The 72,089-nt window shown below is 42.3% G+C and overlaps 1 pseudogene; it reads left to right on the plus strand.

The window, feature by feature from the left end:
• Window positions 1–18,506: 18,506 nt before the first annotated feature.
• On the plus strand, window positions 18,507–27,080 carry LOC100423585 (RUN domain-containing protein 1 pseudogene; annotated as a pseudogene).
• Window positions 27,081–72,089: the final 45,009 nt, after the last annotated feature.

Consider the following 72,089-nt stretch of genomic DNA (forward strand, 5'->3'; position numbering starts at 1 on the left):
CATCATGTAATCTTCATCTTCATTGTCTTCATATTGAGTAGGCTGAGGAGGATGAGGAAAAGGAGGGTTAATGGTGCTGTCTCGGGGTGACAAGGGCAGAAAAAGGTGGAAGGGGAGGCAGGACTGGCAGACACATTCAGTGTAACTTTACAGAAATACACTGTAACTTCTGTCTGACTTTTTCTGCTTTTTCATTTCTCTAAAATGTTTCTATATAGTATTGCTCCTTCTTCTGTCTTTTGCTTTAGTTTCAGTGCATGTATCATAGAAAGGTTCATTTCATTACAGAAGTCAAAAGCAGTCTTCAATCATCAAAACCCTTCTGTCAGATTGTTTAATGCCAATTAGTTTTCCAGCACTGCTTCTTCTTCTTCTTCTTCCTCCTCAGCTGACACTGGTTCAGAAGCACTCATCTCCATCCAGTCATCTTTTGTTAATTCCTCTGGCGTGGTGTCTATTTGCTCTTGAATTTCTCCAAGATCCATATCTTGAAACCCTTCACTCCCCATCTTTTTTGTCACATCCGCAATCTCTTTTTTATTTCCTTGATTGGCTCTGTTGTATTAGGTTGGTGCAAACTAATCATGGTTTTGGCCATTAAAGTAATGTCATGTACAACATCTAGGCACAATTTTCTTCTGCAGAAATTTATTGTTTCAGGCTCTTACGGGTTTTTCTATAACCACAATGGCATCTTTAATGGTGTAATCTTTTCACACTTTGATGATATTCTCTCAGGACTCTCTTCCATAGTGCTGACAATACTTTCCATAGAGTACTATGTGTAGTGAGCCTTAAAGTTCCTTGAGACCCCTGGCCTAGAGGCTGAATTCATTTTCACAATGATACAATTAGACAATATGATGAAAGTTACTAACTGTAATTAGTATTTAACTTATTAGCAACATTCTATTCTTTATTGAGCTGAACAAACAACTTGAAACATTTTATATTGTTTTAAAAATAATATATTTCTTATATTATGCCAATATTTACTAAAGAAGAACATTTTAGTGCACAGATATAAGATATTTTAGAGTCAAAAATAGTGAGAGAAATTGAAGTAATCATGTTCTGCAACTGCCCAAATAGTTAACATAAGTACTCGATAAACACAAAACCTTCTGCTTTCAGATGGTGTCTTTAAAATTTCATACTAGAGTTACGAGTGGATTGCATACCACAATTACAGTATTTAAATATTTTGGGTTTGTCTGGGTACTTACTTTTATCAGTAGGTTTTATAGCTTCAAACGTTTTCTTTTTGCATATTAGTGTTTTTTTCTTTCATGCTGAAGAACTCTCTTTAGTATTTCTTATAAGATGGGTCTGGTGGTAGTAAATTCTATCATCTTCTGCTTATCTGGGAAAGACTTCTCTCCTTCATACTTGAAAAATAGCATTGCTGGAAGTAGTATTCTTGGATGACAGTTTTTTTTCTTTCAGCACTTTGAAAATGTCATCCCATTCCCTCCTGGCCTGTATGGTTTCCACTGAGAAGTCTGTTGCCAGATGAACGGAAGCTCCTTTATACATTGTTTGCTTTTCTCTTGCTGCTTTTAGAATCCTCTCTGTCCTTGACTTTTGAGAGTTTGATTATTACAAGCCTGGGTAGCCTTATTTGGGTTGAATCTGTTTGTGTTCTCTGACCTTCTTATACGTGAATATTTGTCTTTTTCAACTTTGGGAAAGTTTTCTGTTATTTTTTAAAAATAAACTTTCTACCCCTTGCTCTTGCTCAACTACCTCTTGAACACCATTACTTCTTAGATTTGGTCTTTTGAGATAATTTTTTAATATCTTGTAGACATTCTGTTTTCTTTTTTTCCCCTCTGTGTGTTTTCAAATAGCCTGTCTTCAAGCTCACTGTTTCTGTATAGTATTGATACTTCTTCTATCATTTGCTTTAGTTTGTCTTCAAGCTTACTGATTCTTCCTTTGCTTGACTGACCTTTTTTTTTTTTTTTTTTAAGATGGAGTCTCACTCTGTCTCCCAGGCTGGAAATCTCAGCTCACTGCAACCTCCACCTCCCAAGTTCAAGCAATTCTCCCGCCTCAGCCTCCCGAGTAGCTGGGACTATAGGTGCCTGTCACCAGGCCCAGCTAATTTTTGTATTTTTAGTAGAGATGAGGTTTCACCATGTTGGCCATGCTGGTCTCAAATTCCTGACCTCAGGTGATCTCCCTGCCTCAGCCTCCCAAAGTGCTGGGATTACAGGCGTGAGCCACAGAGCCCAGCCCCTGCTTGATTGATTCTGCTGTTGAGACTCTGATGAGTTTTTCAGTTCTGCAAATGTATTTCTCAGTTAAAAGATTTGTTGTTTTCTTTTTTTCTAAATATCTCAATCTCTTTGCTAAATTTCTCTGATAAATTCCTGAATTGCTTTTCTGCATTATTTTGGAGATCACTGAGTTTCCTTAAAAGTCCTCTTTTGAATGTTTTATCAGAGAGTTCACATGTCACTCTCTTGCTAGGATCAGTCACTGGTTCCTTGCTTTGTCTGTTTGGGGTAATCATGGTTCCCTGTGTACTGTTTATTTCTTGTGGATGTACACCTATGTCTTTGTATGGAAGGATTATTTATTTCAGTATTCTCTGTCTTTGTTTTGGTTTTTATGGGTTATGTTTGCTTAGAGATTCTTTGTTATTTACCTTTGGATTTTTTTCCTACTAGGTCACTACCTGTGTTTTGGCAGTGGATGGCACATGAAGCCCAGGTTTGCCTTGGCTGCCTGTCCCAGATGGTAGAGGTCCCAAAGGGAGTAGCCAAGCAGTGTGGGAAGGTTGACTAGGAGTTCATGCCCAGGGGAATTGTGGAATGTATGTCCTACAGCGTGGTGCTGCTGAACAACCACTCTGATTTGATATCTTTGTCTGAGTTTTCAAATACTTGGTTCTGGGCAGATTGGAAGGAGGGTTGCCATGAATATGGAAGTCTGATTCTCTTACTCTCTTCTTGATGGTTTTTCACTTCTCTGTGGCCCTGGGAGTTGTTAAATCCTCATATTTGAGTTCTGGGATATTGCTGGTGATATTCTTGGTGCTCTACATTTGTTTTTGGTTTTCTGTAGGGGAAACTGAAGCCAGCTTGCTTCAACACCACCATTTTGGAATCAGATCATCCCCAGGGCTTATCATTTTCTTTTTTTACAATAGTCCTTACACTGGATTTATTTATCTTGAAATAACAGGCAAGCAGAGCTGAAGACCTTAATCTATAGTATATATTGAACAATACAACTTTTTCTTGGAATGGATTTTAGAGTTTCAACACTCTCATTTCAGATTAGGCAACTAATCCTAAAGGAGTAAAGGAACTTGCTCAAGGTCACCGAGAGATTTAGTCAGAGTTCTTTCAGTTGCAAATGTTGGAAACCCAGCTGAATATGGCTTCAGCAAAAAGAAACTGACCCATGTAACTGGAAAGCACAAGGTGAAACCTGCATCAGGCACCAGTGGAAGCAGGAGCTCCAAGGACACCAACAGGCTTTTCTTCCATCTCTTGGTATAATTTTCTCCTGCTTGATATATGCTTCTGCTGTGCAGTCTGGGAACATGTTTACTTCAGTTCCAGGTTAGTTCATCTGGGTTTAACAAACTAGCATTAAGATTACCCTCTTCCTGTATGGGGCGCGCCCAAGATGGCCAAATAGGAAGAGCTCCAATCTCCAGCTCCCAGCATGAGCGACACAGAAGACAGGTGATTTCTGCATTTTCAACTGAGGTACCAGATTCATCTCACTGGGGCGTGTTGGACAGTTGGTGCTTGTCTGTGGGTGCAGCCTGACCAGTGAGAGCTGAAGCAGGGTGAGGCATCACCTCACCTGGGAAGTGCAAGGGGGAAGGGAATTCGTTTTCCTAGCCAAAGGAAATTGAGACACACAGCACCTGGAAAATCGGGTAATTCCCACTCTAATACTGTGCTTTACTAAGGGTCTTAGCAAATGGCACACTAGGAGATTATATCCCACACCTGGCCCAGAGGGTCCCATGCCCTCATTGCTAGCACAGCAGTCTGAGATCTAACTGCAAGGTGGCAGCGAGGCTGGGGGAAGGGTGCCTGCCATTGCTGAGGCTTAAGTAGGTAAACAAAGCCACCAGGAAGCTCGAATTGGGTGGAGCCCACCACAGCTCCAGGAGGCCTGCCTGCCTCTGTAGACTGCACCTCTGGGGACAGGGCATAGCTAAACAAAAAGCAACAGAAACCTCGGCAGAGGTAAATGTCCCTATGTGACAGCTTTGAAGAGAGCAGTGGATCTCCCAGCATGGAGGTTGAGATCTGAGAACAGACAGACTGCCTGCTCAAGTGGGTCCCTGACCCCTGAGTAGCCTAACTGGGAGACATCCACCACTAGGTGCAGACCAACACATCACACCTCACATGGCTGCATACACCCCTGACACGAAGCTTCCAGAGCAAGAATCAGACAGCAACACTCACTGTTCAGCAATATTCTATCTTCTGCAGCATTCACTGCTGATACCCAGGCAAACAGGGTCTGGAGTGGACCTCAAGCAAACTCCAACAGACCTGCAGCTGAGGGTCCTGACTGTTAGAAGGAAAACTAACAAACAGAAAGGATACCCACACCAAAACCCCATCAGTATGTCACCATCATCAAAGACCAAAGGCAGATAAAACCACAAAGATGGGGAAAAGCAGTGCAGAAAAGCTGGAAATTCAAAAAATCAGAGTGCATCTTCCCCTCCAAGGGAATGCAGCTCATCACCAGCAATGGAACAAAGCTGGACAGAGAATGACTTTGATGAGTTGAGAGAAGAAGGCTTCAGTCGATCAAACTTCTCAGAGCTAAAGGAGGAACTACGTAACCAGCGCAAAGAAATTAAAAACCTTGAAAAAGGATTTGACGAATGGCTAACTAGAATAACCAATGTAGAGAAGTCCTTAAAAGAACTGATAGAGATGAAAACCATAACACAAGAACTACATGACAAATGCACAAGCTTCAGTAACCAACTCAATCAACTGAAAGAAAGAGTATCAGCGATTGAAGATCAAATGAATGAAATGAAGCAAGAAGAGAAGTGCAGAGAAAAAAGAGTAAAAAGAAACGAATAAAGCCTCCAAGAAACATGGGATTATGTGAAAAGACCAAATCTATGTCTGATTGGTGTGCCTGAAAGTGACGGGGAAAATGGAAACAAGTTGGAAAACACTCTGCAGGATATAATCCAGGAGAACTTCCCCAACCTAGTAAGGCAGGCCAACATTCAAATTCAGGGAATACAGAGAACACCACAAAGATACTCCTTGAGAAGAGCAACTCCAAGACACATAATTGTCAGATTCACCAAAGTTGAAATGAAGGAAAAAATGTTAAGGGCAGCCATAGAGAAAGGTCGGGTTACACACAAAGGGAAGCCCATCAGACTAACAGCAGATCTCTCGGCACAAACTCTACAAGCCAGAAGAGAGTAGGGGCCAATATTCAACATTCTTAAAGAAAAGAATTTGCAACCCAGAATTTCATATCCAGCCAAACTAAGTTTCATAAGTGAAGGAGAAATAAAATCCTTTACAGACAAGCAAATGCTTAGAGATTTTGTCACCACCAGGCCTGCCCTACAAGAGCTCCTGAAGGAAGCACTAAACATGGAAAGGAACAACAGGTACCAGCCATTGCAAAAACATGTCAAAATGTAAAGTCCATCGATGCTAGGAAGAAACTGCATCAACTAACGAGCAAAATAACCAGTTAATATCATAATGACAGGATCAAGTTCACACATAATAATATTAATCTTAAATGTAAATGGATTAAATGGTCCAGTTAAAAGACACAGACTGGCAAATTGGATAAAGAGTCAAGACCCATCAGTTTGCTGTATTCAGGAGACCCATCTCACATGCAGAGACACACATAGGCTCAAAATAAAGGGATGGAGGAAGATCTACCAAGCAAATGGAAAACAAAACAAAACAAAAAAGCAGGAGTTGCAATCCTAGTCTCTGATAAAACAGGCTTTAAACCATCAAAGATCAAAAGAGACAAAGATGGCCATTACATAATGGTAAAGGGATCAATTCATCAAGAAGAGCTAACTATCCTAAATATATATGCACCCTATACAGGAGCACCCAGATTCATAAAGCAAGTCCTTAGAGACTTACAAAGAGACTTAGACTCCCATACAATAATAATGGGAGACTTTAACACCCCACTGTCAACATTAGACAGATCAACAAGACAGAAAGTTAACAAGAATATCCAGGAATTGAACTCAACTCTGCACCAAGCAGACCTAATAGACATCTACAGAACTCTCCACCCCAAATCAACAGAATATACATTCTTCTCAGCACCACACATCACACTTATTCCAAATTGACCACATAATTGGAAGTAAAGCACTCCTCAGGAAATGTAAAAGAACAGAAATTACAACAAACTGTCTCTCAGACCACAGTGCAATCAAACTAGAACTCAGGACTAAGAAACTCACTCAAAACCACTCAACTACATGGAAACTGAACAACCTGCTCCTGAATGACTACTGGGTACATAACGAAATGAAGGCAGAAATAAAGATGTTCTTTGAAATCAATGAGAACAAAGATACAACATACCAGAATCTCTGGGACACATTTAAAGCAGTGTGTAGAGGGAAATTTATAGCACTAAATGCCCACAAGAGAAAGCAGGAAAGATCTAAAAATTGACACCCTAACATCACAATTAAAAGAACTAGAGAAGCAAGAGCAAACACATTCAAAAGCTAGCAGAAGGCAAGAAATAACTATGATCAGAGCAGAACTGAAGGAGATAGAGACACAAAAAACCCTCCAAAAAAATTAATGAATCCAGGAGCTGGTTTTTTGAAAAGATCAACAAAATTGTTAGACCACTAGCAAGACTAATAAAGAAGAAAAGAGACAAGAATCAAATAGATGCAATAAAAAATGATAAAGGGGATATCACCACTGACCCCACAGAAATACAAACTACCATCAGAGAATACTATAAACACCTCTACGCAAATAAACTAGAAAACATAGAAGAATGGATAATTTCCTGGACACTTACACTCTCCCAAGACTAAACCAGGAAGAAGTTGAATCCTTGAATAGATCAATAGGAGGCTCTGAAATTGAGGCAATAATTAACAGCCTACCAACCAAAAAAGGTCTAGGACCAGACGGATTCACAGCCGAATTCTACCAGAGGTACAAGGAGGAGTTGGTACCATTCTTTCTGAAACTACTCCAATCAATAGAAAAAGAGGGAATCCTCCCTAACTCATTTTACGAGGCCAACATCATCCTGATACCAAAGCCTGACAGAGATACAACAAAAAAAGAGAATTTTAGACCAATATCCCTCATGAACATCGATGTAAAAATACTCAATAAAATACTGGCAAACTGAATCCAGCAGCACGTCAAAAAGCTTATCCACCATGATCAAGTGGGCTTCATCCCTGGGATGCAAGGCTGGTTCAACATATGCAAATCAATAAATACAATCCACCATACAAACAGAACCAAAGACAAAAACCACATGATTATCTCAATAGATGCAGAAAAGGCCTGTGACAAAATTCAACAGCCCTTCATGCTAAAAACTCTCAATAAATTTGGTATTGATGGAACATATCTCAAAATAATAAGAGCTATTCATGACAAACCCACAGCCAATATCATACTGAATGGGCAGAAACTGGAAGCATTCCCTTTGAAAACTGGCACAAGACAGGGATTCCCTCTCTCACCACTCCTATTCAACATAGTGTTGGAAGTTCTGGCCAGGGCAATCAGGCAAGAGAAAGAAATCAAGGGTATTCAGTTAGGAAAAGAAGAAGTCAAATTGTCCTTGTTTGCAGATGACATGATTTTATATTTAGAAAACCCTGTTGTCTCAGCCCAAAATCTCCTTAAGCTGATAAGCAACTTCAGCAAAGTCTTAGGATACAAAATCAATGTGGAAAAATCACAAGCATTCTTATACACCAATAACAGATAAACAGAGCCAAATCATGAATGAACTCCCATTCACAATAGCTTCAAAGAGAATAAAATACCTAGGAATCCAACTGACAAGGGATGTAAAGGACCTCTTCAAGGAGAACTACAAACCACTGCTCAGTGAAATAAAAGAGGACACAAACAAATGGAAGAACATACCATGCTCATGGATAGGAAGAATCAATATTGTGAAAATGGCCATATTGCCCAAGGTAATTTATAGATTCAGTGCCATCCCCATTAAGCTACCAATGACTGTCTTCACAGAATTGGAAAAAACAGCTTTAAAGTTCATATGGAACCAAAAAAGATTCCGCATTGCCAAGACAATCCTAAGCCAAAAGAACAAAGCTGGAGGCATCACACTACCTGACTTCAAACTATACTACAAGGCTACAGTAACCAAAAGAGCATAGTACTGGTACCAAAATAGAGATATAGACCAGTGGAACAGAACAGAGCCCTGAGAAATAATACCACACATCTACAGTCATCTGATCTTTGACAAAACTGACAAAAACAAGAAATGGGGAAAGGATTCCCTATTTAATAAATGGTGCTGGGAAAATTGGCTAGCCATAAGTAGAAAGCTGAAACTGGATCCTTTCCTTACTCCTTATACGAAAATTAATTCAAGATGGATTAGAGACTTAAATGTTAGACCTAAAACCATAAAAACCCTAGAAGAAAACCTAGGTAATACCATTCAGGATATAGGCATGGGCAAGGACTTCATGTCTAAAACACCAAAAGCAACGGCAACAAAAGCCAAAATTGACAAATGGGATCTAATTAAACTAAAGAGCTTCCGCACAGCAAAAGAAACTACCATCAGAGTGAACGGGCAACCTAAAAATGGGAGAAAAGTTTTGCAATCTACTCATCTGACAGAGGGCTAATATCCAGAACCTCTAAAGAACTCAACCAAATTTACAAGAAAAAAACAACCCCATCAAAAAGTGGGCAAAGGATATGAACAGACACTTCTCAAAAGAAGACATTCATACAGCCAACAGACACATGAAAAAATGCTCATCATCACTCGCCATCAGAGAAATGCAAATCAAAACCACAATTAGATATCTCACACCAGTTAGAATGGCAATCATTAAAAAATCAGGAAACAACAGGTGCTGGAGAGCATGTGGAGAAATAGGAACACTTTTACACTGTTGGTGGGACTGTAAACTAGTTCAACCATTGTGGAAAACAGTGTGGTGATTCCTCAAGGATCTAGAACTAGAAATACCATTTGACCCAGCCATCCCATTACTGGGTATATACCCAAAGGATTATAAATCATGCTGCTATAAAGACACATGCACTCATATGTTTATTGCGGCACTATTCACAATAGCAAAGACTTGGAATCAACCCAAATGTCCATCAGTGACAGACTGGATTAGGAAAATGTGGCACATATACACCATGGAATACTATGCAGCCATAAAAAAGGATAAGTTCATGTCCTTTGTAGGGACATGGATGCAGATGGAAACCATCATTCTCAGGAAACTATCACAAGAACAGAAAACCAAATACCACATGTTCTCACTCATAGGTGGGAATTGAACAATGAGATCACTTGGACACAGGAAGGGGAACATCACACACCGGGTCCTATTGTGGGGTGGGGAGGGATAGCATTAGGAAATATACCTAATGTAAATGATGAGTTAATGCATGCAGCACACCAACATGGCACAGGTATACATATGTAACAAACCTGCACGTTGTGCACATGTACCCTAGAACTTAAAGTATAAAAAAAAAAGATTACCCTCTTCCTGATATCATTGATAAAAGTCCAAGGGCTCATGAACACTTGATTATATGGCCATCTCAGAACAAAGTACCATGGACAGGAGGATTGAATGTTCTTATTTGCCAAACCCAGGTCGTGTGCTTGCTTCCTGGAGTTGGGGTAGAGTCTGCTCCTCTAAAATCACTTAGGGAGTGGGTGGCTCCCCAAGGCAAAAACAGGGCACTATTTCCAGAAGAAAGGGAAAGATGATGAGAAGGCAATGATGGGACATCACTGGAGGTCCACTCTCTCCAGCTTGCTAGGAGTAGTCCTGGAACTAAAATCTAGTTTTGTATAAACCTCTGCTCAGTGCTGTTCCTACTGAATCAAGATGTTGCCTGTGTCATATAGATGCAATGTTAATACTCACACAGCATCTTCACCTGGTTAAGGTGCCCAGTAATTGCAAACACATCAACATTCCTGTTCTATTTGACAGGATCAGGGAAAGTGGCCAGTTCAGGAGGCAACAGAAGGCTAGAGACAAAGTCACAACTGGCCCCACCAATCAGCAGGGAGACCAAACTCTTTCTAAGAAGCTTCTGAAGTGGGGAGAGCAAAGATGGTTTAGAAAGTGTCCTCAGAGGTCACTAGTCGACCCTTTCATTTTACAGCTAGGGAAATGGAGGCTCAGAGAGGAAAAGTCACTTGTCTATAATTGGGCAGCTGAGATAGGGACAGGGTTTAGTGGTTATGAACAAGAGTTTCAGTACTAAATAGGCCAGTGTTTAAATCTGGCTCCACCACTTACTAACTGTATGAGTTAGCACTAGTTCCCTAACTTCTTGGAACCTAGGTGTCCTTTTCTGTGAAATGGAGAAAACACCATCTACCTTATAGGGTTCTGCAGATGATTTAGTGGCATAACGTATGGGATGCATTTTGTACATTGCCTGGCCCATGATGTGCTTCCATTGGTGGTACCTGTTCTTATTATTGTAACCAGGTCTCCTGGATCACACATCAATATTCTCTCAGCTCCCAAGACGTTGGGACAAGAGGTAGTTCAGCCTGGCTTGGAGAAAAGGGGGTCCTGTTCATGCCTCTTCTGGCCAGCATAGGATAAAATAGTAAAATAATGAAAATCACCGACATTTGAAGAGCACCTTATCTTTTAAACATGTGTTTGCTCACATACTCTTAACACATTCCTGACAACATTCTGAGATTTGTGAGGCAGAACCTAACTGGATTTGTGAAGTTGAGGCTCTCAAGGGGAAGTGGCCCACTCAGATCTGATGGGGATAAATGATAGAGCTCAGGAATAGAACTCAGATCCTCTGACCCCATTCCTGTGGTCTCCATCCAACACCATGGTGGCCTCATATAAATATACACATTAGCAATTAAAGAAGGATCTTTGTTCAAACAAGGCTAGAATGCCAGTTTAGGAAGTGAAGGGGGAAGTGTTGAGTTGAAAGCTGGTCACTGTTTCCAGGTGCCAGTGGAGTTGGGAAAGAGGAGAGGTCTTGAGGCTGAATCAGCTCATCGAGGGCCTGGTAGGTCCTCACCAAAAATCCCACAAAGCCCAGGATGCTGATCAGAGAATCCTTGGTGATGATGAGGGAGCTCATGCTCTCTGAGTAGTATGTGGTCATCTCCAGGAGGTGCAGGATGATGAGGGGCAGGGTGCTGCTGCTCACCAAGCTCATCTGGGTAAGGACCAGGTCCAGGTGGGGGATGAGGATGGCCAAGGAACGTGCAGGGGAAGAAGATAACCTGGTTTCCACTTGCCTCAGAGGGTAACACACTTAATTAAAATCCTAGCATGGCAGAACATTTGCAAATATTTCATAGAAGCACTGAAGTGATCTCCTTGTCTTGCTAATATATGGGGACAGAACATTTTGGCAGGATGTTAAAAGAAAAATCCAATATGAAGATGATTATATCAGGAAGGTGTCCTTTCTAAAAAGGAGCCAGTAGGGTAGGAGGAGTTGGACCCCAGTTATGTATACATCCAGATGGAATTCAACCTGTTCAACTAGGCCAAATTGTACAACCAGCTGCATTTGATTTGAACTATTTATATTGAGCCTGATCACCAACCTCCTGGAGAGTTCAGCTACACTGAACTGGATTGATCATTGACTAGAGACATCCTAAGCTGCTAACCTGCCATCATCAATCATAAACTATGCTAAAACCTTCCACTTACTGTGGCCCTTATAAGCCCCTGCTTGACCTTGCCTAGATGGAACATAATTTAGCTGCTTTGCTAGATCTGTGTCTCTTAAATTGCAATTCCTAAGACCCTAATTATAATGTGTTTTCTTTTGTTTACCATTCTGTGGTGTTGGTTTTATTTCTTACTAGTTGACATCACATGGTGTCAGAAGTGGGATGCAAAGTGACTCTCTCCTGATCTCCTGTGCCACCACAGACCCTAGCAAAAGTATCTGCAGGAATTCCTTGCATTTAATTGACTCCCAATGACCCCAAACTTCACGTGATGAGTTTTCTTGTGTCCCTCTTACCCTAGCTGAGGTTCAGGCTTTTTTTTGGTTGTCCTCTGTTGCCAGTTTTTGCAATGGATTTCTCCTTTGTTCCGGTGACCTTGGTTGCAAAGAATCTTTGTTTTGGTGAGCGAGCAATCATGGGGAGTTCCCATCCAAAGAGTGTGAATAACGAGTTGTCCCTGTCTGGCATTTCTACTGGTTACATACATAAAAATTATGATCCTTTGTCTTGTAAATTTTTGAATTGATGGACCAACTTTACTAAAAATGATCTTGAATTGCAATGCCCTCTTTAAGATTCCTTTGTTCTTCCTGAAATGGCTTTTCTCTGGGGACAATGGGAAGGATTGTACTCAAAAACTTCTCAGCCTAAGTGGGACTCATTTTTTTAACCAGTACCTTGAGGCATCTAAAAAAATTCAGGAATCTAAAATTGCCTCTAAAAGAAGCTAGATCATAAACTTTCTAAATTAGAAAAATCTTCTGACACCTGTAAAATTGAAACCACCACTGAACTAACTGCTCCCTAGTATATCTGCCCTCTGCCTTGCCCTCCCCCAAGTTCAAGTCCCCTCATTCCTCTACCTCCTCCTTGCTCTTCACTTATTTACCCAAACTTATCTGAACTCCCCTTCTTTAATGAACCCCTTGGCCCTATTTCTGATTTCTCTGCCCCCCTCATCCATGCCCCATTTAAGGTTAAATGTAATGAAGGAGACTGAAGGACGTCTTCAGTAACTTAGTCCCCTTGAACAAAGGCAGAACTCAGGGCTAGAACAAAGGACTTTCCTGACTCCTTAGAAAATCTAACTGCCTTTGCTAAAGAATTCAACTTGGTTACTAAAATGTACCAGCCTGGCTATTCCAACCTTTACCAGCTGATACACATGCTTACTAGTGAAGGACGTGCTAACACGTGTACGGAAAAGGCTGACTAGTAAAACCCATTAGATGATTTCTGTAAGAGAAGAGTGACTGATCTTACCGATGTTCAAAAATTGGCAAAAGATCTCATAAACAAATCCCTGAAGTTTTCTAAAAAACTGTTGACTGGAAAAACAAAATCCAACAATGCACCTAAGAACCAGATGACCTAGTCTACAAATTCATTATAGACTACAGAAAGTTTTAAGGCAATACTCTGGCTTTGGCAAAATAAATTACACAACCTTCTTTTGTAATTCAACTGTTATCAGTGGAGTGGAAGAAGAACATGATAGTAAAGTGAAATCAACTCAATTGGGCTACTATGAAAACCTCTGACTTGCTTAATGTGTCCAAAAATCTCTCTAACACACCCCTGAAAGGGCAGCTGGGAAGAAAGCAACTCGTGCATTAGATCTTCAAATTCAAGCTGCTCAAGTAATGAATTGTCAAATGCAACAATTAAAAATTAAACCTGTTCCCACCCCAGACTGAACTCCCTCAGGCTGGAGCACAGTGGTACATTCACAGCTCACTGCAACTTCAAACTCTTGGGCTCAAGTGATCCTCCTGTTTCAGCCTCTTGAATAGCTGGACCTACAGGCAGGGACACACCACTATGCCTGGCTAATTTGTAAATATTTTTGTAGATATAGGGTCTCTCTATATTGCCCAGGTTGGTCTGGAACTCCTGGCCTCAAGCCATCCTCTCACCTCAGTCTACCAAAGTGTTGGGATTATGGACGTAAGGCACTGTGCCTGGCATATTTCTCATTTTATTTTTATTTTATTTTATTTTATTTTTTGAGACACAGTCTCCCTCTGTCACCCAGGCTGGAGTGCAGTGGTGCGATCTTAGCTCACTGCAACCTCCACCTCCCAGATTCAAGCCATTCTCATGCCTCAGCCTCTGGAGTAGTCGGGACTGCAGGCATGTACCACTGCGCCCAGCTACTTTTTGTATTTTTAGTAGAGATGGGGTTGGGGTTTTGCCATGTTGGCCAGGCTGGTCTCGAACTCCTGACCTCAAGTGATCTGACCACCTAGGCCTCCCAGTGTTGGGATTACAGGCATGAGCCACTGTGCCTGGCCTTATTTCTCATTTTAAAAAGGCCTTTGTTCCTAAATGTTCTCTGAACTCACTGGAAATTTAAAACTGAAGTTAACTAAAAATAAAAACCATTCTGTATTGGAAGCAGACTATATCTGAGGCAGACAGCTTTTCCCCAAGAGTCTGGGCCAAGCCAGTATGTGATCATCCCACCACAGATAACAATTCTGATGTATTTAGTGTATATTGTCTTGTATGTACTTGTGTAACACTGTATAGTATTGTGCTGTTGTTGTATGCGCCTAACGAATGTAAATGATACCACATTAGAATTTCACTTTGTTTCTTCCTTTTTTTTTTTTTTCTGCTAGACTCCATTCATGTTGCTAGGTTTCTAGTTACTACTAAAACTAAGGATGGAAATGCCCTTTGGCCCAGATACTCCACTTCCTCGTATCCACCTTGAAGAAACCTTCCCACATTTCCTAAGAATGTGTATATAATAATATTCTTTGCAGCATTGTTTGTAACAGCAGAATATTGGAAACAAATTCAGTATTTTACAAGGTTTGTTCATTAAATTGTAATATCAAATCTGTACTTTCTTACTCAATATCAACTTGCTTGTGACCAATATCTGATTTAAATTGCTTCTAGGCTGGGCGCTTTGGCTCACGACTGTAATCCCAGCACTTTGGGAAGCTGAGGCAGGTGGATCACTTGAGATCAGGAGTTTGAGACCAGCCTGGCCAACATGGTGAAACCGCATCTCTACTAAAAATACAAAAATTAGCTGGGCGTGATGGCAGGCACCTGTAATCCCAGCTGCTTGGGAGGCTGAGGCAGGAGAATCACTTGAACCTGGGAGACGGAGGTTGCAGTGAGCCAAGATCGCAGCACTACACTCCAGATTGGGCATCAGAGACTCTGTCTCAAAATAATAAAATAATAATAATAATAATAGCTTCTAAGTGGAGTTATCATTCTGTGCATTGTGGAACATTTAGCAGCATCCCTGGCCTCTACCTGCTAGATGTCAGTAGCACACCTCCCTTATGTAACAATCAAAAAGTGTCTCCAGACATTGAAAAATGTCCTCCAAGGGTGGATGCAGGACACTGAGAACCACCAGTATAAACACAAGGGGAAGATAAATAAATAAATTCACTTAGAGACCTTGCATGGACCAATGACAATCATTTCTTGTATTTGTATTGAACTTTGGAGTTCTTACATACTTTAATTTTCTATAAACTATATTCATTGTAAAAAATGAGAAAATGTACATAAGCAAATGAAAAACAAACATATATATAATTCCAACAGCCAGAGATCAACTATTATCCCCCTAGCCCTAGACACACACATATTCATTTTTACAAACAACCTTGCACTATAATATTGTCCTACTACCTACCTTTCTCACTTAAGGATATATCATTAGCTCTTTTTGATGTCACATTATAATATATTAAAGCTTAATAGGGAAACAGAACAGAAATTTATTCTACTTTAGAGATGAGATCATTGAGGCTTAGTGAAGTTAAAAGAATTTCTAATATTCTGTCCTGTTATCAACTCCCACTATCAATAGAGATTTGGAAAAGCAAATTTTAGAAAAAGGATGTGCAACAAGGCTAGTGAATAGGATTGTGGTTTTTTTTGTTTGTTTTTTATTTTTGAGACAGAGTCTCACTTTGTCACCCAGGCTGGAGTGCAGTGGCACGATCTTGGCTCACTGCAAGCTCTGCCTCCCAGGTTCACGCCATTCTCCTGCCTCAGCCTCCCGAGTAGCTGGGACTACAGGCGCGCACCACCACGCCCGGCTAATTTTTTGTATTTTTAGTAGAGACGGGGTTTCACTGTATTGGCTAGGATGGTCTCGATCTCCTGACCTTGTGATCTGCCTGCCTCGGCCTCCCAAAGTGCTGGGATGTCTCTTCTTTTAGTTTTTAGTTTAAAAAAAAAATATTTACCTTTTTAGTTTTGGAAGAAACTAAAACTTTCTACCTAATAGCATTACAAACATGTTAAAGAGGATAAATGTGTACTGATCTTCCTTGGTTTTTATTCTTCAGATTTGGGGCTATCTCACTCTGATGTATACGGGAGTGGGAGACAGGGAAAGGGGAGGGAGATCCTGCTTTTGTTCTGACTGTGACACTCTGGGTGGGAACTGGCCTCCTTTTAATAGTACAATAACAACATTATTCTACCCGAAGGAAGGCAGCTTCCCTTTGGCCTTAGCTGCCTTACGAGTTTGGTGAACTCCCATCTTTGGCAATGTTCAACCTCTAAAATTCAACTGTAAAATCTTAAGAAATATTTTTTGGAACCCTAGTTTCCATGATTCCAAAACTATAAGCTTCTAGAATTCTGAGATTCTGGGACTCTAGCACAGAGTCTCTCAGTTGTCCTGGTCTTTCTCTACAAAAGGCTATACTCACAGACAGAACCAACCCCAGGAATGCTTCCCACCTTCCCAGTAGGCTGGGAATTGAGGGACATGACTATTTTTGATACTTCATGGCAAGTCTGAAATTAATTTGGACAACATGTGTGAACAAATGGAAAATTCATCAGAGAGATAGAAATTATACAAGAGTCAAATTGAAATGTGATTAATAAAAAAAATAGTAACAGAGAAAAATAATTTCTTTTAAAAAAAAAATATATATATTTTTAGAAACAGGGTCTCACTTTGTTCCCCAGGCTGGAGTACAGTGGCACAAGTACAGTGCACTCACATCCTGGAACTCCTGGACTCAATTGATCCTACTGCCTTAGCCTCCTAAGTAGCCAGGACTACAGGTGCATGCCAACACACCCAGCTATTTTTATATTATTGTTTTTAGAGATGGGGTTTTGCTGTGTTGCCCAGGCTTATCTTGAACGCCTGGCTTAAGCAATCCTTCTACCTTGGTCTTCCAAAGTGCTGAGATTACAGGCATGAGCCACCACACCCAGCCTAAGAATTATTTTGACGAAATTATCAGTGGACTCAATAAAGACAAGGAAATAACCTGTGAACCTGATGATAGGTCAATAAAAATTATCCTAACCGAAATATAAAGAGAAAAAAATAAGTGAAAAAAATGAGAACATCCAAGAGCTGTGAGACAATGTCAAACAGCTTAGCATATGACTAATTAGAATCCCAGATGAAGAAGACACAATGTGGCAAAAGAAATATTCGACTTTGAGAGGACAAGGTGAGAGGGTCACTTGAGCTCAGAAGTTCAAGACCAGCCTGGGCAACATAGTGAGACCCCCATCTCTATTAAAAAACATAAAATAAATATGTGAAGAAATAAATAAATAATGGCCAAAAATTTTCAAAAAATAGTAAAAGACATAAAACTATAGATCAAAAAGTTCAGGGCTGAGTGCAGCGGTGTGTGCCTATAGTCCCAGCTACTTTGGTGGCTAAAGCAAGAGGATGGTTTGAGTTCAGGAGTTTGAGGCCAGCACAGGCAACATCATGAGACCTCATCTAAAAAAAAAAAAAAAAGTGCAGAGAAAAATACCAAAATAAAGAGGATAAAGAGGATAAGGACCAACACAACACACACATACACACCCCCCCAGACACATCATATTCAAACTGATGTAAAGAAAAACTAGAGAAAACCTTGAAAGCAGCCAGGGGAAAAAGACATTTAGATACAGAGAAACAGATATAAGAATTAAAGTGCCCTTATCAGAAATTATGCAAATCAGAAGACATTGAAGTGATAGCTTGCCAGTGTTTACACAAAAATATTGTCAACCCAGAGAAAATATCTTGCAAAAATGAAGGAGAAATAAAGCCGTTTTTCTTTTAGACAAGTGAAAACTAAGGTAATTAATTACCGGCAGATCTGTTCTATAAAAGTTAAATTCTTCAGGAAGAAGAAATATTATTCCAGACAGAAACTTAGATCTATAAAAAGAAATGACAATCTTTGGAGATGGTTAAAGTATAAAAGATAGTTTTTTCTTATTTTTAATTTTTTAAAAAACTGTTTTACAGACAGGGTCTTGCTCTGTTGCTCAGGCTGGAGTGTAGTGGCACGGTCATAGCTCACTGCAACCTCAAACTCCTGGGTTCAAGCAATTCTCCTCCCTGGGCCTCTCAAAGCACGGGGATTACAGGTATGAGCCACTGTGCTCAGCCTGTTCTTCTTTATTTTAAATTGCTCTGAAAGAGATTTGATTAAAGCAGAGACAAGCAAACTATGGCCTATGGGCTGGTGTGTATGTATGTGTGAAAGATTCTCCCTGGGGCCTGAAAGCTTTAAGGGATGACTAACTCCTCAGTTCTCAGGCCCAGTCCAAGGCGCGAGGTTACTTTCGCTAGCAGCGTACGCCAGCAAGAGAGCAGAAGCAGGAAGAGAGCCGGCTGGAAGACACCTACCCTGGCGGGAAGACGTGTACCCCCAGATCTAGAAAGAGGCTTCCAGGTACTATGTAGCAGTCATGTCAGACTGGGACACTTCCTGTTTACAGAGGGCTATGAACCCCTGTCCCGTCCTCACTTGGGGTTGACGCCATTTTAGGTCTCAGCCCGCCTGCACCCAGGAGCTCATTAAAATAGCATGTTCTCACGCCTGTAATCCCAGCACTTTGGGAGGCTGAGACGGGTGGATCACGAGGTCAGGAGATCCAGACCATCCTGGCTAACACGGTGAAACCCCGTCTCTACTAAAAATACAAAAATTAGCCGGGCGCGGTGGCAGGTGCCTGCAGTCCCAGCTACACGGGAGGCTGAAGCAGGAGAACGGCGTGAACCTGGGAGACGGAGCTTGCAGTGAGTGGAGATCACGCCACTGCACTCCAGCCTGGGCGACAGAGCGAGACTCCGTCTCAAAAAAAAAAACAACAACAAAAAAACAAAAACATGTTGCTCCACACCACCTGGTGCTGTCTGTTGGAGCGCTCTTGGAGTTCGAACCGATACAAGAAACTTTCTATGTGTATGTGTATATGTGTGTGTGTGTGTATAATATTGTTTATCCATTCATCCATTGACAGATACTTAGGTTGATTCCGAATACTTGCTATTGTGAATAGCACTGCAGTAAACATACTAGTGCAAGTATATTTTTCATAAAATAATTTCTTTTCTTCTGGGTAGATAGCCGGTGGTGGATGGATCAAATGATTATTCTATTTTTAGTTTTTTTGAGAAATCTCCATACTTTTTCATAGAGGCTATAGTAATTTACATTCTCTAACGCAAATACAACAACGTATTAGCATTCCTTTTGTTCTGCTCTTTGCCAACATCTGTTATATTTTGACTTCTTAATAATAGCCATTCTGACTGGTGTAACATGATATTTCATTGTGGCTTTAATTTGCATTTCTCTGATGATTAGTGATGTTGAACATTTTTTCATATTAAAAAATGTCTACATATGTCATTTGGCAACTTTCTAATGGAGTTATTAATACTTTTTTTTTTTTCTTTTTGAGTTGTTTGAATTCCTTGTAAATTCTAGGTATCAGTCCCCTGTTGGATGCATAGTTTGCAAATATTTTCTCCTATTTTGCAGATTGTCTGTTCACTTTGTTAATTATTATTTTGCTGTGCAGCAGTTTTTTAGCTTACTTAAGTCCCATTTGCCTATTTTTGTTTTTGTTGCCTGTACTTTTGAGGTCTTAGTCATGAATTCTTCACCTAGTCTAATGTCCAGAAGTGTTTTCCCTGGGTTTTCTTCTAGCATTTTAATACTTTCAGGTCTTATGTTTAAGTCTCTAATCCAACTTGAGCTGATTTTTGTATATGGTGAGAGATAGGGGGTCCAGTTTTATTCTTCTGAATATGGCAATCCAATTTTATCAGCATCATGTATTGAAAAGGGTATCCTTTTTCCAGTGTATGTTTTTGTTAACTTTGTCAAAAATCTTTTGGCTATAGGCATGTGGCTTTGTTTCTGGGTTCTTTATTCTGTTCCATTGATCTTTGTGTCTATTTCTATACCAATGTCATGCTGTTTTGGTTACTATAGCCTTGTGATATAATTTGAGGTCAGATAATGTGGTGCCTTCAGCTCTATTCTTTTTGCTTTGGATTGCTTTGGCTATTTGGGCTTTTGGGGGAGGGGTTCCATATAAATTTTAAGGTTTTTTTTCTGATTCTGTGAAGAATGAACATGGAATTTTAATAGGGATTGCATTGAATCTGTAGATCACTTTGGGCTGTATAGTCATTTTAACAATATTAATTCTTTCAATCCATGAGCGTGTAGTGTTTTTCCATTCATTTGTGTCATTCTTTTCATCAGTGTTTTCTAGTTTTCCTTGTAGAGATCTTTCACCTCCTTGGTTAAATATATTCCTAGATATTTTATTTTTTGTAGCTACTGTAAATGGGATTGCTTTCTTTTTTTTTTTTTGAGACGGAGTCTCGCTGTGTCGCCCAGGCTGGAGTGCAGTGGCCGGATCTCAGCTCACTGCAAGCTCTGCCTCCCGGGTTTTTACGCCATTCTCCTGCCTCAGCCTCCCGAGTAGCCGGGACTACAGGCGCCCGCCACCTCGCCCGGCTAGTTTTTTGTATTTTTTAGTAGAGACGGGGTTTCACCATGTTAGCTAGGATGGTCTCGAACTCCTGACCTCGTGATCCGCCCGTCTGGGATTGCTTTCTTGTATATTGATTTTGTATCCTAAAACTTTGCTGAATTCATTCATCAAACCTGAGAGTTTTTTGTTTTTGGAGGAATTTTTAGGTTTTTCTAGACATAAGATCACATCATCATCAAACAGAGGTACTTTAACTTCCCTTTTCCAATTGTATGCCTTTATTTCTTTTTCTTGCCTGATTGCTCTGGCAAGGACTTCCAGTACTATGTAGAATAGGAGTGGTGAGAGTGGGCATTCTTGTCTTATTCCAGGTCTTAGGGAGATTGCTTTAAACTTTTCCCTCTTCAGTATGATATTGGCCATGGGTTTGCTGTATATGGCCCTTGTTATTTTGAGGTATGTTCCTTCTTTGCCTATTCTGTTGAGGGTTTTTATCATGAGGGAATGCTGGATTTTATAAAATTATTTTTCTTCATCTATTAAGATAATCATATTGTTTTTGTCCTTAATTATGTGATAAATCACAGTTATTGATTAGATAAATCAATAAATAGTCTAGCGAGAAGTTTGTCAATTTTGCTTATCTTTTCAAAGTACCAACTTTTGTTGATCCTTTTTATAATTTTTTTGTTTTCAATTTCATTTAGTTCTGCTCTGATCTTTATTATTTCTTTTCATTTGCTAGCTTTGGGTTGGGTTTGTTCTTGTTTTTCTAGTTCCTGGAGGTGTGATAGTAAGTTGTTAATTCGTGATCTTTCTATTTTGTTTTGATGTAGGCACTTAACTCTGTAAGCATCCCTCTTAGCACTAATTGTTTTTTATATATCCCAGAATTATGTTATATATCCATTTTCATTCATTTCAATTTTTTTTTTTTTGAGATGGAGTTTCAGTCTTGTTGCCCAGGCTGGAGTGCAATGGTGTGATCTTGGCTCACTGCAACCTCTGCTTCCCAGGTTCATGTGATTATCCGGTCTCAGCCTCCTGAGTAGCTGGGATTGTAGGTGCATGCCACCATACCCGGCAAATTTTTGTATTTTAGTAAGGATGGGTTTTCATCATATTGGTCAGGCTGGTCTCGAACTCCTGACCTCAGATGATCCACCCACCTCGGCTTCCCAAAGTGTTGGGATTACAGGCATGAGCCACTGCACCCGGCCAAAAAAATTTTAAATTTCCATCTTAATTTCATCATGGACCCAAAGATCCTTAAGGGACATATTGTTTAATTTTCATGTATTTGTATAGTTTTGAAAGTTCCTCATGGTATTGATTTCCAGTTTTGTTTCCCTGTAGTCTGAGAAGACACTTGATATGGTTTCAGTTTTTAAAAATTTATTGAGACTGATTTGTGGACTAGCATACAATATGTCTTAGAGAATATTCTATGTGCTGATAAGTAGAATGTATACTCTGCGATTGTTGGTTAGAATGTTCTGTAAATATGATTTGGTCCATTTGGCCTAGAGTCCAATTTGAGTCTAGTGTTTCTTTATTGATTTTCTGTTTCAGTGATCTGTCTAATGCTATGAGTGGGGTAGTGAAGTCCCCCATTATTATTATATTGCTGTCTCTTTCTTTAGGTCTAGTAATACTTGTTTTATAAATCTGGATGCTCCAGTATTTGATGCATATATATTTAGAATTGCTATATACTCTTCTTGAATTGATCTCTTTACCATTATATAATTATTTTCTTCTTTTTAAACTATTTTTGATTTAATATCTATTTTATCTGATACAAGTATAGCTACTCCTGCTCGCTTTTGGTTTCTGTTCATGTAGAATATCTTTTTCCATCTTTTAATCTTCAGTCTCTAATTGTCTTTACCAGTAAAGTGAGTTTTTCTAAGTAGCATATAGTTGGTTCATTTTAAAGCTCAATCCTGTAATGTATGTCTTTTAATTGGGGTCTTTATTTAGTCCAACTTGGCTTAAGATAACTTGAAATGGGCTATGAAGCTGTTGAGCAAGGGTGATGTGATCTTCACTAAGAAGGTATACAGGTTGATGTTGGCTAATTTCCACACTGGTACAAACATTGATGTCTCCATGCAAGAAAAAGGTGAAAGAGCAGGACAGTCATTCACTTTTATTTACAGGTTTTTAATCTTTTTCGTGAGACTATACAAACCACTTGCCAATATATACAAAGTTCTGGTTCATTAAACACCATCCCAGCAGACTGTGAACTGCTTTGAAAAGCAGAGTATGGCATTCATAGTAAAGTCTTTTCTCCCACACTCCATTTTCAAGGTCAGCAAAATTGGGGTCTTTGCCCCACCAAAATATTGACAATTCTCTTCTTCTAGGTGTTTGATCTTGCTACCAAACACCAACTGTATCTGTCTTAAGGCAGCAATTAGAGCTGTTCAAATTAGGGTCACCTTGAGTCGCGGGAAACATATTAGGGGCAGAAGTTGGGCCTTGCCATACATATCTTTTCCATTTAATCCCTGTCAAGTCAGCCAGGCAGAAGAGGTCATGGTGACCATCTTGCAGGCTGGCCTGGTTTATCATGAAGGAGGAATTCATCATCTCTCGTAGCAGCTGCCACCAGCACCACAGCCACCATCTGCCATTACTGCCACCGCCAACCACAGATAGAAACACTGGACACCGGGGAGGGTGAGAGATGGGTGGTGGTTGGAGGAGTTGAGGAAAAGGAGGTTGCTGGGCCACCTGCCACTTCTACTCACCCCCTGCCACTGCCATGAGCATCCACTGCCACTTGGTTGGCACACAGCCACCTGGGCCTGAGGGCCAGAGGAGGGGGGCAATGCTGTACTCACCCAGCAGGCTGGACTGTGGAACCTATGGACGGACAGCTGTCTCTCTCAGAAGGACAGAGGAGATGTGTGGCCTTTTCACAGGAACAATAATAAATTACACAATAAATAATTAAAATAGGGTCAGAGCTGGCAAAGCCCAAGCCCTGGAGGGTTCTTCCAGGTGGGGAGGTGCTTGCACAGGGGCAGGAAAGCTGAGAATGGGGAGAGAAGCCCAGGCCCCCAGCCTGGCAGTGGTAATGTCCTTACGCCTAGAGTCCCCTCAGTGGTGGCAGAATTTTCAGACTCGGACCATTCTCTGGCTCCATCTTTGTATTGTCTCTTGATGAGCCAGACTAACATTGGCCCTCCTGCTGCCTCACTGCCTGGATGCCATAGTCTCCCCCATTTTATGAGCCCAGCAGGCAATGGTTTTCCCCCATTTTAATTGAATTTCTTAGGTTTTCTTATTTGTTTATTTATTTGAGACAGAGTTTCGCTCTTGTTGCCCAGGCTGGAGTACAATGGCACGATCTCGGCTCGCTGCAACCTCCACCTCCCGGGTACAAGCGATTCTCCTGCCTCAGCCTCCCGAGTAGGTGGGATTACAGACATGCGCCACCACACCCAGCTAATTTTGTATTTTTAGTAGAGATGGGGTTTTGCCATGTTCGTAAAGCTGGTCTTGAACTCCTGACCTCAGTGATCTGCCCACCTCGGCCTCCCAAAGTGCTGGGATTACAGGCGTGAGCCACCGTGCCCGGCTCTCTTCACTTTAATTGTGGCCACAGGGACCAGCTTGCCCTCTCTGGGGTAAAGTTAATTTTAACATTATATTTAACTTAACACAATATACCCCAAATATTAACTATTTCAATGTGTAACAATATAAAAACTATTAAAATATTTTAAATTTTTTGTATTACAGTTTTAAAATCTAATATTTATTTTATACTATGGTGCGTCTCAATTCAGATTAGTCACATTTCACGTGCTCAATGTGGCCAGCAACTACTATATTAATGCAGGCATACAAGAAATATTATAGCATAAAATGCTTATATAAGAAAGAAAATAGGTCTCTAATCGATAATCTAAACTCTGATGTCAAGCAACTAGGAAAAAAATTAACTCAAAGCAAGGTGAAGGGGAGAAAAGGAAGAAAAATGCACAAAAGTGAAAACGGTGTAAAAACAATAGAGGAAAATTAATAAACCAGAAAGTTATTTGTCCGAAAAGATCAATAAAATCTACCAGACAGTTCAAGAAAAAAAAGACGGAAGACACAGAATACCAATATCAGAAATGAAAAATAGGACATCACTCTAGATTCTATTGACATTAAAAGGATAATAAGGAAATATTAAAAAGAACCCTAGGTGGGAGGCTGAGGCGGGTGGATCACCTGAGGTCCGGAGTTTGAGACCAGCCTGGCCAACATGGTGAAACCCCCTCTCTACCAAAAATATACAAATTAGCTGCCACAGTTGTGGGGCGAGGACCAGAATAAGCAGGACAAACAAGAGTGTCTGGAAACCCAAAGGCAGAAGCAGAAAGAACGGATACTGCAGCTCAAGACCCAGCTAGATGACCTGGAAACATTTGCCTATCCAAAAGCAGTTATGATGCCCTGCTGCAGTTCGTGGTGTTGGAAAGACAGTGGGTGATCCTAGATGAGTTAATAAAGAAACCGGACATGAATCTGAATGAGGACATCAGTTCCGTTCCCTGTCCACGGAAGAGCTTGGTCAGTGTGTAGATGCAGTAGTGGCTCACATCGTCAACCCAGCCCTACTCAAAGATCGGTTGGTTGAGCAACTGGAAACTCAGATCGGAGACTTCTACATGTTCATCAACCTCATCCAAGATGAAGTGGGAAGGCCCTTGAAGACAGGTGGTGGACACTGTGAGTGCAAGACCTCTGGGAAGACAGGAAATGGCTCCACCAGAAATGGCAGCAGCAGACCCACTGCCTCCAGGACACAGCGAAACAAAGGCAGGGGAGGTGAAGAAAGTCCAGGGGACAGGGCTGCACCTGATACTGCAAGTGCTGGCAATGCTCCAGATTTTGCTGTTAGCTAATTTGGTTGTGCCACAGTGCAGATCCCTCCAACCCTGTAACAGAGGAGCCAGGCTGACAGATTAGGCTCCCTTGCTGAAGAGGCTGGAGGTGTCAGTGGACAGAGTAAGCAGCTAGCCTTGAGGCACCAGTCACATGACCATGTCACCACCTCTGCCATCCTCCAGGACCTCTCTCTGGCAGGCAAGGATGAACTGGCCACGTGGCTGTGTGGAAGGGGCTGATGGTGGCTGTGAGGGACCTGCTAGCCCGTGGACTATATGTCTCCTCCTCAGGAATGAGCCTCATCATGGCTCCTACTGCTTGTTTGCTGCCAACCTTCTCCCCAGCCCCTGAGCCCTTGCACCCCTGGGAGCCCTTTGTAAAGTACTGAAACCACCTTTGCAAAATTATGACTGAGACAGTGAAAGAGATCTAACTTAACTCACTCCATCTTGCTTCTAACTTGCGAGCTGTCTTTGTTCATTCCTGGGCACAAGCTGAACTAACTACGGGAGAAACTTAGTTTGTAGTTTATAGTTTAAACAAAGATGGTAACAGCCCTTTCCCAAAGCAGACTTCCTTCTTACCTGGGGACTAGACTAACATTAGCCACAGGATTAGAAATTATGGTTTAGGAGTCATGCAGCTGGAGGCTGCAAGATTCTGACCCTCCTGAAACTGCTCCTAAGATCAGTGCTTGAGATATTTTGCAGACTCCACACTTGATGGATCAGCTGGCACCACCCAGATTGATAAACTGGCTCGTCTGATCTTGTGGCCCCCACCCAGGAACTGACTCAGCGCAAGAAGACAGCTTTGACTCCCTATGATTTCATCCCTGACCAATTGGCACTCCTGGCTCACTGGCTTACCCCCACCCACCATGTTATCCTTAAAAACTCTGCTCCCCTAATGCTTGGGGAGACTGATTTGAGTAATAGTAAAACTCCGGTCTCCTGCATAGCCGACTTTGTGTGAATTACTCATTCTCTATTGCAATTCTGTCTTGATGAATCTGCTCTGTGTAGGCAGCCAGCAAGGTGAATCCCTTGGGGAGTTACAGTACTACTATGCTAAAAATGGCGGTGCTTATGCCCAGACCAGGAGCTCTCCCAGTCTTTGCCCTTTCTGTTACAGGAGGCACTGTTGTGACCCCCAAAGAGAGCCTACTGACTGTCATCCATATGGTGCTGACAGAGCACGACCCTTGTAAGCACAGTGCAGACTGAGAATTGAAGGCTTTGGTGTGCATGGCACTGAATGAGTGGCCTCTGATGTCCTAGGTGAACCTCATCTGCAAATCCGGGTCGCTCATTGAGCCTCACTACCAGCCTGGGAGCTATGGAGCACACACAGGCTTTGAGAGTGCCCTCAACCTGCACAGTTACCTCAGCAGCCTCAAGTTCAGCCTCCTTGTAGATCTGGCCACAAGCCAGCTCAAAAATACCAAAGATGCCTTTTGATGAGAATGCCCTGACCCCAGGCAAGCTCCTGGCTCAGTAGGGATAGATGTATTAGTCTTCTAGCATAGAAGCAAGGAATCAAAGGTGGGGTTAAAGGCATTTTTCCCAGACGCTGCTTAGGTCATCTGCCAAATGAGTGCAAAGTGTGTTTTCTCCACCAACTTAGCATCTTGGAAAGATGTGCTGGAGACCCCCTTGTTGAGAAGGTTCTGCCCTGGTGTGTAGCCACAGTGTACATATGGGCACATGTGCTTGAGCCTGCATTAAAGGAATCAATTGTGGCACATAGTACCCCAACTCATTGCACCAAATCTGATTCTTAGAAAACCTGGGTTGCTTTAACCATTCTTTTTATGGCCGTGAGTGACAACATGAGTGAGTCATTGGTCCCAGAATAATTTTGCTTGGAGGAACCTGTTGGTTGAGCCATCTTTGTTCACTTGAAGTGTGTTTGAGAGGCCAAGACCAGAATCTAAATTCCTTTTATGAATAGATTTCCCTTTCTTCCTGACCCCAAGGCCAGAGGAGACTATATATTCCATGGCTGCCTCTCAAACTAGGAATGGGAATATCTGAAAACAACATTTCTAAGGGAGGTAGCCACAGGTTGATTTTAATATGGGCCCTTTTTCTTGGAGAGGTAAGGAGTGACATCTTCCTGACAAGGTGGTGCTCTTCTCATGGCACAGACAATGGGCTTTCTGTTTATGAGGACAGAGAGCTGATATTTGGTATTCTGTTCTCTAGCAAGTAAAGATTCCTCTGCTCTCCTCCCAATAAGACAGACACGGTCTTTTAATTTTTTTAATTTTAATTTTAATTTTTTGAGATGAAGTCTGTCTCTGTCACCCAGGCTGGAGTGCAGTGGCGCAATCTCAGCTCACTGCAACCTCCACCTCTTGGGTTCAAGCAATTCTCTTGCCTCAGCCTCCTGAGTAGCTGGGACTACAGGCATATGCCACCACGCCTGGCTAATTTTTTGTATTTTTAGCAGAGACGGGGTTTCACCATGTTAGCCTGGATGGTCTTGATCTCCTGACCTCGTGATCTGCCCACCTCGGCCTCCCAACGTGCTGGGATTACAGGGGTGAGCCAGCGCACCCGACCTACAGTCTTTTTAGAAGTAAATATATTCAAGCTAAATGAGAAAATCCTTGCCACCCAAGTCAAGTATGTACAGGAATGCAAATTGATAACCTGCAGCTGTTCCTCCTTGGGTTGTGACTCACTGGGCACCACTTGTCCTGGAGGCTGGCTGGCTGGAGGACACCTGATCTGGTAATAAGTACTGCAGCAGGGATAGGTGCCACAGTAGGATAGCAACTGCAGCAGATCACTATTTCCAGGCCGGGGGTGGAGTATTTCATTGTGAAACTGACTTTAGAATGGTTCTATTTGGTCTTCAGTATTTTAGCCTCATTAGTTCACATTTGTCATACGGCTTGTGATGAGTACTACTCTAGGACTGGCCAAAGATGGGCAAATGTATCACTCCAAACACTACTGATTCAGCATTGTTATCATGTTTTAAATTGCCAGCTGCACTTTTTTTCTGCAGCCTAATGTCGTGCATTTTAACTTATTATTATTTTTTTTTTTTGAGAAGAGTCTCGCTCTGTCACCCAGACTGGAGTGCAGTGGCACCATCTTGGCTCACTGCAACCTCCGCCTCCCAGGTTCAAGCAGTTCTCCTGCCTCAGCCTTCCAAGTAGCTGGAATTACAGGCGCCTGGCATCATGCCCAGCTAATTTCATATTATTAGTAGAGATGGGGTTTCACCATGTTGGCCAGGCTGGTCTCAAACTCCTGACCTCAGGTGATCTGCCCGCCTTGGCCTCCCAATGTGCTGGGATGAGCCACCGCACCCAGCCTTTAACTTAAAAGTTTTTCAGCAACATGTTACTTGTTTAAGATACGTTATTGGTATTTCATCAGAATTAGTTCACCTTCCCTGTGAAACAAGGCCATTGTAAAATGTAGTGGAAAATGATACATATGTGGTTGCTAATAAAATCATAGTGTTTTGTGACCAAAAAAAAGAACCCTATCACATGAAGGCAAATGTCTTCGTTTTTGAAATTCTTTAAATTTTTCTCTTTAAAATGTTTTTATCTTCCAAAAAAAATCTCCTAGTGTGAGCTGCATAACATGTTGCACCCTAGATTGGGAATCAGGAGACCTCTGTTCTAGTCCTCACTCTGAAACTAACTCTCTAGGAGACCCAATATATATCCTCTCCTTTCCGGGTGTTGGCTCTTGAGGCACTTTCAGCTTCCTTATCTGCGCTCCATGAATTATTAGTTACTTGCCCGAGAGGTCTGACTCAGGGTGCCACCAAAACAGTTCTTAGATATTAGGGGTGAGCCAGGAAGAAACAATGCAGGAAGAGAAATCTATGAGTTGCATATTTGAAACAAATGAGAGCTAGCAGTTTATACATCTAGAGTGAATATTTTCAAGGCCAACATATATGTTTCATGCCTTCTATAATCTGCAGTTTATAATGCATCAGACAATAGCTAAAAAGCATCATCGTTCAGAAATTTTTGATTTTCACTTACAAGGAAAACCAAGGAAGAGAATCTCAGACTTGGAAGGAGCTTCTCATAGGTTATATAGCAAAACTATTCCTCTCTTGAAAATTGGTTGTCCTGCCTCTGCTTAAATACCTTCAGAGATCAGGCACTCACTATCCTCTTCTCACCCAGTATAAGAAAGCTCTTTGTTATGTTGAACTTAAAATATGCAACCCTCAAACCTCTCACTCATTTGTGCTTATTCCAACCTCACAGTATAAGCCATTCCATGCTCTCCATTTACAGACATGAAGCCATTGTGCTGAACAGCCAGTAGGGGACCCTGAAGGTCTTCCAGTAACAAAATATAAAGTCAAAAAGATGCAGAAAGAAGTTTGTTTTATTCGGCAATCTTTTTTTTTTTTTTTTTTTTTTTGAGACGGAGTCTCGCTGTGTCTCCCAGGCTGGAGTGCAGTGGCGTGATCTCGGCTCACTGCAAGCTCTGCCTCCCAGGTTCACGCCATTCTCCCGCCTCAGCCTCCCAAGTAGCTGAGACTACAGGCGCCCGCCACCACGCCCGGCTAGTTTTTTGTATTTTTAGTAGAGACGGGGTTTCACCATGTTAGCCAGGATAGTCTCGATCTCCTGACCTCGTGATCCACCCGCCTCGGCCTCCCAAAGTGCTGGGATTACAGGCTTGAGCCACCGCGCCCGGCCGGCAATCTTATTTTTTAAGTGGGGTGTGTATGTGTGTGTGTGAGAGAGTGTGTGCGTGTGTGTGTGTGTGAGAGAGAGAGAGAGATAGAGAGACAGAGAGAAAGCGAGGTGGGAGGGTGCTTAAAGGCCTTCATAAGTACCTTGGGAATAAAATCTAGGTCCTGGATGCAAACTGGCCACCTGAGTACCACACTTTTTGAATTAGCTGCCACTATTTAAAAACTGGAAAAGTTGCACAGACATACACATAACCAGAATTCCTGGCTTCCTTGCGACTTGGAAATGACCCAGCATGGACCCTCACCAGCTGGAGATGGGTAACTTAGACTGAGCCATGTGCTGTTTCCTGGGCATGGCCCCTGCTCAGTCACTCACCTACTCTTTCCATCTGGCCATGGCAGGCAGGGAGAAAAAAGTCACATTTTTAAACCTAGTTTTCTGAGCAGACTGTGGAGATCCTGGGAATTTCCAAGGGGAAAAATCCAGGAATCTCCATCCAAACTGGAAATGCCATAGAGGGCTTCCTACAAATTCTCATTTTCCAAATTGAGAAATGATTTACATTTTCATCCTTGTCTCTGGTAGTAATAGCGGCCAGGATGGAGCCAGGTAGCTCTGAGGAAGTAGATTCTGACTGAGACCATCTGAGAGGGTAGCCTCTTTGTTGGCAGAGGTTCAAACCTTTCACAGCCTCTTTTGCCAAATTGGGGAGAACTAGGGAATCTTAGGGCAAAAACTCAACAAAACAATAAAAAGAAAAAGAGACAAAAACCAAATCAAACAAACAAACAACAACAACTACCTTTACATACCATTTTTGCACACAATTCTAGAAGTGTATGAGTCATTGTTCAGGTTCTAAGATGAAGCCTTTCAAGAATAGAGGTTTCCTTCTGTACCTTTTTTTTTTTTTTTTTTTTTTTTTTTTTGAGACAGAGTCTCACACTGTCTCCTGGGCTGGAGTGCAGTGGCATGATCTCAGCTCACTGCAACCTCCGCCTGCCAGGTTCAAGTGATCCTCCTGCCTCAGCCTCCTGAGTAGCTGTGATTACAGGTGCCTGCCACTACACCCAGCTATTTTTTTTCTTTTTTGTATTTTTAGTGGAGATGGGGTTTCACTACATTGGCCAGGCTGGTCTCAAACTCCTGACCTCGTGATCCACCCGCCTCAGCCTCCCAAAGTGCTGGGATTGCAGGTGTGAGCCACCACTCTTGGCCCCTTCTGTATTTGGCTTCTTCAAAATATGAAGCCAAATTTCGGCTTTATATTTTGTTGTCAGATCTTCAGGGTCCCCTACTGGCTGTTAGGCAAGCTGGCTTCATGTCTGTAAATGGCAAGTGTGGAATGGCTGATACTCTGAGGTTGGAATAAGCACTACTGAGTGAGAGGTTTGAGAGATGCATACTTTAATTTGAACTTAGTTTCCTCCTGATCCAGAGCTTTAACTACCTTTAGTATTTGAAGACAATAACTCTGACCATTTCTCTAAGTTGGCTAATGTTATATCTAACTCTGTCCTGTTTTTCACAGTTACCCTTACGTGGTGACTTCTGTCATGTGATGTTCACTTGTGTGGACATCTGTTGCTTTTAACACTCCCCAATCCCCCATTCTTGGTGTACAACTCATTTTTGCTTTGAGGTACCATCCCTCTCACTGCATGGGAGTCTTGGTGGCACTGTCATTCAAAAAGCCCTGACTTTCCTTGACCAACAGATGGGCTTGTGCAATTGGACACTCTCTCCATAGAATCTGCATCCTGAGCATTGCACTGAAGAACAGAAAACAGTTGGTGGAAATTTATCCCAGAGGCAGAGTCCTACTGACTTCAGTCTCAGGCTCTGCGTGGTCCCTGTCTTTCTCAATGTCTGCTTCTTTAACTTTCCCTTGACTCTGTGAGGCATCTTCAAATCCATTTGTTTTAGTTTAATTGTCCAGAGTTATATTCTGTTGTTTGCCTCCAAAGAACCTAACTGATGTGTTTCTCTTAGGTTCAGCTTAATTCCACAAACATTTACTAAGCTTGGAATTTTGCGCTTGCTCTAGGGAGGTCCTGGTGGCCCAACTCCTGTAAACTCCTGGGGCCTGGTGGAGGGACAGAAAAGAAGCAGGTCTTTCTGCCTTTTACTCACATGTCTTTCAGAGCACGGCAGAGCCAATGCCCAGGTCTACCATGAGGGTTCAGCACTTGCGCACCCAGGAAACAGTGAAGGGCACAATGATCTTGGCAGAGACATAGAACTGCAGGGGGTAGGTAAGGCAGATGCCACCCAAGTAGAGGAGCTCGACAGACTGGTACAAGCTGTGCAAGGCAGAGGGGATCAGGAAAGGTCCACACACAGACACCAGCAGGCTCTGGAGGACCCATGGGGGTTAGCTGGGAGATCATTCAGGCCAGAGCATGAGGCAGAAATTGGGAATAGTTAAAATTGCTTCCAATAACCCCCTAATTGCCAGAGAATATAGCAAGGTGCTAAGAAGCTATCTAGTAGAAACAATTGTATACATGTCTTTAGGCACTAGAGTCTCACTCAAGTGGCAAGAATCTCACTCTCTATGAAGGGCATGAAGGTGCCAAGACCTACAGAGAAGATGGTGGATTCATGTTCTCTATCTCAACTCCTTCACAGACATCTATTCAATGAGTTGGGTGGGGGGTGAAACTGCCTGCACTATCTATCTATCTATCTATCTATCTATCTATCTATCTATCTATCTATCTATCGAGACAGGATTTCACTCTATTCCCAGGGCTGGAAGGTAGTGGCACAATCCTAGCTCACTGTAGCCTTGAACTATTGGGCTCAATGATCCTCCCACCTCAACCTCCCAAGTAGCTAGGAATACAGGCATGTGCCACCATGCCCAGCTTGCCTGCCCTTTAAGGACTCTTTGTCTTTTTGAGAACTAAACTCTTACCTTTTTTCTTCTCTTGCACAAATTCCTATCTTAGGGGCCTGGGAAGCCGTGCCCTAAAGAGCATAAAGTCTCATCAGAAGGGTTTTATTTAACCCTATATATGTGACTTGCTTTCAGATCTGACTCTGGCATAACATCACATAACAGACAAGGAAATCAAAGTATCGTAAGCCCAAATATATTTTCCTTGCCATATCTTGAAATAGCCCTGCAAAGTTGTTTCTTGTGGGGGAAAAAAATCTATACTCTGTAGAGAACCCACTTCCCTTTCCAGGCCTTTTTCTTCAAATCCAGGAGAGAATCAACTAAGTCTGGTCTATTTTAAGTCTGAAAAGAAACATTTACAGTCTATTCTCTCTGAAGCTTGTTACTTGGAGGCTTCATCTGCATGATAAGAATCTTGGTCTTGGCAGTGGCTCATGCCTGTAATCCCAGCACTTTGGGAGGCTGAGGTGGGCAGATCATCTGAGGTCTGGAGTTCCAGACCAGCTGGACCAACATGGAGAAACCCCATCTCTACTAGAAATACAAAATTAGCCAGGCATGTTGGCGCATGCCTGTAATCCCAGCTACTTGGGAGGCTGAGGCAGGAGTATTGCTTGAATCCGGGAGGCAGAGGTTGTAGTAAGCCAAGATGGCAACACTGCACTACAGCCTGGGCAACAAGAATAAAACTCCATCTCAAAAAAAAAAAAAAAAAAAAAAAGAACCTTGGTCTCCACAGTGTTAACCCAGAAAATATATAAAACCTAGCTGTGGCTCAACCACCTTGGACACATATTCCCAGCGTCTCTTGAGGGTTGTGTCATGGGCCATGGTCACTAGGATTTGGCTCAGAATAAATCTCTTCAAATATTTTACAGAGTTTGACTGTTTTCGTCAACACTTTCATAATTGAATTCACATGAGGTCAGAGAGTGTTTGATGTTTATATCGGAAAAACTACTAAATTGAAATTCAGGAGACCTGAAATAACTCAGCCTCTACCCCTAAGTATTTAGGTCACGTTACTTCCCTGAACTTTATACGTCTCATGTATAAAATGGAGATATACTCTTTACCTGCTAGAAGGTAGGGGCTGGATCTGATGGTCTCTGAAAGTCTACAATCATAAAACACTAACCACATGAAACTAATTTTTATCAAAAATAGAAAAAAACCCCACTGCTTTTAAGGGACATAAGGCAGATGAAACATTAGTGCCATGTTACTCTGATACTTAAAAAGTCTTTAATCATATCTCATTGCCTACGGGAAAGAGTTACAAACTTGATCCTGGGATTCAAAGTCCACTGGACTTCAGGTCCAGTGGTTCTAACTGTCTGGCCCGGTTACAACGTTGAGAATATTGTTCCTTCCTCTGTCTCCACTTTCCTGTGCTTGATGTTGTAACCATTCCAGAGAATGTCTGAAGCATGCAGACATTCAAACTCCATGCCTTTCCATGTGCTATTCCCTCTGCTAAGAAGGCTCTTTTCCTCCCTTTGTAATCTGTGATATTTCTGCTCATTGTTCAAGTTCCTGAGGCTCCTGTAATGCCTCCTGTCCCCTGGTCATAATTAATCCTCCTTTTGAGTTCTTATAATACCAGTCCTCATCCGTGTCACAGAGACTCTCACATGGAATGTGAATTGGTGTGTGTGTGCATCAGCGTTTCCATGAAGCTAGGGATTGTGGCCAAATCATGTCAGGATTCCTTGTACCTGGTACTCTATCTTCAAGACAGATTGGTAGATGGGCTGTGATAAGGATGAGGTCATGCCTGGAAACCACTTATGACATGGGAAACACTCAGTGAATACGTGCTATTCTTCTTTCTTCTTTATTATTATTATTATTATTTGAGATAGAGTCTTGCTCTGTCATTCAGGCTGGAGTGCAGTGGCACAACCTGGGCTCACTGCAACCTCCACCTCCTGAGTTCAAGTGATTCTCATGCCTCAGCCTCCTGAGTAGCAGGGATTACAAGTGAGTACCAACACAGCTGGTTAATTTTTGTATTTTTACTAGAGATGGGCTCTCATCATGTTGCCCAGGCTGGTCTCGAACTCCTGACCTCAAGGGACCTGCCCACCGTGGCCTTCCAAAATGCTGGGATTACAGGTGTGAGCCACTGCACCTGGACTTATTCTTCTTCTTCCTCCTCCTTCTTCTTCTTATTATTATCATACATATATATGCTTTTTGAGATAGAGTCTCACTCTGTCACCAAGTCTGGAGTGCAGTGGCACAATCTTGGCTCACTGTGACCTCCGCCTCCCAGGTTCAAGTGATTCTTCTGCCTCAGCCTCCCGAGTAGCTAGGACTGCATGCGTGCACCACCATACCTGGTTAATTTAGTAAAGATGGGGTTTCATCATATTGGCCAGGCTGGTCTCAAACTCCTGACCTTGTGATCCACCCGCCTCGGCCTCCCAAAGTGCTGGGATTACAGGCGTGAGCCACTGAGCCCAGACTCTTCTTCTTCTTCTTTTTTGAGACAAAGTCTCACTCTTGTCCCCCAGGCTGGAGTGCAATGGCATGATCTCAGCTCACTGCAACCTCTGCCTCCTGGGTTCAAGCGATTCTCCTGCCTCAGCCTCCTGAGTAGCTGGGATTACAGGCACCTGCCACTATGCCTGGCTAATTTTTGTATTTTTAGTAAAGACAGGGTTTCACCATGTTGGCCAGGCTGGTTTCAAACTCCTGATCTCAGGTGATCTGCCCACTTGGCCTCCCAAAGTGCTGGGATTACAGGCGTGAGCCACCATGCCCGGCCTCCTCTTATTATTATTAATGATGGGTATGAACTACCTAGAAAGCAAAATCCAAGTTATCTCATTATATTTTTCTAAGTCTTTATTCCTTATTAATTAGATCAAGAATGTAGATTTCTGTTCTTTGGGGCCATTGACTTACAGTAGCCAATAATTAGTTAGGGGTCACACACAAGAAAAAAGAAGTATGTTGGTTTAGATTTTTTATTTAAAGAAAGAGGAATGACATGAATGGGATTGCATTTCCAGGGGGAAGATAATAACTTAGTGACTCACTTCTATGTGGCAGGCACTGTGCTAAGCTCTTTACTTGGATTTATATTGTTTGACTACAACCCTATGAAACAGGCACTGTTATCCCATTTTACAGATAAGGAAGCTGAGGCTTTGACAGGTTAAGCAATATTCCCAAGTTCATGAAGCTAGCAAATGAGGAACATGAACTTGGACCCAAGTCTCACTGACTTCAGAAGTCACACTCTTAAGCATTCTGTAAGGGCTCAGCTAGGCCACCTCTCCTTTCATCTGAGTTCTCTGTGACCCACCATCCCTGGGATGTTAGTGATACGAATTGTGTGCTTATGGACCATAAGCACTCTGGACAGAGCAGTGTGAGTCCACATGGAGTTCTCTGTGGGCCTGGTAAAATTAATAGCAATTACCACCCAATCTCATTTGTGGAGTTTATAAAGCACTTTCATTCCCGATACTGCACATGATCGTTATACCAGCTCCTGGCTCCACGTCAACAGCTCAGCTGAAGCTCACATTTAAAACTTCCCACCTGTGCCTTTAAGGTCCAAACACTGTCTGTTGTATTCACCCCACACATACCCACAGAGCCCATTCCCAGTGAGGATGTTAACATAAGAGCACAAAGTGGGGAGCGAAACGAAAAGGGTTTGTGTGCCTGAGAACCTGAGTGCTTCTGGAAAGTCAAGATGGTGAGCAAAAGGCAGAAGAAGCTGCTAGCCACTCTATAGTGATATCCCACTCACCGCCCTTTTCAATGATTCCCACATCTTGCCTGACTTACTGAGAAGTGGTAAGAATATCAAATGGGGCCGGGCGCGGTGGCTCAAGCCTGTAATCTCAGCACTTTGGGAGGCCGAGACGGGCGGATCACGAGGTCAGGAGATCGAGACCATCCTGGCTAACACGGTGAAACCCCGTCTCTACTAAAAAATACCAAAAAAAACTAGCCGGGCGAGGTGGCGGGCGCCTGTAGTCCCAGCTACTCGGGAGGCTGAGGCAGGAGAATGGTCTAAACCCGGGAGGCGGAGCTTGCAGTGAGCTGAGATCCGGCCACTGCACCCCAGCCTGGGTGACAGAGCAAGACTCTGTCTCAAAAAAAAAAAAAAAAAAAAAAAAAAAAAAGAATATCAAATGGGTAGGACGCAGTGGCTCATGCCTGTAATCCCAGCATTTTGGGAGGCCAAGGCGGGTGTTAGAAACCAGGGCCAACATGGTGAAACCTCGTCTCTACTAAAAATACCAAATTAGCCGAGCATGGTGGTGCATGCCTGTAGTCCCAGGTACTTGGGAGGCTGAGGCAGGAGAATCGCCTGAACCTGGGAGGCAGGGGTTGCAGTGAATTGAGATCACTCCAGCCTGGGCAACAAGAGCAAAACTCCAACTCAGAAAACAAAACAAAACAAAACAAGTCAAATGACTGTGGCCTCCAGATTTCACTAAAATTATTACATGTGGCTGGGCACAGTGGCTCATGTGTGTAATCGCTGTGCTTTGGAAGGCCGAGGTAGAAGGATTGCTTGAGTCCAGGAGTTTGAGAACAGCCTGGGCAACGTGGCAAAACCCCATCCCTACAAAATATTACAAGAATTAGCCAGGTGTGGTGGCATGTGCCTGTAGTCCCAGCTACTCAGGAGGCTGAGGTGGGAGGATAGCTTGAGCCCAGGAGGTTGAGGCTGTAGTAAGCCAAAGTCGCACCACTGCACTTCAGCCTGGGTGACAGAGTGAGACCCTGTCTCAAAAGAAAAAATTATATATGGGCAGTCATTGGATTAACTGACCCAGCAACCATTGCCCCTGAGTTAACAGGAATCACCCTATACCTCTGCCTCCGAGTAGCTTCATGTCCCACGGCTGAGGACTACTATCATTATTATAATTTTTGTCACAGAAAATGGCAATTAGAATGTACAAGCTGGTGTCTTTGCAGGAGTTCAGTTTGTACGCTCAGTCCACCAGGAGGAGCACCATCCCCATTTCGGGTGTAAGGTGACCCGCAGTAACGCAGGTGTGTGGGCTGAAATAAAATTTTGGATTCCTTTTGCTTGGGGTGTTAAGAAGAAAGTGTCATATATATCAGAATATATAGCAGCTCCTGACCAAAGGATGGAAAAGGAGTAGATATTGTACTGCAACCGGGACTGAAGAAACCTGTTTCCTTATTTGTGGTTTGAGTTAGTTGTCTAGAAAAAGCTCCAATTGCTCATCCTTTATTCCAGCCCCAGCTGTTCATGATCTGTGATTCTGTAATATGCGAGCATCAGCTCCCAATAAATCAGTCTTGTCAAAGGAGAACTAAAAGGAAAACTGTTTAAAAAGAGCAACAGGGGAAGACCAGAGAAGAATTTGAGTGGGGAATGAATTGGTCTGGGAGCTGGTGGGTGAGGGTGCAAGCCCTGGCTTTGGAATTTAACTTATGCTCTCGGACAGCCATGTCACTTCTCGCCCTTGGTTTCATTATCTGTGCACGGATGTGGGCACCACTTCAAAATAAGGATAAAATTATGATCACCTGATTTTGGAATATTTCAGACTTACAGAAATGTTGGAAGAGTAGTATGAAGAATTCCCATATACTTTTTGCCAGTTCCCCAAAGATTAGCACATTTGCTTTATCATATTCTCCTTCTTGCTCTGCATATGTGTATTTTAATGTGTATATATATGTATGTGTGTGTAAATATATATATATGTATATTTTTTTGTTTTTGTTTTTGTTTGCGACAGTCTTACTCTATCACCCAGGCTGAAGTACAGTGGTATGATTTTGGCTCACTGCAACCTCTGTCTCCCAGGTTCAAACGATTCTCCTGCCTCAGCCTCCTAAGTAGATAGGATTACAGATGTGTACCACCACACCTGGCTAATTTTTGTATTTTTAGTAGAGACAGGGTTTCACCATGTTGTTCAGGCTGGTCTCGAACTCCTGACCTCAGGTGATCTGCTCACCTTGGCCTCTCAAAGTGCTGGGATTATAGCCGTGAGCCACCGTAATGTACATATATATTTATATCCCCATACATGTATGTTTGAGGGATGTGTGTATCTTTTCTGAGCTATGTAAGAATAACCCAGATTTATTTTAAATACTTTGTTCTTTTTGTGATTTCATTTGAAAGGTTCAGAGGATAAGAAATATTTGAAAACTACTGCTAGACTCCTTCTAGTGCTGACTTTTAGTAATTTTTCTCATGCTGGATTAAAATAGCTGTAGCACCCAAATATGCTGATGAGGCCATACCCAATTAAATAGTGATTTTTAACGTGAAAATAATAGTGTGTCAATAGGGTGACTTGTTGGTAGGGATTGTCATACAGAGATTTTCAGTTCTCTCATTTTACAGATGAATAAAATGAGACCCACTGAAAGGAGAAGATTTGCCCAACATTCCACAGCTTTCTATCAGATATTTTCTCTAGCATATTAGCATATTTTGCGTACACATAGTAACGGATCGTGAAGCAAAATAATAATAATCATTGTTTACTTTGTGCCTGGCAATGTGCTAATCATTTTGCCTTCCTTATTTCTTTGAGTTGTTACAACATCCATGCTTCGTAGGTATTATAATCCCCATTTTACAGATGAGAATGAGGCTCAAAGAGGTTCTTGTTTATTTATTTAATTTACAACTTTTAAATTTGGGGGTATATGTGCAAGTTTGTTACATGGGTATATTATATGATGCTGAGGTTTAGGGTATGAGCGATCCCACAACCCAGGTAATGATCACAGTACCCAATAGATGGTTTTTCAACCCTTGCTTCCCTTCCTCTCCCGTCTAGTAGTCCCCAGTGTCTACTGTTTCCATCTTTATGTCCGTGAGTACCCAGTGTTTAGCTCCCACTTATCAGTGAGAATATGCAGTATTTGGTTTTCAGTTTTTGCATTCATTTGCTTAGTATAATGGCCACAGCTGCATCCATGTTGCTGCCAAGGATATGATTTCATTCTGTTTATGACTGCATAACATTCCATGGAGTATATGTACCACTTTTTAAAAATCCAGTTCACAATTGATGGACATCTAGGTTGATTTCATGTCTTTGCTATTGTGAACAGTGCTGTGATGACCATGTGCATGCATGTATCTTTTTGGTAGAATGATTTATTTTCCTCTGGTATATACCCAGTAGTGAGATTGCTGACTCGAATGGTTGTTCTATTTTTAATTTTTTGAGTAATCTACAAACCGCTTTCCACAGTGACTGAACTAATTTACATTTCCACCAACAGTATATAAGTATCCCCCTTTCTCCACAGCCTTGCCAATATCTGTTTTTGTTTTGTTTTGGTTTGGTTTGGTTTTTTACTTTTTTGTAATAGTGTTCTGACTGATGTGAGATGGTAACTCTTTGTGGTTTTGATTCACATTTCTCTGATTAGTGATGTTGAGCATTTTTTCATGTTTGGTGGCCACTTGTATGTCTTCTTTTGAGAAGTGTCTGTTCGTGTCTTTTACCTACTTTTTAATGGGGTTATTTGGTTCTTTTGCTTGTTGAATTGTTCAAGTTCCTTACACATTATGGATCTTTGTTGGATGCATTGTTTGTGAATATTTTCTCCCATTCTGTAGGTTGTTTGTTTATCCTGTTGACAGTTAATTTGGCTGTGCAGAAGCTCTTTAGTTTAATTACGTATCACTTGTCAATTTTTGTTTTTGTCATAATTGCTTTTGAGGGCTTAGTCATAAATTATTTGTCAAGGCCAATGCCTGGAATGGTATTTCCTAGGTTTTCTTCTATGATTTTTATAGTTTCAGGTCTTACATTTAAAGCTTTAATCCATCTAGAGTTAATTTTTGTATATAGTGGTAGGTATGGAGTCCAGATTTATTCTTCTGCATATGGCTAGCCAGTTATCCCAGCACCATTTATTTATTGAATAGGGAGCCCTTTCCCCATTCCTTAATTTTGTCAGCTTTGTCAAAGATCTGTTGGTTGTAGATGTGGGGTTTTATTTCTGGGTTTTCTATTCTGTTTCATCGATCTATGTGTCTGTTTTTATACCAATACCATGCTGTTTTTGTTACTGTAACCTTGTAGTGTAGTTTGAAGTCAGGTAATGTGATACCTCCACCTTTTTTCTTTTTGCTCAGGATTGCTTTGGCTACTTGGGCTCTTTTTTGGTTCCAGATGAATTTTAGAATAGATTTATCTAATTCTGTGAAAAATGACATTTGTAGTTTATAGGAATAGCATTGAATCTGTATATTGCTTTTGGCAGTATGGCCATTTTAATTATATTGATTCTGTAATCAACTTCCTTAAGAACTCCCTTAAGGAGTTGCTGCACCCCAGAGATGTTGGTATGTTGTGTCACTGTTTTCATTTATTTCAAAGAATCTTTTGATTTCTGCCTTAATTTTGTTGTTTACCTAATATGGTTTGGATTTGTGTCCCCACTTAAATCTCCTTTAAGAACTCCCTTAAGGATCTCTTCTGATCTAGTGGTAACAAATTCCTTTAGTGCTTGCTTTTCTGGAAAATATTTTATTTCTCCTTTGCTTATGAAACTTAGTTTGGCGGAATATGAAATTCTTGGTTGGAATTTCTTTTCTTTAAAAATGCTGAAAAAAGGCCGCTAATCTTTTCTGGCTTGTAAGGTTTCTGCTGAGAAGACTACTGTTAGCCTGATGGGGTTTCCCCTTTGTAAGTGATCTCATTCTTCTCTAGTTCTTTGTAGTTCTCCTTGTGGAAACCATTCACCTCCCTGGTTAGATCTATTCCTAGGTATTTGATTCTTTTTGTGGCTATTGTAAATGGAATTGTGTTCTTGATTTGGTTATCAGCTTAAACATTATCAGTGTATGGAAATGCAACTTATTTTTGTACATTGATTTTGTATTTTGAAATCTTCTAAAAGCCTTTTGGCAGTCTTTAGGATTTTCTATGTGTAGAATCATATTGTTGGCAAAGAGAAATAATTTGACTTCTTTTTCTATTTGGATGCCTTTTATTTCTTTCTCTTGTCTGATTGCTCTGGCTAGGACTTCAATACTATGTTAAATAGGAGTGGTGACAGTGGGCATACTAGTCTTGTTCCAGTTCTTAAGGAAAATGCTTTCAGCTTTTGCCCATTCAGGATGATGTCAGCTGTGGGTTTATCATAGATGGCTTTATTATTTTGAGACATATTCCTTCGATGCCTAGTTTACTGAAAGTTTTTAATTATGAAACAATGTTGGATTTTATCAAAAGCTTTTCTGCATCAATCGAGATGATCATATGGTTTTTATGTTTAATTCTATTCTATTTATTTGGTGAATGACATTTATTGGTTGGTGTGAGTTGAACCAACCTTGCATCCCAGGAATAGAGTCTACTTGATCCTGGTGAATTAATCATTGATGTGTGCTGTATTTGGTTTGCTAGTATTTTATTGAGGATTTTTGTGTCTATGTTCATCAGGGATATTGGCCTGTAGTTTTCTTTTTTCATTGTGTCTTTGTCAGCTTTTAGCATCAGGATGATACTGGCTATATAGAATGAGTTAGGGAGGAGTCTCTCATCAATTTTTTGGAATAGTTTCAGTAGGATTGGTACCAGCTATTCTTTATACATCTAATAGAATTTGGCTGTAAATCTATCTGGTCCAGGGTAAAATAAAATCAACCACTTTGTTGGTTGGTAGGTTTTTCTAAACTGCTGATTCAATTTTGAAACTCATTATTGGTCTGTTCAGAGTCTCGATTTCCTTCTGAATAAATCTTGGATGGTGTTTTGTTTCTAGGAATTTATTAATTTCCTCTAGATTTTCTAGTTTGTGTACATAGAGGTGTTCATAATAGTCTCTGAGGATCATATGTATTTCTGTGGGATTGGTTGTAATGTCACCTTTATCATTTCTGATTGTGCTTATTTGGATCTTCTGTCTTTTTCATTATTAATCTTGCTAGTGGTCTATCAATCTTGTTTATCCTTTCAAAAAATCAACTTTTGGTTTCATTGATCTGTTGTATGGATTTTTGTGGTCTCAATATCATTTAGTTCTGCTCTGATTTTAGTTATTTCTTTTCTTCTGCTAGCCTTGGAGTTAGTTTCTGTTTCTCTAGTTCCTCTAGGTGCAATGTTAGAGTGTTAATTTGAGATCTTTCTATCTTCTTGGTGTAGGCATTTAGTGCTATAAGCTTTCCTCTTAACACTGCTTTTGCTGCACCCCAGAGATGTTGGTATGTTGTGTCACTGTTTTCATTTATTTCAAAGAATCTTTGGATTTCTGCCTTAATTTTGTTGTTTACCTGATATGGTTTGGATTTGTGTCCCCACTTAAATCTCATGTTCAATCGTCATCCCCCCCAGTGTTGAATGTGGGGCCTAGTGGGGGTGATTAAATCATGGGGGTAAATTTCTTATGAATGGTTTAGTACCATCCTCTTGGTACTATTCTTGCAATAGTGAGTTAGTTCTCGCAAGATCTGGTCATTTAAAAGTGTGTGGCACCTCCCCCTGCTCCCAGCACCAAGCTCATGCTCTTGCCATGTGACCTGCCTGCTCCAGCTTTGTCTTCTGCCATGAGTAAAAGTTCCCTGAGGCCTCCTGAGAAGCAATGTACAGCCTGAAGAACCATAAGCCAATAAAACCTTTTTTCTTATAAATTACCCAGTCTCAGGTATTTCTTTATAGAAATGCAAGAAAGGGCTAATACATTACCCAAAAGTCATTTAGGAGCAAGTTGCTTAGTTTCCATGTAATTGTGTGATTTTGAGATATCTTCTTGGTATTGATTTCTATTTTTATTCCACTGTGGCCCAAGAGTATGCTTGGTATAATTTCTGTTTTTTAAAGTGTATTGAGACTTGCTTTATGGCCAAGCATGTGGTTGATCTCAGAGTATGTGCCATGTGCAGATGAGAAGACTGTATATTCTGTGGTTGTTTGGTGGATTATTCTGTAGATGTATATAAGGTCCAATTGGTCAGGGGTCAAATTTAAGTCCAGAATTTGTTAGTCTTCTCCCTTGATGATCTGTCTTACACTGAGTGGGGTATTAAAGTCTCCCACTATTACTGTGTGGCTAAGTGTTTTCATAGGTCTGGAAGTACTTGTTTTATGAATCCAGGTGTTCCAATATTGGGTGTGAATGTATTTAGGATAGTAAGTCTTCTTTTCGAATTGAACCCTTTATCATTATGCAATTCTCCTCTTTGCCCTTTTTTTACTGCTGTTGGTTTTAAGTCTGTTTTATCTGATATTAGAATAGTGATCCTTGCTCTTTTATGTTTTCTGTTTGTGAGATAGAGCTTTCTCCATCTCTTTATTTTGAACCTATGGGTGTCCTTACATGTGAAATGGGTCTCTTGAAAACAGTGATGTTTAAGTCTTAATTTTTTATCCAACTTCCCACTTTGTTCCTTTTCAGCGAGGTGTTTAGACTGTTCACATTCAAAGTTAATATGGATAGGTGAGATTTTGATCCTGTTGTGATGTTGTGAGCTGATTACTTTGTAGCCTTGATTCTGTAGTTGTTTTATAGGGTCTGTGGGAGATGTAGTGAAGTTGTTTTTGTGGTAGCTGGTATCATTCTCTCATTTCCATGTTTAGAACTCACTTAAGGATCTCTTGTAAGGCTGGTCTAGTGGTAACAGATTCCCTTAGTGCTTGCTTTTCTGGATAATATTTTATTTCTCCATTGCTTATGAAACTTAGTTTCGAGGAATATGAAAATCTTGGTTGGAATTTCTTTTCTTTAAAAATGCTGAAAATAGGCCACTAATCTCTTCTGGCTTGTAAGGTTTGTGGTGAGAAGACTACTGTTTAGCCTGATGGGGTTTCCCCTTTGTAAGTGATCTCATTCTTCTCTAGCTGCCTTTAAGATTTTCTCTTTCTCATTGACCTTGGAAAGTTTGATGACTGTGTGTCTTGTACAGTATCTTGCAGGGGTTCTCTGAATTTCTTGCACTTGCACATAGACTTCTCTAGTGAGATTGAGGAAATTTTCATTGACTCTGTCCTCAAATGTGTTTTCCAAGTTACTTACTCTCTGTCCTTCTCTCTCAAGAATGCCAACGAGTTGTAGGTTTGGTCTCTTTACATAAGCCCATATTTCCCATATTTCCCAAAAGCTTTGTTCAGTTTTTAAATTCTTTTATTTTTGTTGGACTGGGTTGATTTGAAGGACTGGTCTTCAAGCTCTGAAATTATTTTTTTAGCTTGGTCTAGTTTGTTATTAAGGCTTTCAACTATATTTTGAAATTCCTGTAGTAAATTTTTCAATTCCAGAATAATTTAGTTCCTTCTTAAAATGGCTATGTTGTCTTTCAACTCTTGAATTGCTTTACTGACTTCCTTGGGTTGAATTGCTACTTTCTCTTAAGTCTCTCTCTCTTTCTCTCTCTCTTTTTGTTTTTTTTGAGACAGGGTGTTGCTTTGTCACCCAGGCTGGAACACAATGGCATGATCATGGCTCACTGTAGCCTCTCCCCGGCTGAACAATCTGCCTGCCTTGGCCTCCCAAAGTTCTAGGATTACGGGTATGAGCCACTGCACCCAACACCTCTTGAATCTCATTCAGCTTTCTTGTCATTCTATATCCATCATCTCAGACATTTTAATCTAGTTAGGATCCTTTGCTAGGGAGCTAGTGTGGAACCTTTAGAGATAAGAAAACACTCTGGCTTTTCTCATGCTAATTCCTTCTCATCTTAGGGGGCTGGTGTTTCTTTATCTTTTTGAATTTGCCGTTATTTGGATGGGGCTTTTTGTTTCTGTGTTCTTTTTCACTTTTGGGGTTTGACTGTAGTATATATTGTGTATAGTTGATTGGCTTCATTTCTGGCTGCTTTTAGAGGGCCAAGGCTCTGTTTGGTTTCCTTAGTTTTGGTTATTTACCTGCATTGGGTTTTACTGGTGTTGCTTGGTGAAGAAATTTATCTTTGTTTGGTAGTATAATTTAGGCTGCAATCCAGTAGATAGTGCTTAAGAGTGAGGGCTGACAGATAGGCTGTTACTCAAATGCGTGCCTCTTTTGTGTTTCAGTGCCTTTGCAGCAGCACTCTAGGAAAGGAGGATGAGAGGATAAAAGATGATCCCTTCAGCAAGACTCTTCCTGGGCATTAGGAGTTCCCCCTCCAATCACTGGTGCTGCACATGCATTTCCTTAGCCCCAAGAAGGGCCCTGGCAGTTTGCACACCTTCCTCTCTAGAGGTGGCTTGAGCTGAAGGTTAGGTCACCAGGAAACCTGCAGGTCCCTAGAAACCTGTAGGTCCTCTGAGCTTGGCAGAGTCAAAGCAGGTTGTGAAATATGTCTGTGGATTCAGAGAGATTTTAAAATAGCTGTCCAAGATCCAATAGCTTGAAAGGATGAAAAAAACGTATTCAAATCCATGCCATCAGGCTCCAGAGCCAGTACTCTTTATCTACCCCATGCACCTTCTTCACTCTGCATAGGGGATGGGGGCACTCACTCTATCTCAAACCTTACCACTTCAATACCTTCAAAGGCAAAGACAGTTGTCCCAAAGAACAGGGACTAGGTCTTCCAGTTTGCCACTAGGGGCAGACTGCTGGAGTCTGCGATTTCTTGAAAGAGAAATACAGGAAAAATGGTAATGGTTACCATAAAACTGGACTTGAGAAAACCCAGTGGAAATAAAGCAAACAGTGAAACAGCCAGCTAGCAGAGCTCCACAATGGGCTCAACTTTCTGCTGACCTTCATCCTTTGGTGGACGGACTTTGTTTCTTTAAGAAGACAGCAGCAGCAGGAAACCCTTAGACTCAGAGGGGAATCGAAAGTGAGAGGGGCTCAGTTCTAGGGCTGAAATAACCACACAAGCATCTGAACCTCAGTTTCTGCATGTATATAATTCAGTGGGGTGTTGGGTCTGGAGATGGAAGTTGGTCTTCTGCCCTCTGCCATTCTCTGGAGCCAATGTTTGGGGTCAGTAAGAGAACAAGAATACTGGATGACCAGAGATGCTTAGGAAAGGAGAAGGAAGGTCCTTAGAAATCCTGTGGTCTGATGCTTCATTTTACACATGGGAACTTGAAGCCCAGGAAGGCTAACAGTGATTATCATAATAAAGTTCCTCCTCTAATATGATAATATAAGCAGTGAATATTTCTTAGGTTCTTGTGATGGGCCAGGCACTGTGCTAGTACTTTAAATGCACTGTTTAATTCTTGCCACAATGTTACAAAGCAGGGATTATTATCTTCATTTTAAAGATAAGGAAATCAAGGCTCATGGTCACTCTAGCTTTAGGTTCTCCTCCCATAAATTAAGAAAGTTGAACTAAAACAGCATATCTTCAGTCATTTATTGTATTTTTCTCATCAAGTCAGTGTTTTTTTTTTTGTTTTTTTTTTTTGTAGTTGTTTTTTGAGACGGAGTCTCACTCTGTCACCGAGGCCGGAGTGCAGTAGTACGATCTTGGTTCACTGCAACTTCTGCCTCCTGGATTCAAGTGATTCTCCTGCCTTAGTCTCCCAAGTAGCTGGGACTACAGGCACACACCACCACACCTGGCTAATTTTTGTATTTTTAATAGAGACAGGGTTTCACCATATTAGCCAGGCTGGTCTTGAACTCCTGACCTTGTGATCTACCTGCCTCGGCCTACTAAAGTGCTGGATTACAGGCATGAGCCACCGTGCATGGCCAACTCAGTGGTTTTAGCATTAGATTAATTTTACAAAGAAGCGTTATAATGCAATTCTCTCCATTTCCATTAATAGAAGAGAACATACATACATACATACTACAAATACATAACTAAGAAAACAAACATTGTATGTCCCCTCCCCAAATGTATTACACACACCACCAAAGGCATGGAAATGCACCTTGAAGAACCACTGAATTAAATGACTTGTAAGTCTAGCCCTATATCTGCTTCTGTAAGAATGCAGAATTCTGGAGTCTGGTGAGGCCTGACAGCTGGAGAACAATGGTTTTAAAGAGATATTCAGTCATGAAAAGAAACACCAATAAAAATCCACTTGCAAACAGGATGACTTCCAGGATATTTATAGCAACTGATTTCCAGGAAGGATTTGTTTGTTTGTTTGCTTTTTCTGTCTGAGAACAGTTAGAAACCTTTCCAACCAGGAAAGTGGTAAGTGAATGACTTCTCCTTGGAGTGAAACATGATGAGGGTGGATTTTCTTTTCTTTTTTTCTTTTCTTTTCTTTTTTTTTTTTTTTTGACTATGTCTTACCCTGTTGCCCAGGCTGGAGTGCAGTAGTGTGATCATGGTTCATTGCAGCATCAACCTCCCAGGCTCAGGGTGATCCTCCCACCTCAGCCTCTGGAGTAGCTGGGACTACAGGTGCATGCCACTACACCTAGCCAATTTTTTTTGTGTTTTTGGTGGAGACAGGGTTTCACCATGTTTTCCACTCTGGTCTTGAACTCTTGGGCTCAAATGATCCACCAGCCTCAGCCTCCCAAAGTGTTAGGATTACAGGCATGCGTGAGCCACTGCGTCTGGCTGGGGTCGGGGTCGGGGGTTAGATTTTCATTGTTGCTCAGGCAGGAGGGCCCTCAGGAGGCAAAGACTATCTGAGGAGTTTGCGTCAAGTCTCCTTTTACTTGCATTGCTTTTGACTATCAAAAAGAAGAAACAGTGGCAGCTATTTGATCTCAGTGCTCGATCTCCGAAACACTGATAACCAAGTGTTCAACAGGCGTTTTGGTCCCCCGCATTACTGAGGGCGTGGAAACCACAACATACATGTACAAAGTGCTTTGGAGCTTTTGACTCAAAATGTGGGCTATGAACCAGCAGCATCAGCATCAGCTAGAGGCTTGTCAGGAATGCAGAATCTCAGGCCCCACCCTGGACCTCCTGACTCAGAATCTGCATTGTAACAAGGCCCCCAGGAAATCTGTGTGCACTTCGGACTTTCAGTAGTTCGATTCTGCTGGTCCAAAGACCACACTCTGCAAAGCAAGGATTCAGAGCAGCCATCTCAATACTTGACTGATCATCCAAACCAGCAGGGGAAATGTATTTCTACAGAAAGATTCCTCGGTTCTGAATTCCAAAGATTCACATCCAAGACAAGCAAAGTAGAGCCTGGGAATCTGTTATCAAGCAAAATCTCAAGGTGATTCTGATGCTCATCCAGGTTTTGGGGAAATAACAACTTGCATTTATTTAGGGAGCACTCACTATATACTAGGGAAATCCTAAGCTCTTTACATGTGTAAATCCATTGGATCTTAACAATAGGTTTCGGAGATAGGTATTAGCATTGTCTCCTTTTCCACTTGGGAAAACTGAGGCACAGAGATAACTTGCCAAAGTTTGAAATGGTGGAACTGTAATCAGAATTCAGGTAACTTGACTCCAGAGTAGAGTTTCTCAACCTGGGCACTATGGACATTCAGGGCCAGATAATTCTTGGTTGGGAGGGGCTGTCCCGTGCATTGCAGGCTGTTTTACAGCATCTCTCGCTTCTATCCACCCTGCCCAGTTATGACAATCAAAAATGTCTCCAGCAATTGCCAAATGTCCACTGGAGAGCAAACTCATTTCCAGTTAAGAACCACTGGTCTAAAGTCTATGCTTGTACCCACTCTGCTATCTGTAAGAACTACTGTGTTCTCACTTGCAGTTTTACACCAAAACAGCCCATCAAGAGAGAAGTTATTAGCCTTATTTTAAAAGTGTGACTTATCCAGGGTCACAGAGCTCATAAGTGGCAAAGCTAGGACTCATATCCACATTTCAAACCTGTCCTTTCATTCTCACCCATGGTGGGTGTCAGGAGGAAGATTTATGCCTCATAAATGGGCAAAGCTGAAGGAGAAATATTTACTCCTGATTTCTCTTATTTCTTCAAGGCATTGTCATGGATACCTACAGGCTGATCTGCTCAGCAACCGTCCCCCACGTTCCTTAAGTGACCTGAACCCCCTCTGTATCAGGTATAGTTTCTATTGGTGTTGCCCCCAACTATAGGAGATTGATCCAGGGACAGCACCTGACCCGAGCTGAACCAATGAATTCCTTTCCTGAAATGTTGAGACCTGAGAGAACATCAGATTAGTCTCCTTCTGGTGGCTAAATTGTAAAACGTAAAACTCAGAAGCTGTGGACAGAGCCAGCTCACATCGAGAGAGAGGTATAAAGCCAATACACAGAGCCAAACTGAGCAGAGGTGTTGGGAGCCCTAATGTGGGTCCACCCCTGGGTTGGTGTGACCTGCAAAGCCTGACTGCCTCAGGATCCTTTCAGGACTTGGCTGTTCCTTGACACCTCCCAGAATCTTTCTAATAGTCTCTTTTTCCCCCAGTTACTTCAACTTGAGTTGAACAAGGGTCCTTAGTACAGTTTTTCCCACAGATAAGAAAATACCTGCTTGTTGAAACAAAACAAAACAAAACCTCCTTCATAACATTAATCTGCTCTAAAAATCAGATGATCTGGGCAAAAACACTGATAACCAAGTTCCCACTATTTTAAATAGGAGAAATTGTGAGATGAACATCCATCCCAAATACTCAACCAAAATTCTTAAGACATGACTAAAACAAGCAAAATGCCAGTATGTAAGCAACAAACTACAACGTTAGTCTATGAATGCTTAAAACTTGATACTAGGCTGGGCGCAGTGGCTCACGCCTGTAATCCCAGCCCTTTGGGAGGCCGAGACGGGCAGATCACGAGGTCAGGAGATCGAGACCATCCTGGCTAACAGGGTGAAACCCCGTCTCTACTAAAAATACAAAAAAATTAGCTGGGCGTGGTGGCGGGCAACTGTAGTCCCAGCTACGCGGGAGGCTGAGGCAGGAGAATAGCGTGAATCCGGGAGGCGGAGCTTGCAGTGAGCCGAGATCATGCCACTGCACTCCAGCCTTGGTGACTGAGAGACACTTTGTCTCAAAACAACAACAACAACAACAACAACAACAAAAAACTTCATACTAAGCACAAATGAACATGGTTGTCACAAGAAATTGCTTTGTCTCTGGTCACATCCTCCACATCCTCTTTGTGGATGCTTGTTCTCTTTCCAAACTGTCTGTGTGGGTCCTAACATTTAACTAAATCTGGAAGGTAAGACAATGTAAAGAATGTCTCAAGACATTTCCCACAGGTTGTTTTGTTAAATATGTTATATTGTGTTTGGGGACAGAAATGTAAATATTTCCTACGTAAACATGGGGAAAAATTGTAGTGAGAGAGATGTATTCATTCCCTGGAGTTTGGGCATTACGCAGAAATTTTTTGTGTGATAATTCCATATATATGTCAAGCAATACAGACATGTAAGAAAATAACAACCTGAACTTTCCCTCTCTAGAGGAAATCATTGACAGTCCGGAAGAGTGTTTCCAGGCTTTGTTCTACACACACACACACACACACACACACACACACACACACACACACCCTTCTCAAGGCGACTGCATGGGGTGGGGAATCTACCTGGAGGAGGTGTTGGAGGATGAGGACAAGGCTTCCCCCTGTGAAGACTTTGTTGAGCACCGAGAAAGTAGGCAGGACACAGAGGCTCTGGAGGAACACCAGCAGCACCAGCAAGGGAAATGTGAACACTGTAGATGTGGCATCCACGATGGGTGTGGGAATCACCACCCTTCTGCCCTGGCAGTCAGCTATGATCTCATCAGTTGTCTTGATCACCTATGGATAAAAAGGATGATGTGAACCTTAGCTGCGACCTGCCTATTCCCACCCTTGTGTCCTCCAGCCATTCCTGTCAATCTTCAGCCCTTAAAAGCACCAGCCTCTGGAGATTTTCTCACTCCCGAAAACCTCTCCCAAAATTCCCTTCTTAGTGACTGCTCAGCCTTTAGAGACAATGTTCCCTCCAAACTCCATCAGGTCCCTACTCTTATAGCACCAGTCCATTGCCTCTATAGGGCTTATCATGCTTTGTAATTTTACACTAGCATGATTATTGCTAAATGTTTATCTTTCCCACTAGAATGTAAGTGTCTGAGGCAGGAACTTTATGTGGTTTGTTCACGGCTGTATTACCAGCACAGTGGCCAGCTCAAGGACAGATATACAACATGTACTGATTGAATGAATTAATTCATTCATTGAAAGAAAGTAGTGAAATTCTGAACAGGGACAGAGAGATGACCTAGGCATCTTTTTTTTTTTTCCCCCAAATTATCTTTGGAGACTCTTTACAGAGTTTTTTGTATTGTTTATGACAGCAATAACATAAAGTAAAATAGAAATAACCAAAATATCTGTCTTTAAGGACTTGGTGAATAAATTATATACAGTGAGTCCATGACATATCATTAAGCATGGGAAAAAGCAAACAGCATATCAATATCATAGTCCGAAAAATTATTATGTATGCATGTTTGAATATTTATAAAAAATGAAAAACTGTTCACATAACTTTTGCTTTTTTATTTTTTGTTCCCTCATTTTACAGATGGTCACATAACTTTTAATGTGTGTTTTTGCAGAAGGAGAAATTTATGGGGACCTTTTATATTTTATAGTCTCATGCTATTGTTTGATTTTGTTTAAGAAAGAGGTGTTGCTTTTGTGTTCTGAGGGGAAAAAACCAACCATATGGATTTTATATCACTCAAGAGACATCATAAAAAATAAATAAGAGTTTAAAATGAAGATGAAAGATGGGCCTGTAGATTCGTTTCAGAAAGGTATATTATATATTGGCAGTAGATATTATATTTATTTATACACAGGATATATATGTATATACATACTTATGCAAACATAATATATTTATAAACGTAAGATCTAAGTGAACATGGTGCTTTGTGGCCTGCCTTAAGTGGCTATACCACTTGAATTTCTTCAAGCACTACAATATACAGACCTATTTGCTCAAAATACACATATAAAAATAACTTGCTGAGTATTTACTTTGTTTTAAGAGCTCCAAAGGAACTTGTCTACTCTCTATGAGCTCACAGCCTAGCTATAAAGAAGATATAACTGTATTCAAGGAAAACTATAAATATATTTAAACAGTAGGATTAAATTAAGAAGAGAAAAATAAGGTAGTGATTCCATTGTATGACTCAGGGAATGATACCCAGAGGAGGTGAGCATTTAGGATGGATGTGATTTGGATACATGGAGATGAGAGAGGAGAAGGGAGCATGTTACCTATAGGAAAAACAGCATAAGTAAGGGCTCAGAGTTGGGAAAATGCACCATCTATATGAGAATGGTAGATAGAAAAAAATGCACCATCTATTTGAGAATGGTAGATAGCCCAGATGTGTTGAACATATAGAGAGAAGTAAAAGATCAGGCTGGAGGGCAGGAAGGGACCAGAGCACCTAGGGTCTTGTGAGCCAGATTAAGGTATTTGGAATTTATCTTGTCCAATAAGGAGATATTGAAAACTTTCGAGTTGAAAAAGTATCCTGTTTCATCTGTTGTTGCTCAGAGACAAGGACCTGGAGTGTTCAAAGAAAAGACTGAATTTCACAGGCTTTCACGAACTTGGTTGATTTGGATGGAGCTGCTTAAAACTGAAGCTGGGCTATCTCGTGCCATCTTGTATTTCCGCTTGAGTTCTCTGCCCTACTTGTTTAAGGTTATCTGTCAGAAACATCAGGAACACACAGCAGAAGCCCAGCTGGTCCACAGTCAGGAAGAACACAATGTCCCTGGGCATTGGGAGAAGATTGTTATAAAAAGAGGGAAGGGAAAGTGAGTATGTGGCCATCTGATGTGCTAGTGTTTTCAGCTACTGCCTTACCTCTCTTATCTGACGCACTCACTTCTCATAGCCACAGGTAGAAGCCTGGCTTGTAGCCTCAGATCTCCTCCAGCTCCAGAAGGGGCAGGAATACCCTGGCAGGCTCATTACATTTATGTCCAGGTATGTTTCCAGGCAGAGCCTTTGCGTCCAGGTATGGAGTCAAGAGGGCCTGCCTTGATCTCCCTTCCTATCATCCACCACCCAACCTCATCTTCTTGGAGAGGGAGGGGCTTTGTTCTAAATTCTGACTGATTTGACTTTGACACTGAATACTCCACTTGGTCTTGGCTGTCCCTTCCCCCATGGAAAAAATCAGCTTCCACTCTTGCCCCTCAATCTATGTCCCACACAGCAGCTAGACTGATCATTTGAAGACTATTGATTTTATTATGTCCTTCCTATGCTTGGGAACCTTCTGGGGCTTCCCTCTACTCTGGGAACAGCATTCTGATGTATTAACTTGCCTATAAGCCACTGAGTGGTTCAGCTCCGGCTCACCTTTCCATTCTTCCCTTCTACTTCTCCTCCTTGCTCTGCCAGTTCCTGCAGTCCTCTGAGCTCTTTCCACCTCACAGTCTTTTGCCGATACCTTTCCCTAGGAAGTTCTTCCCACCCCTCTTCAAAGGGCTGGCTCTCACTTACCCTTCAACTCTTAGCTTAAACTTTACCTCCTCAGAGAAGTTTTCACCACCTCTTTGCAGCTCTTATCCTAGTTCATAATTATACATTTGTATCTTTTCTTATTGATTTTCTGTCCCTACTGCAAAATTATAAAAATCCATTGAGGTAGAGATTGTGTCTATTTTGTTTGTCTCTATTTTCCTAGCACCCAGTGTGATGCTCAGCCCATAGTGGTTACTCAGTTGATGTTTGTCCAATCAGTAGATGAATAAATTAAGGAGTGAATGAGGCCCTGTTTCTCTATGAATAGGGTGATATTCTAGAAAGTACACAGAGTCTGGCTGGGCACAGTGGCTCATGCCTGTAATTCCAGCATTTTGGGAGGCTGAGGTGAGTGGATCACCTGAGGTCAGGGGTTCGAGACCAGCCTGGCCAATATGGTGAAACCCTGTCTCTACCAAAAATACAAAAAAAATTAGCCAGGTGTGGTGGTGGGTGCCTGTAATCCCAGCTAATGGGGAGGCTGAGGCAAGAGAATCACTTGAGCCCAGGAGGCAGAGGTTGCAATGAGCTGAGATCACACTATTGCACTCCAGCCTGTGTGACAGAGTGAAACTCGGTCTCAAACAACAACAAACAAGAAAGTACACAGAGTCTATCTGACTTTGAGTCCCCACATGCTGCCTGGCATTCCCTAATGCCCAGGTTCAGGAGCAATCTCAGGCATCCCAGCAGCCTCCTTATCTTGTCCTCTTTGTGCTTACATGCACCTCTTAGCTTCTCTGCCCTGCTTACTGCAGCCACTAGAGCTGGATGATCTCCACCGCCCAAGTCCTGGGGCCTAGCTTTCCTTGGACCTGGACTCTTTCTGCTTTGATCACAAGTAACAAAGTCAATAGAAGTGAGGAAATATGTTCCCAGAGCACTCCGAAGGACAGTTACAACACAATGTGGTGTCAAAATGTATTTCTTGTACATGACTGCTGGTAAATGCTTTATCAAAACTGGACCTTTGCTAAATTGACAATGATTTATTTTGCACTATGAAAGCAGTATCAAAGAAATAACCTCATTGTTCAATCTGTTGCCTCCTAATAGCTAAAGACTAAAGTAAAAGAAGAGCTGGTGAAGAAAACAAAACAGCTCTGCTGTCAGGGTGTTAGAGTGTCCCCTGGCTGCTGAGATAGGTGATTACAAACTTCAGCTACCAGAATCTGTCCATCCACACTCAGGATAATCCAGGATGACCAGGTGATATGGTTAGATTTTGTGTCTCCACCCAAATCTCATCTTGAATTGTAAACCCCAAAACATCCATAATCCCCACATGTCAAGGGGGAGACCAGGTGGAAGTAATTGAATCATGGGGGACATTTCCCCTGTGCTGTTCTCATGACAGTGAGTGAGTTCTCATGAGATTTTATGGTTTTATAACAGGCTCTTCCCCTCTTCACTTAGCACTTCTCCTGCCTGCCGCCTTGTGGAGAAGGTGCCTTGCTTCCTCTTTGCCTTCTGCCATGATTGTATGCTTCCTGAGGCCTGCCCAACCATGCTGAACTGTGAGTCAATTAAACCTCTTTCCTTTAGAAATTATCCAGTCGTGGGCAGTTCTTCATAGTAGCATGAAAACGAACTAATAGAGTAAATTGGTACTGAGGTAGTGGGGCACTGCTATAAAGATACCTGAAAATGTGGAAGTGACTTTGGAACTGGATAATGGCAGAAGTTGAAACAGTTTGGAGGGCGCAGAAGAAGACAGGAAGATGTAGGAAAGTTTGGAACTTCCAAGAGGCTTGTTGAATCGCTTTGACCAAAATACTGACAGTGATGTGGACAATGAAGTCCAGGCTAAGGTGGTCTCAGATGGTGATGAGAAACTTGTTGGGAATTGGGACACAGGGTACTAAGTTCTGCGACTGCACAAAGCACCAAGGCCTTGGGCCCTACCCACGAAACCATTTTCTCCTCCTAGGCCTAGGTTACTCTTGCTATGTAAACAGACTGGCAGCATTTTGCCCCTGCCCTAGAGATCTGTGGAACTTTAAACTTGAGAGAGATGATTTAAGGTATCTGGTGGAAGAAATTTCTAACAGCAAAGCACTCAAGAGGTGACTAGAGTGCTCTTAAAAGCATTCAGTTTTATGCATTCATAAAGAAATGGTTTGGAATTGAAACTTATGTTTCAAAGGGAAGCAGAGCATAAAAGTTCAGAAAATTTGCAACATGACAATGCAATAGAAAAGAATAACCAATTTTGGTGGGGGGAATTAAAGCTGGCTGCAGAAATTTGTATAAGTAATAAGGAGCCAAATGTTAATCACCAAGTCAATGGGGAAAACATCTCCAGGGCATGTCAGACATGTTCACGGCAGCCCCTCTCATCACAGGCCTGGAGGCCTAGGAGGGAAAAATGGTTTTGTGGGCCAGGCCCAGGGCCTTACTGCTTTGTGAAGTCTCAGGACTTGGTGGCCTGCACCCCAGCAATGGCTAAAGAGCTCAGGTCATTGTTTAAGACAGTGCAAGCCCCAAGCATGGACAGCTTAAATATGGTGTTGGGCCCACAGGTGCACAGAAGTCAAGAATTGAGGTTTGGGAACCTCTGCTTAGATTTCAGAGGATGTATGGTAATGCCTGGATGTCCAGGCAGAAATTTGCTGCAGAGGAGGGACCCTCATGGAGAACCTCTACTAGGGCAGTGAGGAAGGGAAATGTGAGATTGGAGCTCCCACACAGAGTTCCCACTGGAGCACTGCCTAGTGGAGTTGTGAGAAGAGGGCCACCATTCTCCAGACCCCAGAATGGTAGATTAATTGACAGCTTGCACTGTGCACCTGGAATAGCCACAGACACTCAACACCAGCCCTATGAAAGCAGCCAGGAGGGGAGCTGTACCCTGTGAAGCCACAAGGGTGGAGCTGCCCAAGACCATAGGAACCTACCTCTTGCATCAGTGTGACCTGGATGTGAGAAATGGATTCAAAGGCGATCATTTCAGAGCTTTAAGGTTTCACTTCCTGGATGGATTTTGGACTTGCATGGGGCCTGTAGCCCCTTTGTTTGGCCAATTTCTCCTGTTTGGAATCAGTGTATTTACCCAATGTCTGTCCACCATTTTGTCTAGGAAGTAACTAACTTGTTTTGATTTTACAGGCTCTCATAGGTGGAGAGGACTTGCTTTGTCTTAGATGAGAATTTGGACTTAGGCTTTTGAGTTAATGACGGAATAAATTAAGACTTTGGGGGACTGTTTGGAAGGCATGATTGGTTTTGAAATGTGAAAGGGACATGAAATTTGGGAAGGGCCAGGGTGGAATGATATGGTTAGGCTTTGTGTCCCCACCTAAATCTCATCATGAATTGTAAACCCTATAATCCCCATAATCACCACATGTCAAGGGAGAGACCAGGTAGAGGTAATTGAATAATGGGGGCCATTTCCCCCATGCTGTTCTTGTGATAGTGAGTGGGTTCTCATGAGATCTCATGGTTTTATAAGGGGCTCTTTACCCCTTCACTTGGCACTTCTCCTGCCTGCCTCTATGTGAAGAAAGTGCCTTGTTCCTTCTTCGCCTTCTGCTATGATTGTATGTTTCCTGAGGTTTCCCAAACCACGTTGAACTGCAAGTCAATTAAATCTCTTTCCTTTATAAATTATCCAGTCTTGGGCAGTTCTTTATAGCAGTGTGAAAAAGGACTAATACACCAGGAGTTGACCACATTTCAATAACACCTTTGCTCAGATCATGATTTTCAGCCTATCATGATTTGCCGTTTACCCCTGGGAAGTTTGCTTTCTGTCTTTAGGGCCTGATTTCCCCATCTGTACTTTTATTAAGTTGGATTCCGGCAGCATCTGGCTGTGTCCCTGTGGGAATCCGTCTGGACCCATGTACACATCTTGAGTCTTGGTTATTGTCCCATGGCTGTCTTGATTTTAGGACTAAAGAAAATTCTCAAGCTAAGCACAGGAAATAGCAATTTCTGATATATTAATTTGCCCCTAGAAGCTGCCTTTGTTGTCAACAGTGTAAAGTAATTTCTTTAGGGCAGTGGTTCTCAAACTTTTGTGTGAATTAGAATCATCTGGATGTCTTGTTAAAATACAGATTTCTGGGCCCCATCCGCGGTTTCTGATCAGTATGTCTGGGTGGGGTTGAAGTATTTGCATTTCTAATAAGTTCCCAGGTGGTACTGATGCAGCTGGACTGGGGACTAACTTTGAGAACAACTCTTTAGGATATCTGAAAGTATTAATATTAATTAGAACTGTATTTCCAGAGGGACAGATACCAACATTGGACTACAGGATTTGTGGGACCTCGACGGGATCCATCATCCTTCCCCATCCCAAACAAGGAGAGGACAAGTTACCTCCCCCAGTGGGCGTGGTCATGGAGCCAGGCATGGAGGCTGGCCTCTAGCACTGCATTGCAGTGCCTCCATAGTTCATCAAGGGCTTGTTGAGTCTGTGGGAGAGAGCAGAAGACTTTATTAGGTTCAGAAGTATAACATGGGGAGAGAGAAAGGTAGATCTTTTCCTAGTACAAGGCTGAATGGAAAGATGTATAGTAGGAAATTTGGCAGAAGTGGTAGGTCCCATTACCCACTGGTGCCCACTGAGCCTCCCTCATTTCCCTGAAGGGCTCCAAAAATCATGTACCAACTCACTGAACAAGTATTGAATGGCTACTGAGTGCTGGAGTTATACAAGGCCCTATGATCCATGTCAGTGAATAAAATTGGCAGGGCTCCATCCTTCTGGAGCTGTCAGTCAAGTGAATTAATGAGTCCCATGCATTCACTGAATGCCTGGGGTCACTTTGGCCCATGGCGGGCAGGGCACTTGTCCAAAGCCACACAGTGAGCTGAGGACAGAGTCAGGACCTGACCCTAGGTCTCCTGACTCCCATAACAGTGATTTTCCTGTGACACTCTGCTGCTTCCCTGAGACCACACACACTGCTGGTCTTCCTGCTAATGATGGGGATGATTGTGCATGCTGCCCCTTGGAGTAACGATTTTTACTAGGAGTGCAGGAGCTCATAATCCTAAGAGTGCATCAGAATTTCAGGAAGTGAGAGGGAATGTGATTATTTTCCCAACTTCATTAAAAAATATAGCAGTAACAATACCTACTATAAAAAGTCAAATGGTACAGAAGTCTATAAAGTAAGAAAGGAATGTCCCTATGCATATCCTCCCCTGTCTCATCCCAATGTAGTTCTCCTTACCACTTCTTTTAATAGTGTGGAGTGATTGAGTCCAGACCTTTTAAAATATATTTATAAATAATAAATGTAAATAGGTTATTTTTAAAGAAATCTTGTAGTTTTGCCTTCCTTCCTTCCTCCCTCCCTCCCTCCCTTCTTTCTCTCTCTCTCTCTCTCTTTCTTTCTTTCTTTATTTCTTTCCTTCTTTCTTTCTTCTTCTTTTTTTTTTTCAAGGTCTGGCTCTGTTGCTCAGGCTGGAGTGCAGTGGCATGATCTTGGCTCACTGCAACCTCCACCTCCTGAGCTCAAGTGATCCAGCTATTCCAGGAACTGGGGTAGCTGGAACTACAGGCGTGAGCCACCACACTCAGCTAGTTTTTGTATTTTTTGGTAGAGATGGGGTTTCAGCATGTTGCCCAGGTTGGACTCCAGCTCCTGGGCTCAAGCGATCCACCCACCTCAGCCTCCCAAAGTACTGGGGATACAGACATGACCCACCACACCAGGCAAATCTTGTAGTTTCTTCTTTTCCTTTCTTTCTTTCTTTTTTTTTCTGTTGTTGTTTTAGATAGTCTCACTCTGTCACCCAGGCTCTGGAGTGCAGTGGCATGACCTTGACTCACTACAACCTCTGCCTCCTGGATTCAAGGGATTCTCTTGTCTCAGCTTCCCGAGTAGCTGGGACTACAGGCATGTGCCACCATGCCTGGCTAATTTTTTGTATTTTTAGTAAAGATGGGGTTTCATTGTGTGTTAGCCAGGATGGTCTTGATCTCTTGACCTTGTGATCCACCCACCTCAGCCTCCCAAAGTGCTGGGATTACAGGCATGAGCCACCGTGCCCGGCCATCTTATAGAGTTTTTAAAAGCATGCTTAATGTTATTTTTTAAACTGTGTAGAAAGTGGAAAAAAGGACACCACTTTTGTGATGGAAACTGCAGAATAAAAAACTGAGCCAGCTCGTGGCTGGTGGGGTGTGATCAAGAGGCCATATTCTGGCAGGTTCATGAACACAGATAGCAAGAGAGTGGGAAAAACATGCTGGGGGAGGTAAAGCAAAGAAAGTTGTGCTTGCAAAGAGACTTAGAGCCTCTCACCTGTGGTGAAAGTGGCAGGTACATTTTACCAGGACACCCACAGAGCGCACGGCCAGGAGGCCTGTCACCAACAGGCTGACAGCGACCAGCTGGAGAGGAAGAGAGTTGAAGAGGTATGTTAGAATGAAAAACACAGGACAAAAATTGATGTGTTAAGAGAATAAGAAGACAAGCCATAAGCTGGGAAAAAGTATTTGTAAAAGACATTTGGGATGAAGGGCTGTTATCCCTCTTCAAACTCAATGATAAGAAAAGAAACAATCAGATTAAAAAATGGACAAAAGGGCCTGGAGCAGTGGTTCATGCCTGTAATGCCAGCACTTTGGGGAGTGGAGGCAGGAACCTCTGAAACGGCAGAGTCTTTAGTCTTCCTTCAAGACCAGCCTGGGCAATTTAGCAAGACCCTGTCTCTTAAAAATATTTTTCAAATTAGCTGGGCATGGTGGTGCATACCCATAGTGCCAGCTACTTGGGAGCCTGAGGTGGGAGGATCACTTGAGTCCAGGAGTTTGAGGCTGCAATGAGTTATGCTTACGCCACTACACTTGAGTCTGGGTGACAGAATGAGACTCCGTCTAAAAAAAAAATAGTAATAGCCTGGCCCACATGGTGAAGCCCTGTCTCTACTAAAAATACAAAAATTAGCTGAGTAGTAGTGGCGCGTGTCTGTAATTCCAGCTACTTGGAAGGCTGAGGCAGGAGAATCGCTTGAACAAGGGAGGCGGAGGTTGCAGTGAGCCAAGATGGCGCCACTGCACTCCAGTCTGGGCAACAGAGTGAGACCCTGTCCCCCACCCCTCCTCCCCTCCACACACAAAAATAGACAAAAGACCTGAACAGACACCTCACCAAAGAAGATGGCAAATAAGCATATGAAAAGATGCTCCACATCACATGTCATCAGGGAATTGCAAATCCATGCTACAATGAGCCACCACTACAAACCTATTAGAACAATCAAAATCCAAAATACTGATAACAGCAAATGCTGGTGAGAATGTAAAGCAGCAGGAACTTTCATTCATTGCTGGCTCGGGAATGCAAAACGGTACAGCCACTTTAGAAGATAGTTTGGCAGTTTCTTACAAAATGAAATATACTCTTACCGTATGATCTAACAATTGCATTCCTTGGTATTTACCCAAATGAGTTGAAAACTTACATCCACAAAAAAACCTGCATGTGAATGTTAATAGCAGCTTTATTCATAATTGCCAAACTTGGAAGCAACCAAAATGTCCTTCAGTAGGTGAATGGATAAATAAACAATGACACACAGGAACATTGGAGTATTATTCAGCACTAAGAAGAAACGAGCTATCAAGTCATAAAAAGACATGGAGGAGCCTTAAATGCATACTGCTAAGTGAAAGAAACTGATCTGAAAAGGTTGCATATTGTATATTTCAACTATATGATGCTCTGGAAAAGTCAAAACTATGGAGACAGTAAACAAAATCAATGGTTGCCAGGGTTGTGGGAGGGAGAGATGAATAGATGAAGCACAGAGGATTTTTAGGGCAGTGAAACTACTTTGTATGATACTATAATGGTGGACACATACCATTGTATATTTGTCCAAAAAACATAGAATGTACAACACCAAGCATGAACCCTAATGTAAACTAAGGGCTTTGGGTGATAATGATGTGTCAAGGTAGCTTCCTTGATGTAACAAATGTACTACTCTGGTAGTGGATGTTGATAACGGGGGAGGCAGTGAGTGTGTGTGGGGAGAGGGTATATGGGAAATCTCTGTACTTTCCTCTTAATTTTGCTGTGAACCTAAAACTACTGAAAAAATACAATCTATTAAAAAGCAAACAAACAAAACAAAAACCTTGAATATTTCAGAAATGTAGACGGGAAGACTAAGAACTCTGCCATTTGATAACATTGGTACAAATGTACAAGTCGCCTCACATGAATGGGCCATAAGACATCATGAAGGGCAGGCAGGGCTGCCTATGCTACCCTCCCTCTCAACCACTCTGCAGAAAGAGCCTCTCATTGCCTGGGTGTGGAGAGTGGAGAGTCTGGCAATGGAAGTATATTATGTTGGACAGGATGTGGGTTTGAACATGGAGACTCTCCCAGTCACCTCTAACATCACAGAGAACAATGATGGAACCCAAAGTGTGCAGCAACTCCAGAGAAGGGGAAGGGGTGGGGGTTTCAGTGACACTGGAGGAAGAAAGGCAGAGGACAGATTTTAGGGACAAAACTGATCTCCAGAGCTGAGAAGGCAGACAAGGGAAGCTAAGAAGCTAGGAAGGGAAGACAACATGGACTTTCAAGTCAAAAGGGAAGAAAAGGGTTATCAGTCCACAAGACTGTCCAGAGACATTTATAACCTTTTCTTCTTTTATTGTTTTGTCACAGACTCATTTTTCATGAAATAAATTTATCTCCCAGAAAAAGAGCAGGTATTAATCACTAGACTTCGCCTACAATTTCACGAGTCTTATGGAATTTGTAAGACCCAGGTATGATCCCCTGGCCTAGGGAATAAATGAGATGAGAATAATCATTAATAAATAATAATAATAATAATGATAGAAACCATTTGATTGTCGAGTATTCTAAAGTTTACAAAATAATCTTACAAAATTATTTAATCTTTCTAATAACTAAGCTGTCAATTCCCATTTTACAAGCCAGGAAACTGAGGCTCAAAAGAGCCAGGGAGAGAGTGACTGTAAATAAACAGAAGATTTTTGGGGGCAATGCAATTTGTTCTAAAATTAGATTGTGGTGATGGTTGCACAACTTTGTAAATTTACTGAAAATTTGTTGAGTTGTACACTAAAAATGAATAAATTCTACGGTGCGTAAAGGATACCTCAATAAAGCTGTTAAAAAATAAACAACAAAAAAAGGGCTAAGGCTCACATAAGCTCACCTGGCTTGCAAGCAGCAGAGCCTGGGTGAACTCAGACTTTCTGATCCCAAATTGTGCAGCAGAGTCAACCTGTTAACAGGGACTCCTGAGAGAGAAATGGTCACAAGGACACTTGATGTCAAACTGTGTCCCATGTCACTCAGATGAGGTTTGCTTTCAGGCGAATGTACGAGCACCAGAGACATCCCAACCCCACATTGCCTCCCAGTCAGGACCACTCCCTGTCCCTCTTACCAAGATGCCCACATTCTTCATGAGTGGGGCAGCCTCAGGAGCCGCAAGTCAATGTTGCATTTTACTATGTGGATCAGGGTTTGCAACCACCTAGGGAGGAAGAGAAGGAAGGCATGAGAGAGGCTGGCCACTGCTGACCTTGGCCCCAGAGCCAATTGCTTGGGGAAGAGCTGGCAGACAGGCTTCTTGCAAATATCCAGTGTAGAGAGTCACTGTGTGAATATAGGGGGACCAATGGATGGATGGATGGGTGGATGAATGTACGAGTAGATGGATGGACAGGTTGGTGGATGAGTGGGGATGGATGGATGAATGGATGAATGGATGGATGGATGGATCGGTGAATAAATTAATTAGGTAAACGACCAAAACAAAAATAAAATCCAACATGTCCAAAGTCTGTATTTACAAAAAAATTTTATCTAGAAACGAAATTCACAGCCTGACTTTTCTCTTCAGAACACAGGCCGTATTTGGACTATAAGGCCTAGTTATTTTTAAGTAGATATATAGTTTACCAGAATAAGTGATATTATACATGGTGAAAATATAAATACTTTAAAAGTTTATAGAATGAAAAGTAAATCTTCCCACCTGTGACCCCTGAAATCCCAATTCCCCTTTCTGGAAGCAATCACTGTTAATAGTTTCTCACGTATCCTTCCAGAGATAGTCTCTCTCTCTCTCCCTCCTCTATCTGTCTGTCTGTCTGTCTGTCTGTCTGTCTGTCTATCTATCTATCAGTCTATCTATCTCCATCTCTCTATCTATACCTATGTCCTTACACACATACTTTTCTTTGCGGTATTAAACTCACTTCTACCCTTATGTTTTTAAGGAGGGAGGTTGTGCATATCAGTGCATAATAGATGTGCTCAGTCTTCATTTTAACAACTGCATCCTATTCTGTTGGTTGTATCCGAAGGGGGCCAGCCCCTCTACACCTGTGGGTGTTTCTTCTCAGGTGTGACGAGAGACTGAGAAAAGAAATAAGACACAGAGACAAAGTATAGAGAAAGAAAAGTGGGCCAGGCGCGGTGGCTCAAGCCTGTAATCCCAGCACTTTGGGAGGCCGAGACGGGTGGATCACAAGGTCAGGAGATCGAGACCATCCTGGCTAACACGTGAAACCCCATCTCTACTAAAAGATACAAAAAACTAGCCGGGCGAGGTGGCGGGCGCCTGTAATCCCAGCTACACAGGAGGCTGAGGCAGGAGAATGGCATAAACCCTGGAGGCAGAGCTTGCAGTGAGCTGAGATCCGGCCACTGCACTCCAGCCTGGTGACAGAGCGAGACTCTGTCTCAAAAAAAAAAAAAAAAAAAAAAAGAAAAGTGGGCCAGGGGACCGGTGCTCAGCATACAGAGGACCCATGCTGGCACTGGTCTCTGAGTTCCCTCAGTATTTATTGATCACTATCTTTACTATCTCGGTGAGGAGGATGTGGCAGGACTATAGGGTAATGGTGGGGAGAGGGTCAGCAGGAAAATATGTGAGCAAAGGTCTCTGTGTCATAAATAAGTTTAAGGAAAGGTGCTGTGCCTTGATGTGCACATAGGCCAGATTTATGTTTGACTTTACACAAACATCTCAGTGCAGTAAAGAGCAGTATTGCCACCAGCATGTCTCACCTCCAGCCATAAGGCAGTTTTCTCCTATCTCAGTAAATAGAATGTACAATCAGGTTTTACGCCGAGATATTCCATTCCCAGGGATGAGCAGGAGGCCTCAACTGCAAAGAGGCCTTCCTCTTTCACTAATCCTACTCAGCACAGACCCTTTACAGGTGTCAGGCGGGAGGACGGTCAGGTCTTTCCCCTCCCACAAGGCCATATCTCAGGCTGTCTCAGTGGGGAGTAAACCTCGGACACCACCCAGGCGTTCTTGGGCAGAGGTCCCTGCGGCCTTCCGCAGTGTATTGTGTCCCTGGGTTCTCGAGACTGGAGAATGGCAATGACTTTTACCAAGCGCCTGCAAACACATTTTTAACAAAGCACATCCTGCACAGCCCTAAATCCATTAAACCTTGAGTCAACACAGCACATGTTTCTGCGAGTACAGGGTTGGGGCTAGGGTTACAGATTAACAGCATCTCAAGGCAGAAGAATTTTTCTTAGTACATGAACAAAATGGAGTTTTTTATTTCTTCTTTTTTCTACATAGACACAGTAACAGTCTGATCTCTCTTTCTTTACCCCACAGTATCATGGCTTATTTAGCCAGCCCCCTATATGTAGTTGCTTCAGTCTTTTGCCACTCTCAGCCAAGCTGAAATGAATAATTGTGGACATGTAATTTCATACATACATGAGGGCTTGTCTGTTGGATACATTCTCAGAAGTGGAGGTAGTGAGTGGGTCAAGGGTAATTGCTTTTAGAGTTTTGAGAGACATTGGCAAATTACCCCCAGGGAGCTGTTTCGATTGCTTCTCCATTAGCAGAGGGTGACAGGGACTATTTGAACCTGTTCTGGCAACCACCGTGTGTCACACTTTCTGTCCTGAGTCGCGGCTTCCTGTGGGGTTCGTTTGCTTTTTGGGGCTTAGTTCCTTATTTTTCACTTTGTTAAGAGCTTTGTCAGACTGAAAACTTCAGAGGTGAGTTAAGTTGTCAGGGGCCAGGAAAGTAGGTCTTAGGAGTAGAGCCTGAAAGGACCTAGTGGAAACTAGGATGACCGCACATACTCGCACCCGGCCCCTCTCAGAAGGGCTGTCACTGGGATGAGGGGGAGACAGTGCCATGCACTCAAGTGGGAACCCCTGTGCAGCAACTTTCACCCTAATCACAGCACTCAGATCTCTCCAAAATAAGGCGAGCTCCCTGCCACTTGGGGTATTCACACAGAGATGGAGGGATGCAAGATGGGGTTGAAGGACATTTACATTATTTTGATGTGCGTTCCTCTACTGCAGAGGCTGGAGAGTGAACGGTTACATCTCCCAGACTCCTGGAAGGCACAGTTCTAGACAGAAAATACAAAAGTCAAAATGGGTGTCCCAAGCCCGCTGCAGCAGCAGCACCAGCGGATCCCCTGGACACAGCTACAGCCTTTTGCTCCTGACCCCGGTCCCCCAGGGACTCAGGCTTCAGCCTCCCAATTGTGGTGGAGGTGGTGGCCCTCCCTGGTGGCAACTCCAGGGATGTGTTTCTGGGAAGTCCAGCCTTGAATTCTCTCCTCCAATCTTTCTAATGGCTATGTAAGCCTTAATTACCATTCCTAAATATATTTCTGATATTTTTCTGCCCCAAGTAGTATGTTTTTTCCTCTAAATCCTGACTGATAGGAGGCAGGGGTGTACAGGATGAGATGACCTCCATGGTCTTGTCTCACTTGCAATTTCTGTGACTTCATGATATTGTCCCTCAGCAGAAAAAAGCAGTCTTCAAAAATCAGTTGTTTTTACTGAGGGAGACAATCCTGGAGGAGCAAGGGGTGGCCCAGCTCCCAACTCATCCCCCTGGCTGCATCTCCAGGCCCTAGCTGGCCATACAGAAGTGAGCTCCAGGTGTCACAGTGGCTCTCTCAGATGCATTGTTCTTCTTTGTTCTCTTGGCACCAGTGCCAACTATGGATCTCATCACACCCAGGGTTCCAGGACAGGCAACTTGGCCTTCACTTGGGGAGCATCCTGGGGACAAGTGATAAAGAGCATTTCCTTCCTCTGCTGCCTTTTTTTTTTTTTTTTTTTTAAGGACCGAATCTCACTCTGTTGCCCAGACTGGAGTACATTGGCATGATCTCAGCTCACTGCAACCTCTGTCTCCCAGGTTCGAGCAATTCTTCTGTCTCAGCCTCCTGAGTAGCTGGGATGACAGGCATGTACCATCACACCCGGCTAATTTTTGTATTTTTAGTAGAGACGGGGTTTCACCATGTTGGCCAGGCTGGTCTCGAACTCCTGACCTCAGGTGATCCACCCACCTCAGCCTCCCAAAGTGCTGGGATTATAGGCGTGAGCCACTGCGCCTGGCCATCCCTCACCTGCATTTTGAGCTCTTGAGGGAAAAGCTCCTTGTGAAATGGGTAAAGCTGTCACATCTCTGGAATGGGCAGAAAATCCACAGGATGCCTGAACCAGTTTCAGACCCTAACCCACACAGGATCATAGGGAGAAATCCCAGGTATGAGTGCTATCTGCACGATGCTTATCCCCATGGCCTCATTTCACTCTCTCAACTCTAAGTAATGGATATTCTTCTCAGCATTTTACCTATGATTTAAAAAGGTTTGGGCTCAGGAATGGGGAGAGCCTGCTCAAAGTCACACAGCTAATATAGGAATAGCAAAGCTGGGACTGGAATCTGAGTGTTTCTTTGTGCCTTAGCCACATGTTATCCTGCATCTTTAGAAATCATTTAGCTCAATATTCTCTTCCTCTCATAAAATGCTTGACTTTTTCCTACTACTGCCAATGCTTGAACACATGTAGAAACAGACTTCAAGCAGGCTGGCCTCTTAGACCTTGAAGGACAGATGACCATTTTATCTTCTTAAAATACCTTTGGCAATAACATAGACTTCTTCAGAAACCCATTCCAAGATTCAACGATACTCATTCTCAAAAAAGATCTTCCCTCCTGTGTAATTTAAGAGGTTGATATAGAAGATCCCTTTTCTGTGCATGCATTCATTTTGCAAACCTTTACTGAGCTTGTGCTCAGGCTCTGTTAGGAGGATATAGAGGTAAATAAAGCCTGGTCATTGCCTTTGGGTTTCTCACCATCTGGGCAGCTAGCCTGAGTCAGGCTAGAATTAGCTAACCCTTTTTTTTTTTTTCCGAGATGGAGTCTTGCTCTGTTACCCAGGCTGGAGTGCAGTGGCACGATGTTTGCTCACTGCAACCTCCATCTCCTGGATTCAAGCAATTCTCCTGCCTCAGCCTCCCAAGTAGCTGGGATTACAGGTGCATGCCACCACACCCGGCATTTTTTTTTTTTTTGAGTCTCACTCAGTTACCCAGGCTGCAGTAGCACGATCTCAGCTGACTGCAGCCTCCACCTCCTGGGTTCAAGCAATTCTCTGCCTCAGCCTCCCAAGTAACTGGGATTACAGGTGCCTGCCACCATGCCTGGCTAAATTTTTTTCTATTTTTAGTAGAGACAAGATTTCACCATGTTGGTCAGGCTGATCTTGAACTCCTGATGTCATGATCCACCTGTCTTGGCCTCCCAAAGTGCTGGGATTACAGGCATGAGCCACTGTGCCCGTCCATAGAATTAGCTAACCCTTACTGAACAGTTACTGTATGCCTATGTCAGGTACTGTGTTAAGTTTGTTGCATGGATTATCTCAGTTGATGCTTATTGTCTGAAATCAATACCATTGTTATTATTCTGCTGGATAAAGCTTGATCTATCTTCTTCAGTGGAGGTAGATAATGCTTTTTGGGTATCCTCACTGGCAACATCCTTTCTCCAAGGACTAGATCAGTCTTGGCTCCTCTAACACAAAGCCTTTCCCATTTTCACCATCTGGAAATAACACCCTCCTTTTCTGAATCCTTGTAGAACACTGAGTTCATTCCCTGGAATTTCACTTCTATGTGTACATATCTTCCTCCCTAGGCTGTGAGATCCTTAGCTGCAGGGACCCAAATGGTATATTGTGTCCATTGCTTTTGTTCCACAGTTCCCAGGTGTTGAATGTTGAATGAATGGGCCTCTAAAGAGTTATGCTTAGGATTCGAAGCATCACTTCATGGAGCATTATTTTTGCTACTAACACAACTTCTCTACACCTCTTTGCTTGTCTGTCAAGAACTACAGGAGAGCACAGATTTAGATCTTTGGGTTACTAGAAAAAAGAAGAAAAAAAAATCCCACAAAAGTTTTCAGGTCCAAGGTCTCAGGCCCAGAAGCTTCTGTGGAGCAAAGGACACTTACGAGGTCCTGCTGGCCCTGTCCTGGCAGCAGGAGCCCCGGGGGGAAGAGTTGCTGTACCCTCCCTTGGGGCTGGCAGGGTATTCTTTGGGCTGCATCATCTAGGGACTGGCAGCCGGCAGAGGCACCCTCAGGCCCAGGCAAGAGGATACCTCGCTGTTTAGCTCCACATATTGGGCAGGTGAGGGGTTTGGAGCAGCCATGGTGATATGGTTTTGTTGTGTCCCCACCCAAATCTCATCTTGAATTATAACTCCCACAATTCCCACGTGTTGTGGGAGGGACCTGGTGAGAGGTAATTGAGTCATGGGGGTGGATCTTTTCTGTGCTATTCTCGTGATAGTGAGTAAGTCTCATGAGATTGGATGGCTTTAAAAAGGGGAATCTCCCTGCACAAGCCCTCTTCTCTGCCACCATGTGAAACTGCCTTTCACCTTCCGCCATGACTGTGGGGCCTTCTCAGCCACGTGGAACAGTAAGTCCATTAAACCCTTTTTCCTGTATAAATTACCCAGTCTCGAGTATATCTTTATCAGCAGCGTGAAAATGAACTAATACACATGGCTTTGGCAGAGGCTATGAGCAAGAATAGCTTTGGCATGCAGGAGCTGCAAAATATGATCTCAGCTCTTGGGCCTTAATAAGTTCAAGGGCTTAAATACAGCTCCACCCTCCTTGCCCGGAGTGGCACAGACTCTGCAGCTTAGGAAGAATGAATGACCAAAAGCATGAATGGATGGATAAATGGGCTTCTCCACCACCCACACAGACGCCACTCACAGTTGCTCTGACAATCTGTTCTTTTCTTTCTTTTTTCTTGCCAAATGACTGAGTATCACAGGCCAGGCACTTTGATGGGTGCTGGGAACCAAACAGTTCCAGATACTGCAGTCCCTGGAGGCGATGAACTTGGAAATTACGAATGTTAATCATAGTTTCTCATAAATACGTTTTAAAAAATTCAACAGTGATAAAGCACATTGAAGGAAAATGAAAAGAGGCATGAGTGTGTAACAAAAGCAGTTGCTCTTGCAAAGGCAGTCAGCAAAGCTTTCCCTGAGAACGAGGAAAATCACTTGCATTGCAATGTCTTCCCCACCTTCTTGCTCCCACTCAAAGGCGGCTCCCCGTGAGGCCACTGCTGTCTTTGCAGGCCTCTGAGAGAAGTGTCTTTTTTCCTCACCCCCTCATATTAATATCACAGGGCCAGGAGGAGGTAGGCATCCTTGCTCCCCCTTGCTTTCAGATCCCCGAAACTCTTATCCCCTGGTTATTCAATTAAATACTAATCTAGGTACTCCCATGAAGGGAATTTGCAGATGTCATTAAAGTCTCAAGTCAGTTGACCTTAAGATGTGGAAGCTAGGAAGCTATCCAGGTGGGCTTGACTCAATCAGATGAACTCTTTAAATGCAGAATTTTATCTGGCTGGGCAGAAAGGGAGGTCAGAGAGACCAGAAGCATGAGAAGGGTTTGATGTATCATCGTTGGCTTGAAGATGGAGGTGGCCACATTTCAAGGAATACGAGGAGTAGAAGCAAAAAGCAGTCAGACAGCAAGAAGCCTGAGCCCTTAGTTCTATTACTCCCAAGAACTTGAATGAGCTCGGAAGAAAATGCTTCCCCAGTCACTTCTACAGACAGAATACAGCCTGGAAACACTGTAATTGCAGCCTTATGATATCCTAAGCAGAGGACCCAGTGAAAGCCATACCTAGACTTCTAACCTAAAGAAATGATGAGATAATAAATGTGTGTTTTGTTAAGCTACTGAGTTTGTGGCAGTTTGTTACATGGAGGTAGAAAATGAACACACTCAATAAAGCATTGTGATTCTGGGATTCCAGTTTATAATTTTCAAAATAAAATGCTCATTATAATTATTACCATGGTAATATGACAGGCTAGGTAACCAGGTTGGCCTTGCTGCTGAATATAACTAAAACTTCTGAATAACATATATATATATATATATATATTTTTTTTTTTTTTTTTTTTTTTTTGAGATGGAGTTTCACTCTTGTTGCCCAGGCTGGAATGCAATGGCAGGGCATTGGCTCACTGCAACCTCTGCCTCTCGGGTTCAAGAGATTCTCTTGCCTCAGCCTCCCAAGTAGCTAGGATTACAGGCACCCACCACCACATCCGGCTGTTTTCTTTTGTGTGTTTTTCGTGGAGACGGGGTTTCACCATGTTGTCCAGGCTGGTCTCCAACTCCTGAACTC

This window comes from Macaca mulatta, chromosome 6 (genome assembly GCF_049350105.2).
Source record: "Macaca mulatta isolate MMU2019108-1 chromosome 6, T2T-MMU8v2.0, whole genome shotgun sequence".
Taxonomy (NCBI): domain Eukaryota; kingdom Metazoa; phylum Chordata; class Mammalia; order Primates; family Cercopithecidae; genus Macaca; species Macaca mulatta.